Source organism: Hoplias malabaricus, chromosome 7 (assembly GCF_029633855.1).
Source record: "Hoplias malabaricus isolate fHopMal1 chromosome 7, fHopMal1.hap1, whole genome shotgun sequence".
Classification (NCBI taxonomy): Eukaryota; Metazoa; Chordata; class Actinopteri; order Characiformes; family Erythrinidae; genus Hoplias; species Hoplias malabaricus.
This window is the reverse complement of record NC_089806.1, coordinates 4,890,377-4,962,465: the sequence shown is the minus strand read 5'-3', so window position 1 is coordinate 4,962,465 and position 72,089 is coordinate 4,890,377. Positions and strand designations below refer to the sequence as shown.

Sequence of the window (72,089 nt, the reverse complement as noted above, 5' to 3'; positions counted from 1 at the left end):
TGTGTCCTCACTATTCCCTACATTAGTTAGTACACAGTGGGTTTTACCAAACAACACAGTGGATTATGTGTGATCAGATATCTGCTAGTGTACATGGGTTGGACACTACTTTTAGCAGTGCATTGTGGGTTTGTTTGAGTGCGCTGTGTCTCTAGCCACTTCTACAAAATGGCGGAACCCCAAAATAGTGCACTCTACAGTGAGTAGGGCACCGTTCAGACTCAGACAGACAGCGGTATAAATAAAGAATGACGGAGTAACAGTGAGTGTGCGGTACTCTATAACGTCACGTGTTACAATATTAATAGTAAGGTGATATGTAACATTAAAGTAATATCATGTACGTCATATATTAGGTAAAAAAAAAAAAAACAGTTGAAAACTGACACTTGGCTTTCGCCACTTTCTTCTGAGGTCCTCCCTCTATATTCACTCTCTGCACACATCTTCACACCTCAGCAGTTTACTGTCAGCCCCCATTTCTCTGCAGGTCTCCCTTCTTTCCCCCTGCAGCTGCACCTTTCAGGTTAATGCAGTTGATCTCCATTAGGACCCCCGCCCCCAAGTAGGCCCCCCCTTATCCCTCCCCATGAAGCTCAGTGCCCTGGGGCAGGGGCCTAATGGCAGGGGTGGCTGTAGTTGGGCTCTTAGGAGCCCCGCTGCAGGAAGCTGGAGTGTCTCGAGTTACCTGGCCAGGTAAGACCATGTTTGTTTGCTATTATCACAGTTAGTCCAGAGGTCATAGGACATGAAAAAGTGCTCGGGCATTTGAAGGGAGGGAGATGTTGACACGGCGAATGGCTGACACTTAATCCTGGCATTGTGAGGGATGTAGCGCTTGAGCTTCTCAGAACACATTCCTGCTTCACACCATTCACCACTGAGGAGTCCCTGACTAATGCAGCAGGGTTTAGCCTTTCACACACACACCAGTGTCTCTCACTGACTGATTTTAAACAGAACATTTGACAGAACACACACACACTGTGAAACAAGACCACTCGGTTTTCCATGCTCTAAGTCAGAAAACACGGGATAAAACGAGTCGTTCTGATTGTGCTCTGCTTCTGACGTCAAGTGCAGAGACTTTAGAATGGCCCCGCCCCCTCGTCTGAGTCTGTCCAATCACAGCGCTGGATCCGTGTTTATTTGAGAGTGCAAAGCAGACACAAAAAATACAGTAAAACAGACACAAAAAACGTGGAGAGATAAGAGCACTGAGCTTTTCCAATGGGTAAATGTCGTCCTTGGAACGAGTTAAAACAGCAGTTAAAGTATTGTGTTCTAAAGTTTGCTCTTGTTATTGATTGATTCTCTTATTCTCTTCCTTTTTTAGCAGTTAATGTTTTGCTTCTTGTGTTCTCATCTAAAAGTGTCTGTAATGTCAATATAACGACCACAGTTTAAAAACAATTGTCTGCCTTTTCTTTACATGAATCCAATGTGTCAGACCAGAAACTCTGAACAGGGAAGGTTTGTTAGTGAGAATCACTGAATCTTTTAATAATCCTGTAAATGAACCATAGTCCGTGCCTAAGATGCTGATGTGATGTGTGCATGTGTGAACTAAGACTGCCTACTGGTGTGTGTGTGTGTTTGTGTGTGTGTTTTCACTCCCACAGATGTGTTAAATGTGGAGACTGTTTGGTTTATGGTTTTGTGGATACACTGCAAAATCACCAGCGTTGGATGAACATTATTATCACAGTCTAAACCCAAGCATAAGGAAGAAGAGACACATTCACAACAAGCAACAAGACAGGACTGAACACATTGAGCTTATACAGAGGAACATAAGGATCGGCGCCATGAGCCGGTCACATGACCCTCTGACAACTCAAAGGTGCGGGGCATAGCTAAGGTAACAAGAAGAACATGTGACTAAGACAAAAACTAAACCCAAATAAAATCAGATCCTAACTATATATAAATTGATTTATTTGTTATTTAATGTTTATTTTTCTCATCGTTGTAAGTTGCTCTGGTTGTTAACAATATGTCAGTCAGCACTTTTTGTTATATCCCTCTATACTTTTATAAATGCTTGGATGACACTACTTCATGTTCAAAGGCTCAAAGAGCACATCTATAGCGCAAGATTTGACAGTTTTCATCATGTATAAGGCAGCGGGTCCATTAGGCCAGTATCAGAATTTTAATATCCACTAGGGGGCAGAAAGAAGTGGAGAGACCACCTGAACAAACCACAAGGGCCTTAAGGTTCATCCAGGAGGAAGATTAGAAAGGACTTAAAATGACAAGCATCTGAGCAAGTGGCCTTGCTTGGGTCAGCTTCTGAACGTCGTGAGGAAGGACCTTGCGTGATCCTGCCAAGTTTGAAACATGTGCTGTGACCAATATCTGTTCATCCAACACTACACTTTGTGCATTTTTATGAGATCAGAGCGGAAAAGAAGATTGTGGAAAATAGCTTTATATACTGCAACCTAAACCAGCTCAGTTGTATGGAGCTGTATGTGATAGGCTGCAGTCCGGGATGAGATATCTGCCAAATATTCTTGAATGTGAGCAGAGACCTGACCATCTGAAAGTGGGAAGGAAAGGACATTTGGATTATCATCAGCATAACTGTGGTTGGAATAACTGTGAATATATGGCCAAGAGAGTGAGAATAATAGGGAAACACAAGAGGGCCAAGCACTGAGCCCTGTGGGACACCCGATGATGGACAGCATTCTCCTTCCAATTCATCCGGGGTCATGTTCTGACCACATGATTACTGTTGGCCAAATATTATTTAGGCTGTGGATCATCCTCAATACCGCAGTGACAGTCACAGTGTATTGTTCTAGTGGAGTTACCTGAAAAATAAGAACCAAGAACCATGACTGACTCTGAGGTCAGAAACACAGACTGATTTGCCAAAAATATGATGTTTTCCAAATGAACATCAGCAAGATGACCTTTGTTGCCGTTCAAGCCCCAGGAATGTCATTAAACGGTGTGTAACTGGTGTAATCTTGGTGAATAAGTATGAGCTCCACTTTAGGCTGCTCCCGCAAGAGGTCGCCAAAGCAGACCACCTGTCCTCTCAGCGACTTTTGGCTGGATGCCCTTTCTGACAGAACCCTCTGCTTGGAACCAGACTGGAAGTGCACACAAGTACAGACTGACTGGCTTGGTAGTGGATGTGGGTAGAATATACCAAAGGGACCCAAGGTGAGGCTCTCTGTGGTCCTGATGCTGTACAGCACTAACCCTATCAGTTATGTCATTGTGCTGAAAGTGGTCAGAATTGGTATCAGCATTGCCGAACTGACCCAGACTTCCAATCACTGCTTGTGTAGTGATCTCTCATCAAATTAACACTGCAACCTTTCTGCTAACAGTGCCATAACTATTTCCCCCACACTCCTTCGGTCACGTCTAACTAAAAACACAGGTATTTGAAAAGTATTAGATACGGTCTGGATTGGGTTCAGCATTACAACACGGAGTCAGTTTCAGAATTGCACCCTGGGATGAGGATATTTATGTGCGGGGGGAGCCTTTGCTGTCAGGCAGGGCTTACCTCTTTTAGCGGGAAGATATACCACTCAAACAAACCACACGCTCTCCAGAATCTGGCAGCAGTCGAAGCCCTATGTCCATCAAATTAAAAATAGTGATTGCAATCTGCGGGAACAATTTATCACTGCGATGTTGGCACACGGAGCCCATCCACAGGCCAAACTTTGTGTGTCCTTCGAGGGCTTCTGGAGCAGCAGGGGGCAACCACATAGCTTTCCTGAGAAGGTCACCACAAGCTTTTTCGGTCTCGTAAATCAGACCTGTGGTGGCAAGGCACCGATGATGACTTTCCGAAGAGTCCTCTGAGCAACTGTGACCAGATAGATCTGACTCAGGTTCAAGAAACCTTTTTAAATCGCGGTCCCACAAGTACATGTACTCTAGATCAGACTTTCTCAACCAGGGGGCACTCTTACGGATCTGTCAATGGTTTAGGTGACGAGGGTGGGGACAGCGGTTTGCTTTCAGTCTGTGGACCGTGGAGGGGATGCACTTTATACGCTTCTCGTGTGCCTCCAACTCCCTTCACCTCCATCGCCCAAACCTCAGCGTCTGACTCGCGGGACTCACACAGAGCCGCTGACGAGAGTGTGTCACTGGGTGGGCCTTTGTCCAGTGAAGTCTGAATATTTCTAGAAATAAAATAAGAATATTTTAAGAATAAAATCTGAATTTTCGAATAAAAATGTAAAAATATTCTCCCCTAATCATTCAGCATCTAAAAATGTTTGATTCAATCTGTATTTTCCATCTTTCCACTGAGAATTGTGCGCACTTTCTGCAGAGGTGGTAGGTTCAATGTGGACACAGCCAAAAACACATGTCCTTCTCAAGGCAATAATTCAATTAAAAAAATCTAGTGAATCTGCTGTTGCCAAATTTTTATTTAATCAAAGAATGTTTGTAAAATTACTGCTTAATAAAATCGATATAAATAAAACTGTGTGTGTGTGTGTGTGTGTGTGTGTGTGTTGTCTGGCTGTTGCATGCAGAGTATAGAGTTTTTAATATAATTTAGATTTGGGAGATTTCAAATGTTTCATTGTTTTTAAGGGTGCAGTTTAAAAAGAAGTTTGAGAAACACTACTCTAGACTTGTAAGGGTTAACCCATCCATGTGTACCTAAGAGGTCCTGAATGTGGAAGTATCAGGTTAGCCGAAGCACCCTGTACCTCATGTGAATATAATTTAGCCCTTCCATTTCTTAGTGCCTGGGAATGGGGAATGATTTTTGGCTCAGTGTGTGGCAGTCCACTTCAAACGCTGCTTTAGTTTAGCGTCACAGCATACGCTAGCCCAGGCCTTCACTGGCCATTAGAGAAGGAACGAAACGCTTACGTCTCTGGATTATATGTGTTCAAATCATCCAAATTCAGGGCTGAATATTGAGAGTACTCTAGCGCTGTGCTCTGTGCTTTGCTAGGCTAATATTTGAACTGTACAGTAGCTTATTTGGCCCAATGTGAGAAGAATTGCCTCAATAAAGACATGCAGTTTAACATTTTAGCACGCTAAACACGACAAAGCGAGGGATCTCCCAAAAGGGTCATAAATAATTCGGAATAAGTCACTCTGCTGAATGTTTTCCACAGTTAGCATTTAGCGCAGAAGTGAGAGCTTGGCTGCCAAGCACCGCAGCTGTTCTCCCCCCGACTTAAGTCCACATTTCAGGCAGCAAATTGCAATAGCGGCAAAAGAGACACAGCCCGTGATTTGTTAACTTAGCCGTCAGTTGATTTGTTAATGCTTGTCTTTCAACATTGCTCTCCAATCCAAGAAAATGTCCCCTGTTTACGTGTGCATTCACATCCATTTACACTCCAGAGCTACACACACCACAGGGGTGGGCACCATTGCTGTTGGGGGGGTTCCCGCGTGGCAGCGGCCGAGGAGGAAATGAAGGGAAACGTAAACACAGCCGTGCGGCTCTGGAATAAGCGGGGCGCTGGCCTGCTTTTCTCTGCAGGTGAAATGCCACTCAAACGCAGGCCTAACCTCAAGCTTTCAAACTCCACGCTGAGTATCAATCCCGTCACACTCCTTTAAAGAACTCACGCACCACCGCCTTCCTCCGAGACACATGTCAACATTCTGGCAGTGAAACACACTGGCAGACCAGCTCTGAGAGATCCCATTTCCACTAAAGCACACGATGGTTTTGGTCAAAAGCCCAGTTCACGGCGTGACCATGGACTCCTCCGAACCACCGACCGAGCGCCTCTCTCTAAAGCATCGGCAGAACCGTTTCTGTCTGTGTGCGCTTTTCTGCTTCTCCTTTGTAAGGAGTCATTCTCTTCCAGATCCACAGACAAGCCCCAGCCGGACCTTCAGAGAAGAGCTGTAGATATGTGAGGAATTCCCAGAGCAAGGCCTTGAGACTCATCTCTTTTGTACGTTGCGTTCAGCTCCAGTTGATGTGTAAATAAAGTGTAGTGCTATGAAACGTGATACCCCCAGGTTAACAGTGAACAGCCAGAGACCCGCAGTGAGACAGCGCCCTGCAGCTCGCCCCTGTTCTCCATTAAAAACGCTCCTTCATTAAACGAGTCGCTGAAAAATTCACTCTTTCAGATGAACACATGAAAAAAATCTGAGTCATTTTATTTTCTGCAGATGGCCTTCTATTACTTTAAAAAATACCTTTAAAAACACGTCTTTTACAGGATCTGGTTATTTTATAAGTGTTTACTCTATAACTTTATTTTTAACCTAATGTCTGTAGTTTAAACATATTACATTATTACAAAAGTTTTACATAATTATTATTAATAGTATTAGAAAACGTCTTCTTCTTATCACTGAATACCAGTAAAATATAATATTATTATTATTATTATTAATATTGTTATTATTATCCTTGTTATAGATTTTATTATTTGTCTTATTATTTTATATAAATCATAACAATAAATATATTCTCATCATTGTTTTCTAATTGTTGTCCATTATTATTATTAAAATTGTAATTATGATTTATTGTAGAAAATATATGAATATCACCTTATTTTTATGTTTTTTTATCTTAATTTATAATATTATTATTAAGAAAAATATTCCTATCGTCTTGTGAAATACATAATATTATTATTGAAATTATAATTGTTGTTGTTATTATTATTAAAGTCTGTATCTAAATGTGTGAAAGACAGTAACCAAAGTAAAGCAGAGTGTATTTAGTGCAGTGTTTATTTCCTTGGTGAAGAGAAAACACAGAGACACTGTTTAATTGTGAAATAATTGTGAAAACGTTTGCCATGTCACATTCACTGAAGAACACAGGACTCAGGCAGAACTGACCACAGTAAACGAGACTGTTACACAGCAGCACACTTCGTCTTAAAGTAGAGACCACGATTACAGTGACAACAAACCACCCACTAACACACGTCTGTTTCTTAATGAAGCGTCTGTGACCCGCTTTGGTCCAAACCCCACGAGCCCCACAGCAGTGTTCTCCCCCTGTGTAAACAGCCCCTGTTCAGAACGCCCGCTTTCAGCACCTGTTCCTTTAAATGATAATGAGCCGCTCGCTGTTCACCCCGACCCCGAGCGCACAGCAGTGAGGAGCGAGGAGCAGAAGCTCTGGTTTTTAGCCGTTTTCACTCTGTTCTCTTTCTTCTCTGTTTTTACTCAGTGCTCTTATTTCGCCGCGCTCGTTGTGTCTGTTTTGCTGAGTTTAACCTCGTCTTTGTTGTTCTCACATAAACGTGGGTCCAGCGCTGTGATTGGACAAGCACAGAAAACTGACTGGGTGGTCTTGTATCACTGTGTGTGGGTTGGTAGACTCCAGATACATTGATTTATTTCATAACGTGTCCTATTTCAATTTTAAAAATTGCTATATTAATATAGTTTTTTGTTGTTGTTGTTATTATTATTATTATTATTATTTAAAAAGAATAGTATATTAAATTGATGTGAGTTAAAGCTGCTGGTTACTTCTTGCCTGTAAAACACCTGTGGACTGTTAAACCGTTCTTAGGCTAATGCTCTTATTAATATATTGTAAGATGAATGTTAATAAAGCTCTGTGCTGAGGGTGAATCTGATGGTAATGAATATTTAGTGCAGGAATGTAAACTGCTCTAAGGTTACGGTGACTCCTGACCATCTGTGTGCAGTAAAACAATAAGCGACAGGAGTGTGCTGATGTGTGTGAAGGCCCAGACAGTGTGTAGAGCAGCTGTTTGGTCCGGAGTGGGGGGCTGTCTCTTCTCTGCCGGGTGGGTGGGGGGCTCACAGGCCTCTGAGCTGAAGGTTTAATAACTGTGCTCTTCTTAGGTGAAGGATCAGCACCATTCCTCGGGCCTGAGACAGCATCAGCAGGTCTCTGACCTTCGCAGCAGCTCTGTCTGCATTAGCTGATGCTTAACTTCAATAGCGAGGCATAGCTAACGTGCTTTCCTGTTATCGTTGGTGGGGACAAAACAAACACGTTTTTACACACGGTAAAGAGCAGATCATATTCAAATGATTTCATTGTCCATTTCCTCAGCTCAGTACATGAGCACTGTGTAGTCCTATAATTACAAACTGTAATACATCTGTTGCTCTGCATACATTTCTAGCCCCTCACAGGACCACCCAAGAGTGCCCACACCCTGCAGTGACACTGACATGGTGGTGGTGGTGTGTTAGTGTGTGTTGTGCTGGTGTAGAGTGGATCAGACACAGCAGTGCTGCTGGAGTTTTTAAACCCCTCAGTGTCTGGACCGAGAACAGTCCGCCGACCGAAAACATCCAGCCGACAGCGTCCTGTGTCACTGATGAAGGACTAGAGGACGAGCGACACACACTGTGCAGCGACAGATGAGCTACTGTCTCTGACTCTACATCTACAAGGTGGACCAACGAGGGAGGAGTGTCTCACAGAGTGGACAGAGAGTGGACACAGGGTTTAAAAACTCCAGCAGCACTGCTGTGTCTGATCCACTCTACACCAGCACAACACACACTAACACACCACCACCACGTCAGTGTCACTGCAGCGCTGAGAATGATCCACCACCACGTCACACCTGCTCTGTGGGGGTCCTGAGCGCTGCATACTTGTGACAAAGTATGCAGAGCAACAGTTAGATTACAGTCTGTAAGTGTAGAACTACAAAGTGCTCCTCTGTGGTCAGTGGAGCTGGAAAAGAAATGGTCCAGAAGAGTAGAAACAAGGAGATGGCTTTAATGTTTTGGCTGATCAGTGTATTTGTTCCTTTAACACAAAATGGCTGTATCCTTGGTGCTTCTGCTCAAAGTTGTTATTGAGAAGGTGTGTTTATTTTACCTGAGTTTCTGTTTAACACAGAGGAGAGCACTTTTGAGAATGTATTTGAGCTATTCCACTCACCTCTGTTGCTAACCAGCGCTAACACAAGGCTACGCTGCCTCGCATTGCTCTGGTGTAAAGATCCAAATCCACCTCCATGCCGCCTGTGTTGACTAATGTGAAAAATGCCAGCGGTGAAGGCGTGAGAATTGTCAGCCATGTGACACTAGTGGATGGACTGAATATCATATAGAGCCATTCTGCAGCTCAGGCATTAGCGATGTTTACATGCCACGGGCTGCTAGCATGAGACAGTAGCACCCGACTCCCTGAGGTGGGCAGAGAAGCCGTTACCCATACTCGGGTAGAGGTAGCATTGCAGTTAAACTATCTTTCACTGAGGGCTCTTAAGTAACAGCAGTGGTCATTTATAGACCTCCGAGAACCATTACTTCAGCAGGTTTGCTCTTCCATAATTAAGCAGTAACTTTAGAACTCCACAACTGCACATCAGCCATGTATTTGCCTCATTAGCATTAGCTTAGCTCATGAGCTAAGTCATCTTGCTACATCGTTAGCAGGTTTTTACCTCACAACAGTTGTTCCTCGTCACATAAAATGTGGCTGGTATTTTACTCCTTGCACTAAACTATGGAAGCCCTAAAAGATCATGCTTTTGTGTTTTATTCCCACTCCGTTTAATTGTGATAACAAGTTAACTTTGTTTTACTGAGGTAACATTTTATTAATCGGCATAACAATTAATTGGGGGCAGCCATGGCCCAATGGTTAGAGAGACGCGCTTAGGTTTGAGTCCCACAACCGGCATGTGTGTGTGTGTGTGTGTGTGTTTGTGTGTGTGTGTGTGCGTGTGCGTGTGTGTGTGTGTGTGTGTGTGTGTGTGTGTTCACTGCCACAGATGAGTTAAATGCAGAATATAAGGTTTGGTTTTTTAGTTGTTATCGAAACAATTACATTTAAGTCAAATTATATTAATTTCATTATTGATTCATATCAATTATTTTATTTAATTATTATGATTTTTGAGGTAAATTATTGTTTTATTTTCACAACATAAATGTTGTTTTATACAAATTATTTGTTTCATTATCACCACAAAATAAAGGCTCTAAGACAATTTATTTATCACGACAAAACACGTTTATTTTATCCTGACATAGCAAATGTTGTTCTCTCAAGATAGAACCGTATATTATTACCACGACAAAACATCACACAAAAGAAAAACAGTTTTTGTATCGTGTCAAAATAACGTTGTTTTATTGGAATAACAAATTAATTATTTCACTATCTTCACATTACTATTGTATTTTTCATAATATCAAGAGAGAAAAAAACAACCCCAGTATTATCCCCAGCTTAGAATATAAATGCCTGTCTGTGTGACCTGTGGACGACTGATTATGAGGACCTTTAATATGCAATGTGCAATTATTTGTCATTGTACAACGAAATGTGTCTTCCACATTTAACCCAAATAATCATCCGCCACATCATCCAGACGTTTGTAAGTGGACATGCCATTCTTACACACAACAAAGGGTAACACACAAAGGGCACCTGTGTGGTCAGTAGATCTGATATAATCAATGTGCATGGAGACCAGGAGGTGGTTTTAATGTTATGGCTGATCAGAGAATGATGCCGTTTTTAATGATATTAAGTTCAGACCAGTTTACATTGTTCTACTGCTCTATGAAGAAACACTCCAGCATTTTTAAAATATAATTGTGAAATTAAATCTAAGGAAAATAAGGATTCATAACTTAATTAATCTTTTAAAAACATATATATTAATGGCAGTAAAGAGGGAAAAAATATAATGAATTATATATATGTGCGTGTGTGTGTGTGTGTGTGTGTGTGTGTGTGTGTGAACTTTATGCTTAAGTCTCTTTCAAAAATTAGTGTCTTCACCGTGTAGAAAGAGGTCTTTGGGCGCTCCCAAACTTTTGACCGCCCGTGTGTACGTTGAGGGCCTCTGTGATTGAGTCTTCAGACGTCGAGCTCCAGCGGTGATGCTAACGTGTGCCGGCCGCCAGCGAAGGGAGCTGTGTTTTTGTTTGGCTGATGAATTCATTACGGCGCTCTCTCGTACCCCGAGCTGCGCAAACACAGACGGAGCTTTTGAAAGCATCGCCACACACAGCTCTGGGCACGCAGCCACCCAGCGATCAGCGCTAATCAAAGCCCTGACCTCATGCCAGTCCTGCTCCAGACATCGGGTTTGAGGACGGCCGCATTGAAATCATGAAGTGTACACCATTCAGACTGTACACTTCCACTTCAATAGACCACCCTGAGGCTAGGCCTGGCGTATTCTCCACTCTGTTTACGGACATGCCCCCATGACTTCCAATTCAGCGTGCTATCACCCGCCTGTCATCACCTTGAAGCAGTTCTCCACAGGAGTGGATGAGGGGTTAGGGTGTGTGAGGGAACATGCATCATGCCTGGACCTTCTAGACTCTGGCTCCATTGAGGGGGTGGGGGTGGGAGGGGGGGGTGACACTGGGTGTGTTGTAGAGTGTTGTAGAGACCAGCTCTATTTATTCTTTACATTAAAAGTCACACATTAAATCACTGAGCATTCTTTAGTTCTAACCGTTAACTGGTGTAGAGTGGATCTGACACAGCAGTGCTGCTGGAGTTTTTAAACCCTGTGTCCACTCTCTGTCCACTCTGTGAGACACTCCTCCCTCGTTGGTCCACCTTGTAGATGTAGAGTCAGAGACAGTAGCTCATCTGTCGCTGCACAGTGTGTGTCGCTCGTCCTCTACTCCTTCATCAGTGACACAGGACGCTGTCGGCTGGATGTTTTTGGTCGGTGGACTGTTCTCAGTCCAGACACTGAGGGGTTTAAAAACTCCAGCAGCACTGCTGTGTCTGATCCACTCTACACCAGCACGACACACACTAACACACAACCACCACGTCAGTGTCACTGCAGCGCTGAGAATGATCCACCACCACATCACACCTGCTCTGTGGGGGTCCTGAGCGCTGAGGAACAGGGGGAAAGGGAGGTAAAAAGTATGCAGAGCAACAGACGAACTACAGTGTGTAACTGTTGAACTACAAAGTGCTCCTGTGGACAGTGGAGCTGAGAGAATGGACAGTGAATGAAGAATTGATGGAGTGTGTTTAATATTTGGTCTCATTTATTAATATAAAAAACAATGGCCTGTTTTCCAATTATAAAGACTTGAGGTGAAACTAATGGAGACTACCACAAACATACACGGTACGGAGGCTGTGTGTGTGTGTGTGTGTGTGATCTGTTACATGTTTAAGTCTCCCATGGGTGTTTAGCTTAATTTCTGGACAGGGGAAAGTATGAGAACACGTGCTGATTCACATTCCTCTGAGCTGCTGTGGTGGGCGAATGAGGCTGGGAGATAAAGGCAGGCCCAGGCCTCACAGACACTACACTAATCAGACTGATGTCCACATGAATCTCTTGTCCTTATGTCATCCACATGATGTTAGAGAAATGCAGACCCCATACTCCCACCAGGCCACAGTGTCCACCAGCCCAAGGTCCAGGTTGGACTATCACAGGGACGTCGTAGGTGGTTTTGAGTGAGGAACAGGGGTCAGTGTGGACACACTGCCCTCTACTTGCACCATCATGGATTATGAGATAACAAACATTATCCCATTCTGCACTTAGTCACCTCCTCTATCTCCACTCACACCTCCTCTGCTCACCTGCAGTTGGAAAGCCCCGCCCCAGGAGCTGATGTGATTGGTTAGTTAGGGGTGTGATGTAAGAAACCAAAGCTGTCTGAATCAGTGTCTTTGGAGTGTTGCCGTTCCAACTTCACTCTCCCCTCCACGGTTCTAGACGGCACAGGCCTCTCTCAGCTTATGAGACAGATCTGGGCAGTTTGCATTCTCCTCCATTGGTGGATTGGCCTCACGTGTCTTGAAGTAAATGTGTTCTTCTCCAAACTCCCGAAGGTGGTGGCACTGAGCAGATTTGGGGGGGGGGACTGGAGACAACTGACTGGGGAGAAAATCCCCAAGACCATACTGACCTACTAACAAGGGTAAACACTTGATTTACACTGGAGGGGGACATTAAGACCTAATTTAAAGGCCTTGCTCTTTCCCTTCTTAATTAGGTTAACCACTCTGTATCTGTGTCCTTCGCTGACCACTGGGATTAAATGGACTCTCTGAAAGCAGATCTTTGTTTTAGTCGCCCCCAGTTAAGACGAGCTCCATCCACCCGAGACTTATCTTTCATCACCGTAGTCAGAAAGCGATATTAATCTACAGCTGTCCAGGGCCCGAGCACAAGCATGACCCGAAACAGCAGCTGAGGCGCGGAACACATGGCAGCATCGTCCCTTCCTCTGTTTCACAAGGACTGCGAAGGGAGTGCTGGAGTACACCACAGGCTTACAGCTGATCTGAGGCCAGCTCTGACTTAGCTGACTTAGTCACCGTTGAGTTACTTTTCAAACCTCATATTTCTAACCGTGGTCATTCCGTAGCATTGAAATTGATCCATTCATTGTTGGTTTTGAGGCCATATGTCACAGGGGCATCACTCTCAGCTTGTGCTACATAAATCCAGAGCCCAGTGCTGAGGAAATGTCAAAGGGTGGGGATTTGTGGTGTAGGGAAACTCCAACCTGGAGAAGCAGGGTGGCCTTGCCCTGAAGCGAATCGATGCCTAGCACACTGCAGGACACCTACGCGTCTCAAGAGACCACCCTCATCTCACTACAGGAGATTGATCAGCTCTTTGGACAGATTCCACCCACAAGTTGACAGAGAGTCTGGTACTTTCAGTTCACTAACCTGGCCTCACTGTCAGGATCGCGCTCTGATTGGCCCTCTGTACATCTGTGTATACGTACTTCATTTTATACCGGCGGATACTGGTTTCACGTGAATTAAAAAAGATTGCCTCCTCCTAAACCTCGTGCCAAAATTACAGACTTGTGATTGGTCAATTTGCATGTCAGTGAAATTTCTTTTCCTGCAGTAGTTCTTGGCCTCATTAAATGGTGAAAGGAACCAATGTGAGTCTAGGGTTTCACAGAGTGTGAGCCATTCCCTCGCTTAAGGGCAAGGCCTCCCTGTTCCTGTAAATTCCCTTGTCATGTGTTCCCTGATTCTTGTGGTAGTGCAAGCAGACCAGTGACCCCCAGGAGACAAAACAACCAGAAAATGATATTTCACATGATGTTAAATCCACGTAAACAAACAATCTATATTTAGAATTATATATTAGCTTTTCAAAAGGAAACTATCTAAAGGAAGTTTGCAAAACTGTAATTTAATGAAAACGAGACTTTTAACAGACCAGCCAGGTTTGGTAGGTCACTAGAAGATAAAGAGCACTGAATGCTTTCTACTGGTAGAACCTTTTTATTTATTGGTTTGCTCATCATGGAATCTCAGACTTCCTCCAGGACCAACTCCCACCTCCTCTTCCCACTGCCCGAGGTTCCCATATCTTGGCCCTGCTGGATCCCAGCCCTGCCCTGAGTCACTCTCCCAGGAAGGACCTAGTGATTAAGCCAAGCTTCTGTGGACTGGACTGGACTTCCATAACTGCCTTCCACTTCACCCCTTTCCTCACACTGATCCCCACACCTCACTCTTTAAAGGGCAACTGCACGTTTCAAATCATGTGGTAAAGACAGAACATGACAATACCAGAGATACAGGGCTTTCTTCTGATTGTGACGATATAATGCAGCCTTTAAAGGTCCATGACTTTTATCCATCTTGTAAACAGCTCATGAGTTTTGATTTCATCACAGTGCACAGAGGGGACCCTGAACGGGACCTGGGCAGTGAGGTAGTTGATATGGATGGTCCTTAAATGTTGTTGAGGACACATGAGGACGCCTTTCTGTTCACACTACAGATGTGATGTGGCCTGATGAGTCCCAGACCACTTCAGAAGACCCATGGTTTCTAGAATGTTCATTACACAGTGCAATCTCCAAAGGTCAGTACATGATTAACTCAACAGATCACTCCAGATGTTCCTAACATTTGTATGTTTTGGTTAAACAGAGTGTGAAGTGATTTTATAGTGTCAGTGAGCTCCTGACCACTGGTGGCGTTGTTTCACTAAACCCACACAAACAGAGCTGTTATATTCCTGAAGAAGAGCTACAGAAACATCTGTTGTCTGTTAGTAATAGTAGTACACAAACAAAACACAGCTGTTTCCAGTTTTTTGGAGTTTACAGTTAGTATTTCAGTTAAGGGCTGGGTTTACAGTTTTAGGATCAGGTTTGGGGTTTAGGGTTATGTTTAGTGACAGCTTTAACCGGCACAAAATGGTGGCATTTCTAATCTTCTGGAGCTTCCTTACTGTTATGGACTGTATTTGGAGATGTGGTTTGGATTGGGGTTATGGTTAAGGATTAGGGTCAGGGTAGGCCCAGTAAACATTTAGCCGTTGATTCAACGTTGAAATAATGTAATGTCTGCCGTATAATCAACGTTCTCTTAAGGTTGAAAATGAAAGTTGAAAAGACGACTATTAGATGTATTTTGGACGTCCACTGACATTATTAATTGGTCACCACTTAAATAACTTATTAAGATGGATTTTGGACGTCTATTGACATTTAATATATGCCCTTGACGGACAGACTACTTTTAGACCTATTTTGAACGTCCAGGGACGCTGGTAGGGGTCAGGGCTGGTAGGTCTTTTGCAATAACCACAATACGGTAATACCACGCTATTGACCAGACAAGTGCAAGGAATGGCAGGAACTGTCACCACCACAAAGAAAACATGTCTTCCCTTTCATAGCATGGTCCTTCTTGATTTACACTTGTGTGTGTGTGTGTGTGTGTGTGTGTGTGTGTGTGTGTGTGTGTGTGTGTGTGTGTGTCTGTGTGTGTATAATGAATGCTAAATAAATGTATTTAAATAATCGTAAAAAGGTTAGGAGTGTTCTTTTCCCCAACAGTTCGCCTCTGAACGGCTGGGTGTCAGTCTTCATTTTATAAAATGGACACAATGGCAGTGAATAAAGTCACAAAACCAAATGCAATTTTGAAACTTTGGGAGCATTTCAGGTCTCAACCAAATGCAAAGGGAGGCAATGTACAAAATCCGTACCAGAAAAGTAACTGTGAAACAGGGAAATCTGAATTTGAGTCTCATCTAGCTTCCTATAACCCAGCTATCGAAGCCCAACTGCCTCCACCAGCCCCGAGTCACGGAGCAGCCCCAACAGGAGCAGTTCAGACCGGTTCCATGTGACAATTAAGAGTGTAGCACTAGGATGAGGATGAATTAAGTCATTTGGGGCGATGCATATCGCAGTTTTGAAGCCTGTGAAAACACCGCATGGGAGATTCTTTCACTGCATCTGCCCTACATGTTGGGTTGCCAGATATTCCTGTGCAGTCTGATGAACATAAATAGTACACATTTTACACAGTTTCTGGACCATCTTTTAGTCAAATACACATGCATTCACCTTGAGGACAGTCTAACACAAGGCTGCACGTAAGGCTGGCCACTTAGGATCTGATTGCCCAGGACGCATGTTAATGGCAGGTGTGAGCAGGCTGCAGTCCAACAGGCGCTGACTTTAAGAACGTGATGTGCCACTGTGCAGATTGGTGTATTATGTTCTTACTTCTTCCTATTCCCTGGCCTTTAAAGCACTGTGCCAACAATGAAAGGCTAATGCTAAACGGAGACGACTGCGTCTGCGTCGTGTTTCTTTAAAGGAGCTGAAGGTTGGAGTCACTTTGTCAGTGCAGCAGCGCTTTGATTCAGGGTCTTTAAAGACCAGTGGTATGTGGAAATGATTTATAAGATGAGGTCACAGTGAAAGGACACAGAGATGCCCTGGTTTTGTTTGGGAAGATGCCTTATTCAGATGCTAACGCTAAGCCTTTGCAAACGGCTATGTACAGAGAAGTGAAAAGGCGGCAGCGGCGGCACAAGTGAAATGAGGTGGCAGCTTTAATTACGCTGTTTCGTTTCTTGTAGATGAAGAAAAAGAGAACACGGATAAAACAGATAACACTGAGCGCTCCTCAATGCACCATCAAGGAGAAATACTTTACAAATAATATATTAATATATTCAACCAAAAAAATAAAATCAAATAAAATAGAAATACACCATTAGGACCCTTCACACAGGAGCAAACCCACATTAAAAGAGTCACATTTCAGACACATTGAGTATATACAGCAAACATGGGCTGTGTGTGTGTGTGTGTGTGTGTGTGCGTCCATGTGTCCGTCCTCTGGCACTTCCTTTGCCCCCTCTGTCCCCACCACCATCCATTCATCCTTAAATCAAAAAGCCAAAGCAGTTGTTCCCTGTGTGGGTGGGGGTCCAGAACCGAATCAAACAAAACAACGCTCCTTTTATGAAATCCAGAGACCCCTGCTTGGTCGACAAAACTCCGGACACCACCACTGTGTGTGTGTGTGTGTGTGTGTGTGTGTGTGTGTGTGCCGAGTTCCCAAACAGTTGTCGATGACAGCTGTCGAGAGCAATATAGATTGAGTCAAGTGGCTTCAAATAGCCTCCCGCTTTCTCTCTCTCTCTCTCTCTCTCTGTCATGATAGGGAATGCTGCTCTCTCATCAGAGTCTCTCAGTTCTCATAAAAATATGAAACAAAAACACAGCCCCCACTTCTGTGTCCTCTGGTCCCCCTCCATGTTAAGGGTGTCCTAACGCTAACGGTCCAGTCCTAATGCAGCCCAAGCTTCCTCCTGAAAACAAAGAAGAAAAAAAAAAAATAAAGCAAATAAAGAAACTTGTCCGTTTATATTTCCTTTGGACCATGTGTCCACTCTGGAAGGGGCCGAGAGCTTTCAGATCTTTCGCAGCCGGTGAGAGAGAGAGACAGCGAGAGGTTGGGGGTGGAGGGGGGTTGTGTGTGTGTGTGTGTGTGTGTGTGTGTGTGTGTATGTGGGGGGGGTGAGGAGCCAGCGGGAGAACAGCTGCCTGGTCACACCACCATATATTTCTGGACGGCTGTTTTTCCCCCCTCCGAGTCTCTGTTATCTGACAGTCTCAGTACAGGGGGGGACCTCTCTCTCTCTCAGACCCCGGGGCCTGCTGTAGCTTTAGTGGGGGGCAGATTTCAGCTCAGGAGTCCTCTGCCACAGAGAGCGTAACGCCGAGCTGCAAACCGAGAATCACAATCTGTTACGAAGGGGGAGAAACACAAAGACCCTGCCGTCGCCTGCAGGGGCAGAGAAAGACAAGAGGTCAGCCGAGGCTGGAGGGTCAGCAGGGCGCTAAAACCAGTATAAGTCCTTGCTCTTATCCTGGCTCTGCAGACCTGAGAGAGAGAGAGAGAGAGGGAGAGAGGGAGGGAGAGGGAGAGAGAGAGAACAGAAGAAGAAGTGTAAGAAAAAAGGTGGATGAAGAGAAGTGGTGCTGTAAACTACAAGTTCTAAGGCGTGGGAAGCGAGAGAAAAAGGAGGAAAAGTGTAAGCCACAAAGGTACAGGTTGAAAAACCAATTAATAAGTCGGCACCGTGTGTCGTATCTAACACAACGCTCTGGCCTTGGCTTTTAAAGGATCTGGAAGAAATAAAAAGTCTTGATACGTGACGACTGCTTCAGGAACATGATTCAGATAAAGCCTCAGGAGAAAAGAGACCCCAGAAATGTGTGTTAAATCAGCACTGTGTATACACTGCTACTCAGTGAAGGTGAAGGTCATCCACAATTAGTGGGTTCCTCAGCGCTCAGGACCCCCACAGAGCAGGTGTGATGTGGTGGTGGATCATTCTCAGCGCTGCAGTGACACTGACGTGGTGGTGGTGTGTGAGTGTGTGTTGTGCTGGTGTAGAGTGGATCAGACACAGCAGTGCTGCTGGAGTTTTTAAACCCCTCAGTGTCTGGACCGAGAACAGTCCACCGACCAAAAACATCCAGCCGACAGCGTCCTGTGTCACTGATGAAGGACTAGAGGACGAGCGACACACACTGTGCAGCGACAGATGAGCTACTCTCTCTGACTCTACATCTACAAGGTGGACCAACGAGGGAGGAGTGTCTCACAGAGTGGACAGAGAGTGGACACAGGGTTTAAACACTCCAGCAGCACTGCTGTGTCTGATCCACTCGCACCAGCATTGTTATATTATTATTATTATTATGATTATTATGATTATTACCTGTGTCCACGTTGAGGCTGAGCCCCTGACCCATATCCGAGCTGGTCCCGGTGAAGGCCCCAGTCCAGGCTGAGCTGGTGGGCTCAGTTTTGCTGATGTCGCAGGGCGAGGGTCCTGGGGCTGGCACCGTGGCGGTGGGCAGTCTGTGGGGCCGGACGGACGGGACGAGCAGGGAGCCGTAGCGGGGGTCGAAGTGTGTGCCGTACATGTCGTGGACGGAGGGCCGGGGGTAGGCCGAGCTCTGTGTGCTGATGGCTCCGCTGAGGGAGTACGGATGGGGGTGGTGATGATGGTGATGTGGAGGGTGCCAGGGCTCCGGCGTGGCCTGGTGGAGGTGTGTGTGGAGGGACGCCGTGGAGTAGGGGTCCGCGGTGAAGGGCAGCTCTGTTTGGGAGGCCCCCAGAGCGCTGCTCAGAGTGGCAGTGACGGACGGCTGGTAGGCGCTGTTCCAGAAGGAGGGAGGAAAACTGCGCTGACTCATCGGGAACGATCCGTCTGGGAACAGGGAACACAGGGTTACACCTTGTTTCTGTCTGAGCACACCCTTGTACCTCTGTGTCTGGATTTGTTTACAAGGAATCTGACCACTCCCTGCACAGTCTGATACGACACCATGATGAAGGATGTTCGGCCTTGTCGGGAAAAGCCTTATATCACGTATTAATAACTGGGTAAAACAAGGAAGACTACTGGAATGTATAGGTGCTTCCCCTATCTCAGGCCTTGCCCTTAAGCGTGGGAATGCCTCACAGTCTGTAGACCACTCGTGTACTGGATTTGCTCAGATGGTAGAGCATTGGCCCACGTGTGTACAGCACCTCTGGTGATTTGAAAGTGGTCTCTTGGGATTGTGTGTTCGGGTTTTGCGGGGTGTGAGGGATTCCCTCTCTTAAGGGCAAGGCCTCCCTGTTCTTCCAGGTCTGAGCGTCCTTTATTCAGGGATGTAATCCTTTCCAGTTTCTGAGTCTCAAAGACCTTCATATTTTGGAGGTGGGGGGGGGGGGTAGCACAAGCAGATCAGCGATTCACCCCCTACACACACACACACACACACACACCTCACCCCCCTATCAGAGCATGTTAATGTAACCAGGTTAAAATTAAGACTCTCAATTCTACCAGTCAGTGATTATTACTTCTGTTGTGGACGTTATGGTGGTGTTCCTGGGTCCATCTTGTAAACACAGTGCGTCTGATGTGACCTAAGCTCCACATTAGTGAACTGAGCGATGAGTGACAGACTGGGCACTGAAATTAGATGCTGATTTGACTCCTGAGGTATTTTATTCTGCTGCCCCGTAGTAATAGTAAACATGGAGGCTGGTAGCCACGCCTACCTTTCCACGAAGTGGCTCCTCTCGTGATCTTGCTGCTGCTGGAAGAGTGGGCGTGCCCCGCGGCCTGGCTCAGCGCCCGGCTGAAGTGCTCGTCCACCACGGAGCTAATGTCCCCACGGAAATAGGTGAAGAGCACACAGCGCGCGCTCAGGTACTCGGCCTCGGGAGTGGGGTCTCGAGTCTCCTCCTCCTTCACCGGCGCCGTGTGAGCGCTGGAGAACGAGCTGCTCCCACTCGCAGCATCCTGGGCTTCCTGCATCTTCGAGTAGAAAGAGGCTAGTTTCTGAAAAACACAGACACACAGAGAGAGAGAGAGAGAGTGAGTTCTCACAGGACGGAGCGTCTGGGGTCTACAGGGTCAAAGCTGCAGCACCGGACTCTTGGCTCTAAATCTCAGGGCTGATATGACACCACAGTGGTGTGCTGCAGTAACAGAGGCCTGTGTGGATACACTGGGCTGGGTTATAGATAAGGCATGTTACTGTTGCTATACATTATAGAAATTATTGGAGGAATGGATTTAAATGATAGAATCACAGATCACCAAGAGACTGATTATATTCAACTCCATCCAAATTCAATATATTTGGCTATTGGGTCCTCTGTATAATGTCCAGGGCACACACACACTGTGTGTCTGTGTGTGTGTGATGTGTGTGTGTGTGTGCAGGACTCAGCCACAAGATTAAAACCACTGAGACGTAGTGGGGGACTGAGAATGTGTCTCAGATCCATACTCCATTTCTCCTGCTTCCAACATCAAAAAACAATCCTTCACACACACACACACACACACACACACACACACACACACAGATGTGTTTGCTCTGGGGTTTAAAGAAAGTGCCAGAACTTTAAAGAGGGGCTCAGCAGCAGTGACCTGGAGCCGCAGACAATCCCCCGTCAAAAATGTCTCTGATCACTCTCCGTTCGGCTGTGTTTGCTCTTCACGATCCTCAGGGAAGGGCAGCTCTGCCACTTTATTCTTTCACTCTTTCACTCTTTCAGTCTTTCACTCATTCATTCACATAATCACTTCACACCAGAGAATCTCTCCTCTGTGCTTTGTGTAAAGCCCTGTGTGATTAGAGTTCAACATTCACATATCACCACTAAAGTCAGTGATAAGGAACTAAACCAAGGATTTAAACCAGTGTGTGTGTGTGTGTGTGTGTGTGTGTGTGTGCGTGTGTGTGTGGATCCCGTAGCTGTGCAGGAGACTATTAATATCCTCCCGTGTGATGTAACGGTGATAGTTATTGATAAACAGTGTGAGACGTGGTTGAACACTGAGGATTAATTCGTCTCTGTAGGTGTTAATTCAACCTGAGTCTCCTATACATCTGTGTGTGTAAAAATACACACTTCCACGCCAATGGCATCATGATTATTAATATCCGACACTAAGAGTGAGCGCAGGCTTGGAGACCTATGAGCCGAGTGTTTAGATATGAACTGCACATTAAATGACAGTTAGAGCTGTGTAATGCGCTGCTAAAGCGCCCTGTACCTCTTTATAATCCACATAAATATCACAGTCTCATTACAGTGAAGCAGCCATTCATTCATTCATCCACTGTCAGCTCTTCACCCCGGTCAAGGACACAGTGGGACCCCGAGTCTAGCCAGAATCACTGGGCACAAGGCGGGAACACACACACACACACACACACACTCCTCACAGTCAGGGACCTGAGGAGAGGATCCCACCCAGGACCCCGAGATCCCGAGACCCTGAGGCCCTGGAGATTAATAACATTGTGATGGTATTATTAGCTGTAATCACTTAATTCGTATTAATATCTACGTTAGCACTGTGCACTTTGCTCCTGGATCTATTGCTCTGTCTTAGACTAATGAATATTACACATCTTCTCTGATATTATCATCTGAAAGTGTTCATTCAACACTGTTCTGATCCCGCAGCATTAACAGTGACTTTAACACAGCTCTTCAGGGCAAAGTCACTACAGCTCTGCCCTGGGCTTATTAAACACACCCCTCTGACCTCATACAACTATTATTATTACTTTTATTATTTATTTTTCTTTTTAAAAGCCCTGAAGGTACAAACAGTGTAGTGTATCTTTAAAGGTACAAACAGTGTAGTGTATCTTTAAAGGTACAAACAGTGTAGTGTGTCTTTAAAGGTACAAACAGTGTAGTGTATCTTTAAAGGTACAAACAGTGTAGTGTATCTTTAAAGCTACAAACAGTGTAGTGTGTCTTTAAAGGTACAAACAGTGTAGTGTGTCTTTAAAGGTACAAACAGTGTAGTGTGTCTTTAAAGGTACAAACAGTGTAGTGTATCTTTAAAGGTACAAACAGTGTAGTGTGTCTTTAAAGGTACAAACAGTGTAGTGTGTCTTTAAAGGTACAAACAGTGTAGTGTATCTTTAAAGCTACAAACAGTGTAGTGTATCTTTAAAGGTACAAACAGTGTAGTGTGTCTTTAAAGGTACAAACAGTGTAGTGTATCTTAAAAGCTACAAACAGTGTAGTGTATCTTTAAAGGTACAAACAGTGTAGTGTAACTTTAAAGGTACAAACAGTGTAGTGTATCATTAAAGGTACAAACAGTGTAGTGTAACTTTAAATCTACAAACAGTGTAGTGTATCATTAAAGGTACAAACAGTGTAGTGTATCTTTAAAGCTACAAACAGTGTAGTGTATCTTTAAAGCTACAAACAGTGTAGTGTATCTTTAAAGGTACAAACAGTGTAGTGTAACTTTAAAGGTACAAACAGTGTACTGTGTCTTTAAAGCTACAAACAGTGTAGTGTATCATTAAAGGTACAAACAGTGTAGTGTATCTTTAAAGCTACAAACAGTGTAGTGTATCTTTAAAGCTACAAAACATGTAGTGTAATTTTAAAGCTACAAACAGTGTAGTGTATCATTAAAGGTACAAACAGTGTAGTGTAACTTTAAAGCTACAAACAGTGTAGTGTATTTTTAAAGCTACAAACAGTGTAGTGTATCATTAAAGGTACAAACAGTGTAGTGTATCTTTAAAGCTACAAACAGTGTACTGTATCTTTAAAGCTACAAACAGTGTAGTGTATTTTTAAAGCTACAAACAGTGTAGTGTATCTTTAAAGCGACAAACCGTGTAGTGTATCTTTAAAGCGACAAACAGTGTAGTGTATTTTTAAAGCTACAAACAGTGTAGTGTATCATTAAAGGTACAAACAGTGTACTGTATCATTAAAGGTACAAACAGTGTAGTGAATTTTTAAAGCTACAAACAGTGTAGTGTATCATTAAAGGTACAAACAGTGTAGTGTATCTTTAAAAGTACAAACAGTGTAGTGTATTTTTAAAGCTACAAACAGTGTAGTGTATCTTTAAAGCGACAAACCGTGTAGTGTATCTTTAAAGCGACAAACCGTGTAGTGTATTTTTAAAGCTACAGACAGTGTAGTGTATCTTTAAAGGTACAAACAGTATAGTGTATCTTTAAAGGTACAAACAGTGTACTGTGTCTTTAAAGCTACAAACCGTGTAGTGTATCTTTAAAGGTACAAACAGTGCAGTGTATCTTTAAAGCTACAAACAGTGTAGTGTGTCTTTGAAGCTACAAACAGTGTACTGTGTTTTTAAAGGTACAAGCAGTGTAGTGTATCTTTAAAGCTACAAACAGTGTAGTGTATCTTTAAAGCTACAAACAGTGTAGTGTATCTTTAAAGGTACAAACAGTGTAGTGTATCTTTAAAGGTACAAACAGTGTAGTGTATCTTTAAAGCTACAAACAGTGTACTGTATCTTTAAAGCTACAAACAGTGTAGTGTATTTTTAAAGCTACAAACAGTGTAGTGTATCTTTAAAGCGACAATCCGTGTAGTGTATCTTTAAAGCGACAAACAGTGTAGTATATTTTTAAAGCTACAAACAGTGTAGTGTATCATTAAAGGTACAAACAGTGTAGTGTATCTTTAAAGCTACAAACAGTGTAGTGTATTTTTAAAGCTACAAACAGTGTAGTGTATCATTAAAGGTACAAACAGTGTAGTGTATTTTTAAAGCTACAAACAGTGTAGTGTATTTTTAAAGCTACAAACAGTGTAGTGTATCTTTAAAGCGACAAACCGTGTAGTGTATCTTTAAAGCGACAAACCGTGTAGTGTATTTTTAAAGCTACAGACAGTGTAGTGTATCTTTAAAGGTACAAACAGTATAGTGTATCTTTAAAGGTACAAACAGTGTACTGTGTCTTTAAAGCTACAAACCGTGTAGTGTATCTTTAAAGGTACAAGCAGTGAGGTGTATCTTTAAAGGTACAAACAGTATAGTGTATCTTTAAAGGTACAAACAGTGTACTGTGTCTTTAAAGCTACAAACAGTGTAGTGTATCTTTAAAGGTACAAACAGTGTAGTGTATTTTTAAAGGTACAAACAGTGTAGGGTATCTTTAAAGCGACAAACCGTGTAGTGTATCTTTAAAGCGACAAACAGTGTAGTGTATTTTTAAAGCTACAAACAGTGTAGTGTATCATTAAAGGTACAAACAGTGTAGTGTATCTTTAAAGCTACAAACAGTGTAGTGTATTTTTAAAGCTACAAACAGTGTAGTGTATCATTAAAGGTACAAGCAGTGTAGTGTATTTTTAAAGCTACAAACAGTGTAGTGTATTTTTAAAGCTACAAACAGTGTAGTGTATCTTTAAAGCGACAAACCGTGTAGTGTATCTTTAAAGCGACAAACCGTGTAGTGTATTTTTAAAGCTACAGACAGTGTAGTGTATCTTTAAAGGTACAAACAGTATAGTGTATCTTTAAAGGTACAAACAGTGTACTGTGTCTTTAAAGCTACAAACTGTGTAGTGTATCTTTAAAGGTACAAGCAGTGCAGTGTATCTTTAAAGGTACAAACAGTATAGTGTATCTTTAAAGGTACAAACAGTGTACTGTGTCTTTAAAGCTACAAACAGTGTAGTGTATCTTTAAAGGTACAAACAGTGTAGTGTATTTTTAAAGGTACAAACAGTGTAGGGTATCTTTAAAGCGACAAACAGTGTAGTGTAACTTTAAAGCTACAAACAGTGTAGTGTAACTTTAAAGCTACAAACAGTGTAGTGTAACTTTAAAGCTACAAACAGTGTAGTGTATCTTTGAAGCTACAAACAGTGTACTGTGTTTTTAAAGGTACAAGCAGTGTAGTGTATCTTTAAAGCTACAAACAGTGTAGTGTATCTTTAAAGCTACAAACAGTGTAGTGTATCTTTAAAGGTACAAACAGTGTAGTGTATCTTTAAAGGTACAAACAGTGTAGTGTATCTTTAAAGGTACAAACAGTGTAGTGTATCTTTAAAGGTACAAACAGTGTACTGTGTCTTTAAAGCTACAGTGTAGTGTATCTTTAAAGCGACAAACAGTGTAGTGTATTTTTAAAGCTACAAACAGTGTAGTGTATCATTAAAGGTACAAACAGTGTAGTGTATCTTTAAAGTTACAAACAGTGTAGTGTATCTTTAAAGGTACAAACAGTATAGTGTATCTTTAAAGGTACAAACAGTGTAGGGTATCTTTAAAGCGACAAACAGTGTAGTGTAACTTTAAAGCTACAAACAGTGTAGTGTAACTTTAAAGCTACAAACAGTGTAGTGTAACTTTAAAGCTACAAACAGTGTAGTGTATTTTTAAAGCTACAAACAGTGTAGTGTATCATTAAAGTTACAGTGTAGTGTATCTTTAAAAGTACAAACAGTGTAGTGTATCTTTAAAGCGACAAACCGTGTAGTGTATCTTTAAAGCGACAAACCGTGTAGTGTATTTTTAAAGCTACAGACAGTGTAGTGTATCTTTAAAGGTACAAACAGTATAGTGTATCTTTAAAGGTACAAACAGTGTACTGTGTCTTTAAAGCTACAAACAGTGTAGTGTATCTTTAAAGGTACAAACAGTGTAGTGTATTTTTAAAGGTACAAACAGGGTAGGGTATCTTTAAAGCGACAAACAGTGTAGTGTAACTTTAAAGCTACAAACAGTGTAGTGTAACTTTAAAGCTACAAACAGTGTAGTGTAACTTTAAAGCTACAAACAGTGTAGTGTATCTTTGAAGCTACAAACAGTGTACTGTGTTTTTAAAGGTACAAACAGTGTAGTGTATCTTTAAAGCTACAAACAGTGTACTGTATCTTTAAAGCTACAAACAGTGTAGTGTATTTTTAAAGCTACAAACAGTGTAGTGTATCTTTAAAGCGACAAACCGTGTAGTGTATCTTTAAAGCGACAAACAGTGTAGTGTATTTTTAAAGCTACAAACAGTGTAGTGTATCATTAAAGGTACAAACAGTGTACTGTATCATTAAAGGTACAAACAGTGTAGTGAATTTTTAAAGCTACAAACAGTGTAGTGTATCATTAAAGGTACAAACAGTGTAGTGTATCTTTAAAAGTACAAACAGTGTAGTGTATTTTTAAAGCTACAAACAGTGTAGTGTATCTTTAAAGCGACAAACCGTGTAGTGTATCTTTAAAGCGACAAACCGTGTAGTGTATTTTTAAAGCTACAGACAGTGTAGTGTATCTTTAAAGGTACAAACAGTATAGTGTATCTTTAAAGGTACAAACAGTGTACTGTGTCTTTAAAGCTACAAACCGTGTAGTGTATCTTTAAAGGTACAAACAGTGCAGTGTATCTTTAAAGCTACAAACAGTGTAGTGTGTCTTTGAAGCTACAAACAGTGTACTGTGTTTTTAAAGGTACAAGCAGTGTAGTGTATCTTTAAAGCTACAAACAGTGTAGTGTATCTTTAAAGCTACAAACAGTGTAGTGTATCTTTAAAGGTACAAACAGTGTAGTGTATCTTTAAAGGTACAAACAGTGTAGTGTATCTTTAAAGCTACAAACAGTGTACTGTATCTTTAAAGCTACAAACAGTGTAGTGTATTTTTAAAGCTACAAACAGTGTAGTGTATCTTTAAAGCGACAATCCGTGTAGTGTATCTTTAAAGCGACAAACAGTGTAGTATATTTTTAAAGCTACAAACAGTGTAGTGTATCATTAAAGGTACAAACAGTGTAGTGTATCTTTAAAGCTACAAACAGTGTAGTGTATTTTTAAAGCTACAAACAGTGTAGTGTATCATTAAAGGTACAAACAGTGTAGTGTATTTTTAAAGCTACAAACAGTGTAGTGTATTTTTAAAGCTACAAACAGTGTAGTGTATCTTTAAAGCGACAAACCGTGTAGTGTATCTTTAAAGCGACAAACCGTGTAGTGTATTTTTAAAGCTACAGACAGTGTAGTGTATCTTTAAAGGTACAAACAGTATAGTGTATCTTTAAAGGTACAAACAGTGTACTGTGTCTTTAAAGCTACAAACCGTGTAGTGTATCTTTAAAGGTACAAGCAGTGAGGTGTATCTTTAAAGGTACAAACAGTATAGTGTATCTTTAAAGGTACAAACAGTGTACTGTGTCTTTAAAGCTACAAACAGTGTAGTGTATCTTTAAAGGTACAAACAGTGTAGTGTATTTTTAAAGGTACAAACAGTGTAGGGTATCTTTAAAGCGACAAACCGTGTAGTGTATCTTTAAAGCGACAAACAGTGTAGTGTATTTTTAAAGCTACAAACAGTGTAGTGTATCATTAAAGGTACAAACAGTGTAGTGTATCTTTAAAGCTACAAACAGTGTAGTGTATTTTTAAAGCTACAAACAGTGTAGTGTATCATTAAAGGTACAAGCAGTGTAGTGTATTTTTAAAGCTACAAACAGTGTAGTGTATTTTTAAAGCTACAAACAGTGTAGTGTATCTTTAAAGCGACAAACCGTGTAGTGTATCTTTAAAGCGACAAACCGTGTAGTGTATTTTTAAAGCTACAGACAGTGTAGTGTATCTTTAAAGGTACAAACAGTATAGTGTATCTTTAAAGGTACAAACAGTGTACTGTGTCTTTAAAGCTACAAACTGTGTAGTGTATCTTTAAAGGTACAAGCAGTGCAGTGTATCTTTAAAGGTACAAACAGTATAGTGTATCTTTAAAGGTACAAACAGTGTACTGTGTCTTTAAAGCTACAAACAGTGTAGTGTATCTTTAAAGGTACAAACAGTGTAGTGTATTTTTAAAGGTACAAACAGTGTAGGGTATCTTTAAAGCGACAAACAGTGTAGTGTAACTTTAAAGCTACAAACAGTGTAGTGTAACTTTAAAGCTACAAACAGTGTAGTGTAACTTTAAAGCTACAAACAGTGTAGTGTATCTTTGAAGCTACAAACAGTGTACTGTGTTTTTAAAGGTACAAGCAGTGTAGTGTATCTTTAAAGCTACAAACAGTGTAGTGTATCTTTAAAGCTACAAACAGTGTAGTGTATCTTTAAAGGTACAAACAGTGTAGTGTATCTTTAAAGGTACAAACAGTGTAGTGTATCTTTAAAGGTACAAACAGTGTAGTGTATCTTTAAAGGTACAAACAGTGTACTGTGTCTTTAAAGCTACAGTGTAGTGTATCTTTAAAGCGACAAACAGTGTAGTGTATTTTTAAAGCTACAAACAGTGTAGTGTATCATTAAAGGTACAAACAGTGTAGTGTATCTTTAAAGTTACAAACAGTGTAGTGTATCTTTAAAGGTACAAACAGTATAGTGTATCTTTAAAGGTACAAACAGTGTAGGGTATCTTTAAAGCGACAAACAGTGTAGTGTAACTTTAAAGCTACAAACAGTGTAGTGTAACTTTAAAGCTACAAACAGTGTAGTGTAACTTTAAAGCTACAAACAGTGTAGTGTATTTTTAAAGCTACAAACAGTGTAGTGTATCATTAAAGTTACAGTGTAGTGTATCTTTAAAAGTACAAACAGTGTAGTGTATCTTTAAAGCGACAAACCGTGTAGTGTATCTTTAAAGCGACAAACCGTGTAGTGTATTTTTAAAGCTACAGACAGTGTAGTGTATCTTTAAAGGTACAAACAGTATAGTGTATCTTTAAAGGTACAAACAGTGTACTGTGTCTTTAAAGCTACAAACAGTGTAGTGTATCTTTAAAGGTACAAACAGTGTAGTGTATTTTTAAAGGTACAAACAGGGTAGGGTATCTTTAAAGCGACAAACAGTGTAGTGTAACTTTAAAGCTACAAACAGTGTAGTGTAACTTTAAAGCTACAAACAGTGTAGTGTAACTTTAAAGCTACAAACAGTGTAGTGTATCTTTGAAGCTACAAACAGTGTACTGTGTTTTTAAAGGTACAAGCAGTGTAGTGTATCTTTAAAGCTACAAACAGTGTAGTGTATCTTTAAAGCTACAAACAGTGTAGTGTATCTTTAAAGGTACAAACAGTGTAGTGTATCTTTAAAGCGACAAACAGTGTAGTGTATCTTTAAAGGTACAAACAGTGTAGTGTATCTTTAAAGGTACAAACAGTGTACTGTGTCTTTAAAGCTACAGTGTAGTGTATCTTTAAAGCGACAAACAGTGTAGTGTATTTTTAAAGCTACAAACAGTGTAGTGTATCATTAAAGGTACAAACAGTGTAGTGTATCTTTAAAGTTACAAACAGTGTAGTGTATCATTAAAGGTACAAACAGTATAGTGTATCTTTAAAGGTACAAACAGTGTAGGGTATCTTTAAAGCGACAAACAGTGTAGTGTAACTTTAAAGCTACAAACAGTGTAGTGTAACTTTAAAGCTACAAACAGTGTAGTGTAACTTTAAAGCTACAAACAGTGTAGTGTATTTTTAAAGCTACAAACAGTGTAGTGTATCATTAAAGTTACAGTGTAGTGTATCTTTAAAAGTACAAACAGTGTAGTGTATCTTTAAAGCGACAAACCGTGTAGTGTATCTTTAAAGCGACAAACCGTGTAGTGTATTTTTAAAGCTACAGACAGTGTAGTGTATCTTTAAAGGTACAAACAGTATAGTGTATCTTTAAAGGTACAAACAGTGTACTGTGTCTTTAAAGCTACAAACAGTGTAGTGTATCTTTAAAGGTACAAACAGTGCAGTGTATCTTTAAAGGTGCAAACAGTGTAGTGTATTTTTAAAGGTACAAACAGTGTAGTGTATCTTTAAAGCGACAAACAGTGTAGTGTAACTTTAAAGCTACAAACAGTGTAGTGTAACTTTAAAGCTGCAAACAGTGTAGTGTAACTTTAAAGCTACAAACAGTGTAGTGTAACTTTAAAGCTACAAACAGTGTAGTGTATCTTTAAAGGTACAAACAGTGTAGTGTAATTTTAAAGCTACAAACAGTGTAGTGTAACTTTAAAGCTACAAACAGTGTAGTGTAACTTTAAAGCTACAAACAGTGTAGTGTATCTTTAAAGGTACAAACAGTGTAGTGTAACTTTAAAGCGACAAACAGTGTAGTGTATCTTTAAAGCTACAAACAGTGTAGTGTATCTTTAAAGCTACAAACAGTGTAGTGTATCTTTAAAGGTACAAACAGTGTAGTGTATCTTTAAAGGTACAAACAGTGTAGTGTATCTTTAAAGCTACAAACAGTGTACTGTATCTTTAAAGCTACAAACAGTGTAGTGTATTTTTAAAGCTACAAACAGTGTAGTGTATCTTTAAAGCGACAATCCGTGTAGTGTATCTTTAAAGCGACAAACAGTGTAGTATATTTTTAAAGCTACAAACAGTGTAGTGTATCATTAAAGGTACAAACAGTGTAGTGTATCTTTAAAGCTACAAACAGTGTAGTGTATTTTTAAAGCTACAAACAGTGTAGTGTATCATTAAAGGTACAAACAGTGTAGTGTATTTTTAAAGCTACAAACAGTGTAGTGTATTTTTAAAGCTACAAACAGTGTAGTGTATCTTTAAAGCGACAAACCGTGTAGTGTATCTTTAAAGCGACAATCCGTGTAGTGTATTTTTAAAGCTACAGACAGTGTAGTGTATCTTTAAAGGTACAAACAGTATAGTGTATCTTTAAAGGTACAAACAGTGTACTGTGTCTTTAAAGCTACAAACCGTGTAGTGTATCTTTAAAGGTACAAGCAGTGCAGTGTATCTTTAAAGGTACAAACAGTATAGTGTATCTTTAAAGGTACAAACAGTGTACTGTGTCTTTAAAGCTACAAACAGTGTAGTGTATCTTTAAAGGTACAAACAGTGTAGTGTATTTTTAAAGGTACAAACAGTGTAGGGTATCTTTAAAGCGACAAACCGTGTAGTGTATCTTTAAAGCGACAAACAGTGTAGTGTATTTTTAAAGCTACAAACAGTGTAGTGTATCATTAAAGGTACAAACAGTGTAGTGTATCTTTAAAGCTACAAACAGTGTAGTGTATTTTTAAAGCTACAAACAGTGTAGTGTATCATTAAAGGTACAAACAGTGTAGTGTATTTTTAAAGCTACAAACAGTGTAGTGTATTTTTAAAGCTACAAACAGTGTAGTGTATCTTTAAAGCGACAAACCGTGTAGTGTATCTTTAAAGCGACAAACCGTGTAGTGTATTTTTAAAGCTACAGACAGTGTAGTGTATCTTTAAAGGTACAAACAGTATAGTGTATCTTTAAAGGTACAAACAGTGTACTGTGTCTTTAAAGCTACAAACCGTGTAGTGTATCTTTAAAGGTACAAGCAGTGCAGTGTATCTTTAAAGGTACAAACAGTATAGTGTATCTTTAAAGGTACAAACAGTGTACTGTGTCTTTAAAGCTACAAACAGTGTAGTGTATCTTTAAAGGTACAAACAGTGTAGTGTATTTTTAAAGGTACAAACAGTGTAGGGTATCTTTAAAGCGACAAACAGTGTAGTGTAACTTTAAAGCTACAAACAGTGTAGTGTAACTTTAAAGCTACAAACAGTGTAGTGTAACTTTAAAGCTACAAACAGTGTAGTGTATCTTTGAAGCTACAAACAGTGTACTGTGTTTTTAAAGGTACAAGCAGTGTAGTGTATCTTTAAAGCGACAAACAGTGTAGTGTATCTTTAAAGCTACAAACAGTGTAGTGTATCTTTAAAGGTACAAACAGTGTAGTGTATCTTTAAAGGTACAAACAGTGTAGTGTATCTTTAAAGGTACAAACAATGTACTGTGTCTTTAAAGCTACAGTGTAGTGTATCTTTAAAGCGACAAACAGTGTAGTGTATTTTTAAAGCTACAAACAGTGTAGTGTATCATTAAAGGTACAAACAGTGTAGTGTATCTTTAAAGCTACAAACAGTGTAGTGTATCTTTAAAGGTACAAACAGTATAGTGTATCTTTAAAGGTACAAACAGTGTAGGGTATCTTTAAAGCGACAAACAGTGTAGTGTAACTTTAAAGCTACAAACAGTGTAGTGTAACTTTAAAGCTACAAACAGTGTAGTGTAACTTTAAAGCTACACACAGTGTAGTGTATTTTTAAAGCTACAAACAGTGTAGTGTATCATTAAAGTTACAAACAGTGTAGTGTATCTTTAAAAGTACAAACAGTGTAGTGTATCTTTAAAGCGACAAACCGTGTAGTGTATCTTTAAAGCGACAAACCGTGTAGTGTATTTTTAAAGCTACAGACAGTGTAGTGTATCTTTAAAGGTACAAACAGTATAGTGTATCTTTAAAGGTACAAACAGTGTACTGTGTCTTTAAAGCTACAAACAGTGTAGTGTATCTTTAAAGGTACAAACAGTGCAGTGTATCTTTAAAGGTGCAAACAGTGTAGTGTATTTTTAAAGGTACAAACAGTGTAGTGTATCTTTAAAGCGACAAACAGTGTAGTGTAACTTTAAAGCTACAAACAGTGTAGTGTAACTTTAAAGCTGCAAACAGTGTAGTGTAACTTTAAAGCTACAAACAGTGTAGTGTAACTTTAAAGCTACAAACAGTGTAGTGTATCTTTAAAGGTACAAACAGTGTAGTGTAATTTTAAAGCTACAAACAGTGTAGTGTAACTTTAAAGCTACAAACAGTGTAGTGTAACTTTAAAGCTACAAACAGTGTAGTGTATCTTTAAAGGTACAAACAGTGTAGTGTAACTTTAAAGCGACAAACAGTGTAGTGTATCTTTAAAGCTACAAACAGTGTAGTGTGTCTCTAAAGGTACAAACAGTGTAGTGCATTTTTAAAGCTACAAACAGTGTAGTGTATCTTTAAAGGTACAAACAGTGTAGTGTATCTTTAAAGGTACAAACAGTGTAGTGTATCTTTAAAGCGACAAACAGTGTAGTGTATCTTTAAAGGTACAAACAGTGTAGTGTAACTTTAAAGCTACAAACAGTGTAGTGTGTCTTTAAAGGTACAAACAGTGTAGTGTAACTTTAAAGCGACAAACAGTGTAGTGTATCTTTAAAGGTACAAACAGTGTAGTGTGTCTCTAAAGGTACAAACAGTGTAGTGTATTTTTAAAGCTACAAACAGTGTAGTGTATCTTTAAAGGTACAAACAGTGTAGTGTGTCTCTAAAGCTACAAACAGTGTAGTGTATCTTTAAAGGTACAAACAGTGTAGTGTGTCTCTAAAGGTACAAACAGTGTAGTGTATTTTTAAACCTACAATCAGTGTAGTGTATCTTTAAAGCTAAAAACAGTGTAGTGTATCTTTAAAGGTACAAACAGTGTAGTGTATCTTTAAAGCTACAAACAGTGTAGTGTATCATTAAAGGTACAAACAGTGTAGTGTATCTTTAAAGCGACAAACCGTGTAGTGTATCTTTAAAGCGACAAACAGTGTAGTGTATCTTTAAAGCTACAAACAGTGTAGTGTATCATTAAAGGTAAAAACAGTGTAGTGTAACTTTAAAGCTACAAACAGTGTAGTGTATTTTTAAAGCTACAAACAGTGTAGTGTATCATTAAAGGTACAAACAGTGTAGTGTATCTTTAAAAGTACAAACAGTGTAGTGTATCTTTAAAGCGACAAACCGTGTAGTGTATCTTTAAAGCGACAAACCGTGTAGTGTATTTTTAAAGCTACAGACAGTGTAGTGTATCTTTAAAGGTACAAACAGTATAGTGTATCTTTAAAGGTACAAACAGTGTACTGTGTCTTTAAAGCTACAAACAGTGTAGTGTATCTTTAAAGGTACAAACAGTGCAGTGTATCTTTAAAGGTGCAAACAGTGTAGTGTATTTTTAAAGGTACAAACAGTGTAGTGTATCTTTAAAGCGACAAACAGTGTAGTGTAACTTTAAAGCTACAAACAGTGTAGTGTAACTTTAAAGCTACAAACAGTGTAGTGTAACTTTAAAGCTACAAACAGTGTAGTGTATCTTTAAAGGTACAAACAGTGTAGTGTATTTTTAAAGCTACAAACAGTGTAGTGTAACTTTAAAGCTACAAACAGTGTAGTGTAACTTTAAAGCTACAAACAGTGTAGTGTATCTTTAAAGGTACAAACAGTGTAGTGTAACTTTAAAGCGACAAACAGTGTAGTGTATCTTTAAAGCTACAAACAGTGTAGTGTGTCTCTAAAGGTACAAACAGTGTAGTGTATTTTTAAAGCTACAAACAGTGTAGTGTATCTTTAAAGGTACAAACAGTGTAGTGTATCTTTAAAGGTACAAACAGTGTAGTGTATCTTTAAAGCGACAAACAGTGTAGTGTATCTTTAAAGCGACAAACAGTGTAGTGTAACTTTAAAGCTACAAACAGTGTAGTGTATCTTTAAAGGTACAAACAGTGTAGTGTAACTTTAAAGCGACAAACAGTGTAGTGTATCTTTAAAGGTACAAACAGTGTAGTGTGTCTCTAAAGGTACAAACAGTGTAGTGTATTTTTAAAGCTACAAACAGTGTAGTGTATCTTTAAAGGTACAAACAGTGTAGTGTGTCTCTAAAGCTACAAACAGTGTAGTGTATCTTTAAAGGTACAAACAGTGTAGTGTGTCTCTAAAGGTACAAACAGTGTAGTGTATTTTTAAAGCTACAAACAGTGTAGTGTATCTTTAAAGGTACAAACAGTGTAGTGTAACTTTAAAGCTACAAACAGTGTAGTGTATCTTTAAAGGTACAAACAGTGTAGTGTAACTTTAAAGCTACAAACAGTGTAGTGTATCTTTAAAGGTACAAACAGTGTAGTGTGTCTCTAAAGCTACAAACAGTGTAGTGTATGTTTAAAGGTACAAACAGTGTAGTGAATCTTTAAAGGTACAAACAGTGTAGTGTGTCTCTAAAGCTACAAACAGTGTAGTGTATTTTTAAAGCTACAAACAGTGTAGTGTATCTTTAAAGGTACAAACAGTATAGTGTGTCTCTAAAGCTACAAACAGTGTAGTGTATCTTTAAAGGTACAAACAGTGTAGTGAATCTTTAAAGGTACAAACAGTGTAGTGTGTCTCTAAAGCTACAAACAGTGTAGTGTATCTTTAAAGGTACAAACAGTGTAGTGAATCTTTAAAGGTACAAACAGTGTAGTGTAACTTTGAAGCTACAAACAGTGTAGTGTATCTTTAAAGGTACAAACAGTGTAGTGTATCTTTAAAGCTACAAACAGTGTAGTGTATCTTTAAAGGTGCAGCAGTGGTGTTCCCTAAAGGTTCATTACATTCTCTTCTCCAGAAGGAGAGGGGGATCTCTGTAATCTTTCATTATACAACTGTGGAGAATAAAAGAACACAATAAAAGTCCTGGAGATGAAGTGGAGTTTATGAAACCAACACAATTTATTTACAATTATAACATTAAAGTACAATTATGTTCCTAACTAAAAACTAGACACTGAATCTGTTCTTCTGACAGTGTACCTCCACAGTGACTGTGACTCAACACTGCGTTAAACAGCTATTATTATTACTATTACTATTATTACTGTTACTATTATTACTGTTATTATTATTACTATTACTATTATTACTGTTACTATTATTACTGTTATTATTATTACTATTACTATTATTACTGTTATTATTATTACTATTACTATTATTACTATTACTATTATTACTGTTATTACTATTATTACTGTTATTATTATTACTATTACTATTATTACTATTACTATTATTACTGTTATTACTATTAGTACTGTTATTATTATTATTACTGTTATTACTATTATTATTATTATTATTACTGTTATTATTATTATTACTGTTATTACTATTATTACTGTTATTATTATTATTATTATTATTATTATTATTATTATTATTATTATTATTATTATTTGTAAGCATTAAGGTGACTCCTAAAGGCGCCACTCTGAAAGTGACTCAAACACCATGTGGGTTACAGTACATCCTCCAACTACAAACTGCATTTCACTCATTAGAAAAGACCCCTAACGTGATCAACAGTAACGTACTGTAATTATTAACACTGTTATTATCTGTAAGAATGAAGTCAGCTCTAAGGGTTACGGTGCACTCTGCAGCTGATTCAACTGTAGTTCAGTGGAAGTAAGGATAGCTCTGTAATGTGATTTCAATTGTGTTGGAGTTACATCAGCACTGTGCACTAAAACACAGTGAGAAACCACCTCTGAAGTGAGGGAGGTATGTGATTATTATCTGAAAGTATGAATGTGTCTCTGCTGTGAGGGTCACAGGATAATCACCTCCTGCTCAAACAGCGCTGCACAAGACCGCTCCTAAACCTGTGAAGAGTCCAGTCAGCACTGTCCAGGTTTCTCAGACCTAACGCTCACCTTACAGTGGGGCTCTGTGCCGTACGACAATGTGTTTATAACCAGCGCTGTGTAAGAGTCATTCTAAACAAACTACACGCTCCTGTAATGGGTTAACAGGGGTATTATTATTATTATTACTGTTATTATTATTATACTGATTGTTATATAACATCATATAACATACGTGTTTAGATTAGTTATAAACATGTTGTAATGTGGTGTAATATATTATTAATATTAATATTAATATTGCTATCTGTAATAATTAATCCACACTGTTACAGTTACATTAACGCTGTGCACTCTGCTTCTCATGAAACTGTAGCTCAGCACAACACTAATAATAATCCTCTAACGTGAAGCAATGTTTACAGTTATTACTATTATTATTATTAATCTGTAATAATAATAAAAACTGTGTTATAGAGATAAAGGCTATAAATAACCTCAGATCATATAATCACTCTCTGAAAACACTAAAGTGCACACAGAGGGAGGTCAGCGCTGAGGAAGACTCCAGCTCTGCATTAGACGCCCTGTACAACCCTCCACTGTGACATATTCACCATTATTAATATTAACTGCAGTAATTAAACCAACACTAACAGCAGCTTCAGCACTGGACACTTCACAGTTCACAGAAATGACAGCTCTACACTAAACCAGTTATATATTCACTGTTTCCTTTATTATTACTGTTAATATTAATCATATTTTCTGTAATAATTCAATATAAACTTCAGCGCTGTGCACTTTGCTGCTCCTGTGACTATAGTTCTACATTAGATTAGTTATTAATAACCTCTAATGAGACGTAATATATATTATTAGCTTTAATAACGAACCACTAACTCCAGCGCTGGGCTCATTACCGCTCCCGAAAATACGGCTCCAATATAGAGTATTTATTAATAACTTCTACTGTGATGTAATCCATTTAGTTTTTATTATTTTGTGTATTTTTATTATTATTTCTCAATGATGATGATAATACTGTGTTTTTTTTAAATGACAATTGTTAGAATAATATCTGCATTAGCGCTGTGCACTTTGCTCCTGTGGCCTACAGATCTGCATCAGACAGTGTTTATAAATAACCTCCGATGTGATGCAATCCTGATTATTTTTGTGCTGAAATGTTCAAGGGCTCCAACCAAAACACGTCCAGACAAATTTAGTGCCACTTCACAAGGAGACTGACCTTACCAGCCTCACGCATTAAATTATATATCGAAAAGAGCTTATTAATGTGTAGTAAACCTTTTATTAAACATTAATAAGCATTTATTAAATATATTAAGATTTAAATCTTAAAATAAATGACGTTTTCAGTATGAAGTTCTTAAGCGTGAATAACCAAGCCTTAAAATGTAACTAATCATTAATAAACAAGTTATAACACATAAATAAAAGTGCAACTGAAACTTGCCACTTACCAAATACATTCTGTATTATTATTATTATTATTATTATTATTATTATTATTATTATTATTATTAAAGCCATCAGCTTATATCAGGAATTTCTAATTCTCTGAAAAAGCAGCTCAATGTTGCAGAGTTTGTTCAAGGATTATAACTGTTTATTAATGCTTAATTACCAAATAATGACCTAGTTATTAACTATTACATATACATTTTTGAAAAACTAATATATTCTGGAGCGTGAAGTGGCAGCAAGAGGTTTTTAAAGCTCTTCCGAGACGTTCAGAGATCAGAGAAGTTACAGCCGTGGGCAAAAGTCTGTGCACCCAGAGAGAAATAAGTGAAGAGTTAACACACCTCTGTCACAGATCTTCAGCTCAGTTGCTGTATACATTTTCAAATCAAGATGAAGGGAAATCTAGAACAAAGCGTGGGATGTGCAAGAGCTAAATGTTCTAATAAAAGATGTGAAACTATGCAAATTAAGAGAAGCTTTGCACAGGAATTTACAGGGGTTTCCATGTTCAGGAGTTTATCTAAAGCTGTAGAAACACTGGGGTTTGTCCGTGTCCTGACTGTGTGTGTTATAAACCTTTTATAAAGCTTCTTGATTAAGTTTAAGATTGGATTAAAGGCATATAAATGAAGTATTATCACTAATAAACCCTTCACAACGGCTTTACAAGGGTCCTGTTCCAAAGTGCCACTCAGTTTTAGAGCTTTCCTTTCCCTCAGTGAGCGGTTCGGAGGAGGAGGAGCTCGCAGTGCTCGGAGGGAGAGTGGTCAGAGCGTTATTACACTGTTATAAAGTCTTACCTGGTGGTGGTAGGGGCTGTAAGTGGCGGTAAAGTAAGGCTGAGGTGAGGCGTACACTTGATACATCACATCCAAGCAGCTCATGGCGACGAACCGAGGCGAAAATCACCGCGCACTGGACCCGGCGAAACTGTGCTTCATTGGAGACGAAGGGGCTCTGTCTTCGGCGAAGGGAAAGAGAGCGCGAGGCCGTGCGGGTCAAAAGTCCGGGTCCGAGTCGCGCGTCCTGTCCTCGCTCCACCGCGCCGCGCCACTGAACACAGCCGGGACCCCGAGCGCCCAGCTCTCTCCTCACACCCGCTTTCAGGCAGGACACGCCCTCCTCCGCCGGGACTGGCCCACAGCGTTCCGCCTTCAACGAACTCGCGCTGTGATTGGTCGCTCTCAGGCACGTCGCGCAGGTGTGAACGGCCACAGGGCCAAAGAGGGCGGGGCTTAGCGGACAACGGGCGGAGGAACGTGAGAACGGTGCGCGCTCCTTGGGCTTTTTTTACGAGAAAGTGACAAACTGTCAAATATCTACCAACAAGCTCTTCCTCTCCTCGCGGCCCTGCTCTTAAACACGGGCTGGAAACAGACACGCGGAGATGTATCCCTCTGTACCACAACAACAACAACAACAACAACAACAATAATAAATGTAATAAAACAGTACACAGTAATAAGCACCACAGCAAGAACAACAATAATAGATAACACTACAACCACATTATCACTGACAATAAATACAACAATAACACGTCTTCTTTTTATTATTATTATTATTATTATTATTATTTGGTGCTGGCGGTGGTAATATTAATGATAATAGTTGTATTAGTGTTAGTAAAGTAATTATTATTAGTAGTAGTAGTTATTATTATTAGTAGTAGTTATTATTATTAGTAACAGTGACACCAGTGCCAGTATTTAATAATAGTGTAGCACACTGATGATTATTATTTATGAGTAGCGTTTGCAATAGTAGAATTAGCTTTTATTAGTAATAGACCTAGCACTACTGTCATTACTATATTATTCTTCTTATTATTTAATGTAGCTATTATATTATTATTATTAATATTAGAAGAATTATTTATATTAATATCATTTTAAGCAATATTAGTAGAGAAAGGAGTACTGATAGTTTTAGTAGTATTAGTGTTAATGGTATTCACCAGTATCAGTGTTACACTCTGTTATTTAAGATTGTAATATTTTTATATTAATTATTAATTATATTTTTAAAGTAGTAAAGTCATCACCATCTTAAAACTATTCAAAGTAAATATAATACACATTATATTAACAATACTGTTTTGAAGTTATACATCTCCAGCAGCGCTGCTGTGTCTGATCCACTCTTCAACACACACTAACACACCACCACCACGTCAGTGTCACTGCAGCGCTGAGAATGATCCACCACCACATCACACCTGCTCTGTGGGGGTCCTGAGCGCTGAAGAACAGGGGGACAGGGGGACAAGAAAGTATGCAGAGCAACAGATGGACTGCAGTGTGTAATTGTAGAACTACAGAGTGCTCCTGTGTGGTCAGTGGAGCTGAGAGAGTGGTCGAAGTGGGGGCTTTAAGTAGCTGTTAATGTATGATGTTCCACTTTTATTTAATTAATATTATTATTAGTACAGATGGTCCAATAAAGTCCACAGTTACTTCAAAACTAACAGTGATTAAATACTACTACTACTACTACTACTACTAATAATAATAATAATAATAATAATAATAATAAGTAATACTCAATAATAGTTAAAATCATTGATCTTGCTCCAGTGTTTATGATGTGGTAAGTGATGAAGGACTAGTTGAGGATGACTCTGGGAATGCCACACTCTCTCCACACTCCCACTGAGCTCTTCAGATTCCAGGGTCAGGGGCCAAATAGTCTCGAGGGTCAGGGGGCTTTATTTATCATTAGGACCCTTCACATCAACATCACACTGCAACTGACCAAACACTGGCCGTCCACTCACTGGACACAGCGATGCTCACGCTGTTGTGGCCATTTGTTGTTGTGTGGAGCAGCTGAGTTCAAACTCATCAAGATTTAACCAGGAATCTGACAGGAATGGTTGGAATTCTGGCGCTCTATAAACCTCTTCCCAGAGTCCCTCACACGGAGCGGCTGAGTCAGCGCTGTCCAGAGTGCTGGACATCACACTGGACATCAGATGTCCTTGTTACTTCTCAACAAACATATACAAACATGAAAACACATTCACCCAGTCACTCACGCACTCACTCAGTCACTCACCCAGTCACTCAAACACTCACCCAGTCAATCACACACTCACCCAGTCACTCACACACTCACCCAGTCAATCACACACTCACCCAGTCACTCACACACTCACACCTGTGGACAGTGTCACACACTCACCCAGTCACTCACACACTCACACCTGTGGACAGTGTCACACACTCACCCAGTCACTCACACACTCAACCAGTCACTCACACACTCACCCAGTCACTCACACACTCACCCAGTCACTCACACACTCACCTTGTCACTCACACACTCACCCAGTCACTCACACACTCACCCAGTCACTCACACACTCACACCTGTGGACAGTGTCACACACTCACCCAGTCATTCACACACTCACACCTGTGGACAGTGTCACACACTCAACCAGTCACTCACACACTCACCCAGTCACTCACACACTCACACCTGTGGACAGTGTCACACACTCACCCAGTCACTCACACACTCAACCAGTCACTCACACACTCACCCAGTCACTCACACACTCACCCAGTCACTTACACACTCACCTTGTCACTCACACACTCACCCAGTCACTCACACACTGACACCTGTGGACAGTGTCACACACTCACCCAGTCACTCACACACTCACCCAGTCACTCACACACTCACACCTGTAGACAGTGTCACACACTCACCCAGTCACTCACACACTCAACCAGTCACTCACACACTCACCCAGTCACTCACACACTCACACCTGTGGACAGTGTCACACACTCACCCAGTCACTCACACACTCACACCTGTGGACAGTGTCACACACTCACCCAGTCACTCACACACTCACACCTGTGGACAGTGTCACACACTCACCCAGTCACTCACACACTCACACCTGTGGACAGTGTCACACACTCACCCAGTCACTCACTCACAGCTGTGACCAACACTGACTGACACTCACAGATACTGACCAACACAGACTGAAACTGACTGACTGACACTAACCAACACTGACAATCACTGACTGACACTGACCATCAAAGACTGATATTGACCGCCTGAGTGACTGACACTGACCAACACTGACTGACACTGACTGACCGAGTGACTAACACTGAGTGACAACGAGTGACAGACTGAGTGACTGACACTGACTGACACTGACTAACACTGATTGGCTGAGTGACAGATACAGACTGACACTGACTTACACTGATCAGCTGAGTGACAGACACTGACTGACACTGACCAACACTGACTGGCACTGACTGACACTGACCGACATTGACCGACACTGACTGAAACTAACTGACACTGAACGGCTGAGTGAAAGACACTGACTGACACTGACCGACACTGACTGACACTGACTGACACTGATCGGCTGAGTGACAGACACTGACTGACACTGACCAACACCGACTGACACTGATTGACACTGATCGGCTGAGTGACTGACACTGACCGACACTGACTGACACTGACTGACACTAACCAACCCTGACTGACACTGACTGACACTGATCGGCTGAGTGACTGATACTGACCGACACTGACTGACACTGACTGACACTAACCAACCCTGACTGACACTGACTGACACTGATCGGCTGAGTGACTGATACTGACCGACACTGACTGACACTGACTGACACTAACCAACCCTGACTGACACTGACTGACACTGATCGGCTGAGTGACACACACTGACTGGCACTGACCGACACCGACAGACACTGACTGACACTGACCGACACTGACCGACACCGACTGACACTGATTGACACTGATCGGCTGCGTGACACACACTGACTGACACTGACCGACACCGACAGACACTGACTGACACTGACCGACACTAACCAACCCTGACTGACACTGACTGACACTGATTGGCTGAGTGACAGACACTGACTGACACTGACTGACACTGATCGGCTGAGTGACAGACACTGATTGACACTGATAATCACTGACTGACACTGACCATCAAAGACTGACATTGACCGCCTGAGTGACTGACACTGACCAACAATGACTGACACTGACTGACCGAGTGACTAACACTGAGTGACAACGAGTGACAGACTGAGTGACTGACACTGACTGACACTGACTAACACTGATTGGCTGAGGTACAGACACAGACTGACACTGACTTACACTGATCAGCTGAGTGACAGAAACTGACTGACACTGACCAACACTGACTGGCACTGACTGACACTGACCGACATTGACCGACACTGACTGAAACTAACTGACACTGAACGGCTGAGTGAAAGACACTGACTGACACTGACCGACACTGACTGACACTGATCGGCTGAGTAACAGACACTGACTGCCACTGACTGACACTGATTGGCTGAGTGACAGACACTGACTGACACTGACCAACACCGACTGACACTGACTGACACTGATTGGCTGAGTGACAGACACTGACTGACACTGACCAACACCGACTGACACTGATTGACACTGACCGACACTAACCAACCCTGACTGACACTGACTGACACTGATCGGCTGAGTGACAGACACTGACTGACACTGACCGACACTTACTGACACTGACCAACACTAACCAACCCTGACTGACACCGACTAACACTGATAGGCTGAGTGGCAGACACTGATTGACACTCACCGACACCGACTGACACTGACTGACACTGATCGGCTGAGTGACACACACTGACTGACACTGACCGACACTGACCGACACCGACTGACACTGATTGACACTGATCGGCTGAGTGACAGACACTGACAGACACTGACTGACACAGACTGACACTGACTGAAACTGATCAGCTGAGTGACAGACACTGACCGACACCAAATGACACTGACTGACACTGATCTGCTTACTGACTGACACTGACTGACACTGACTCACACTGACTCACACTGACTGACACTGATCTGCTTACACTGACACTGACTGACACTGACTCACACTGACTCACACTGACTGACACTGACTGAAATTGATCGGCTGAGTGACAGACACTGACTGACACTGACCGACACCGACAGATACTGACTGACACTGATCGACACTAACCAACCCTGACTGACACTGACTGACACTGATCGGCTGAGTGACAGACACTGACTGACACTGACCGACACTGACTGACACTGACCGACACTAACCAACCCTGACTGACACTGACTGACACTGATTGGCTGAGTGACAGACACTGACTGACGCTCACCGACACCGATTGACACTGACTGACACTGATCGACACTGACCGACACCGACTGACACTGATTGACACTGATCGGCTGAGTAACTGACACTGACCGACACTGACTGACACTAACCAACCCTGACTGACACTGATCGGCTGAGTGACAGACACTGACAGACACTGACCGACACTGTCTGACACTAACCAACCCTGACTGACACTGACTGACACTGATCAGCTGAGTGACAGACACTGACCGACACCGAATGACACTGACTGACACTGATCAGCTTACTGCCTGACACTGACTCACACTGACTGACACTGACCGACACTTACTGACACTGACCAACACTAACCAACCCTGACTGACACCGACTAACACTGATAGGCTGAGTGGCAGACACTGATTGACACTCACCGACACCGACTGACACTGACTGACACTGATCGGCTGAGTGACACACACTGACTGACACTGACCGACACTGACCGACACCGACTGACACTGATTGACACTGATCGGCTGAGTGACAGACACTGACAGACACTGACTGACACAGACTGACACTGACTGAAACTGATCAGCTGAGTGACAGACACTGACCGACACCAAATGACACTGACTGACACTGATCTGCTTACTGACTGACACTGACTGACACTGACTCACACTGACTCACACTGACTGACACTGATCTGCTTACACTGACACTGACTGACACTGACTCACACTGACTCACACTGACTGACACTGACTGAAATTGATCGGCTGAGTGACAGACACTGACTGACACTGACCGACACCGACAGATACTGACTGACACTGATCGACACTAACCAACCCTGACTGACACTGACTGACACTGATCGGCTGAGTGACAGACACTGACTGACACTGACCGACACTGACTGACACTGACCGACACTAACCAACCCTGACTGACACTGACTGACACTGACTGACACTGATTGGCTGAGTGACAGACACTGACTGACACTCACCGACACCGATTGACACTGACTGACACTGATCGACACTGACCGACACCGACTGACACTGATTGACACTGATCGGCTGAGTAACTGACACTGACCGACACTGACTGACACTAACCAACCCTGACTGACACTGATCGGCTGAGTGACAGACACTGACAGACACTGACCGACACTGACTGACACTAACCAACCCTGACTGACACTGACTGACACTGATCAGCTGAGTGACAGACACTGACCGACACCGAATGACACTGACTGACACTGATCAGCTTACTGCCTGACACTGACTCACACTGACTGACACTGATCGGCTGAGTGACCGACACTGACTGACACTGACCGACACGGACCGACACTGACTGACACTGACTGACACTGAAGACACTGACCAACTGTTGTGGTGTGGCTAGTGTGAAGACATAGTGTGGAATAAAGGGGTTACCTTGGCGTCAGTTCAAACTGTAATAAAGTATATAAACTCAGACAGCCCTAGTCATTTTTGTTTGTTTACCTTGTTTCTTCAACAGGAATGAAGGCTTTCCACCTTAAATAGCCAAAACAAACTAAAGCTAAAGTTCAGGTTAGCCAACGTCACGTCATGTCTTTATCCCACATTTCTCCTGTACTACAGTGTCATATAAAATGAAAAACAAATGTAAACTAAAACATTGATCTGAAGCACCGAGGACTTTAATAAGGAGGGTATGAATTGGGACCCTACGTGCACTATGATGAAATGCCAGCAGAAAGCTGTATGACGAAGGCTATGCAGCTGATGGCAGTCTGGTTCTATCTACTGTCTTTATCTGGAAGCCTGTCTAGTTTAGCAGCTCTGAATTCTGTGCAGCTAAAGGATTCTCTCCCTGGAGCTGGAGGTAACACTCGAGGAACGGAATGAATGTTGGACTGTGTCATCCCACGCTGGATGAGTACCACTGACACTGACTGTCTTCAAATTCCACGTGTGAGTGGAGACTAGAAGTGACCACAAAATACCACACCACAATGGCACCTGTAAACCCAGCAACAATTGAAGAGCACAGTGAGTGTGGCACTCTCTGAAGGAGAACTGCACCGCACATGCGCTCTACGTCTAATTAACAAGACCAGCTATTTTAAGGTGGACCCACTGCGGACAGTATTGTGTAGTTCTACACACAGTGTGTAAGGGTGGCATGGTGGTGCTGCACGTTGTGTCTCTTCTACACAGCTGCAGAGTACTGGGTTCAAACCTTACCTTGGGTTACCGCCTGTGAGGAATGTGGTGTGTTTTCCCTGTGTCTGAGTGGGGTTTCCTCCAGGTGCTCCGGTTTACTCCCACAGTCCAAACATATTTGTTGGTAGGTGGAGTGACACTGTCCATAGATGAGAGTGTGTGAGGGTCTGGGTGAGTGTGTGAAATACAGAACAAATTGTTTGACATCTTTAAGCTGTCTCTATAAATATAAGAACATTAAAGGGACATATGGTAAATAAGTCTATTGTTCAGAGCGTGTGCATATAAATATGAAAACCTGGAGTCCACCAACGCACACACTGTGAAACAAGAGCCTCCAGTCAGTTTTCTGTCAGAAAACACATGATAAAACGAGTCGTTCTGATTCTGCTCTGCTTCTGACGTCAAGTGCAGAGACTTTAGAATGGCCCCGCCCCCTCGTCTGAGTCTGTCCAATCACAGCGCTGGACCCGCCTTAATGTGAGAGCTCAAAGACAAGGTTAAACGCAGCAAAACAGGCACAACGAGCGCAGAGAAATAAGGCTACATACCAGAGCCTCTGCTCCTCACTGCTGTGCGCTCAGGGTTGTGGTGAACAGCGAGTGGCTCATTACCATTTAAAGGTACAGTGCTGCTCAGACAGGGGGAGAACGCTGCTGCGGGGATTGATCCTTGTGGTGGTTTGACCATTAAGAGCCAGAACTGTGTTCCACTTTAAATCACTACCTACATAAATACAGTTTGCTCCTTTAAAGGCCACAGCGTAATCAGTGGAGAAACACAGATGCTAACGGTTTCCTAATTCAAAGACTGTAGAATAAAAGGATGAATAACTCTCTGCTCATTAGACAACTTCATGCATTTTGTTCTCACTTCAGAACTAGCAGAGCCACACCTGTTCGCAGATAGAGTTACAGCGCGCTATAACTCTCCATTTCTGACGTGACAGCTCAGAAACAAAGGGTGGTTTTAGGCTGTGTAACCTGACAGGGTTTCTGTTTCTACCCAAACAGCTTAAGGACAAGGAATCGCTGAGTGCTAATACCCAGCTAATAGGACCTAACTCACTGAGACAACAGCGCATTCAACACATCTGACAGAGGAGCGCTGAAGAGAGGCTCATGTCTCCCTTTTACCTCCCCCCCCTCTGTTTTCAGGGGGGTCTTCCTTCTCAAGACCAAAATGAGCAAGTCAGGGGTCTCTGGCTTTGGCCCTTTGCCCCAGCCTTCCATTTGCCTGTGTCTCTCCCGGCGAGGGTGGGGCTCTGAGGGGCAGGGGATGGAGGAGATGAAAGGACCAGCGCACAAAACATTGTCAAGGCAAGTTAGGAGGGAGCGAGGAATGCAAACATGTACTTGAGTAAAGTGTGTGAAATATTTCTACAAAATGGTGCTCGCATTCAAACAGGCAGTGTGGGGAACACTTCAACAGGGGTGATCTCTCTCTCTCTCTCTCTCTCTCTCTCTCTCTCTCTCTCTCTCTCTCTCTCTCTCTCTCTCCCTCTCTCCCTCTCTCTCCCTCTCTTTCTCTCTCTCTCTCTCTCTCTCTCTCTCTCTCTCTCTCTCTCCCTCTCTCTCTCTCTCTCTCTCTCTCTCTCTCTCTCTCTCTCTCTCTCTCTCTCTCTCTCTCTCTCTGATTTAGACAAATATCTGCTACAGTTGACCTTAAACAAATCAGTGATAGTGTGCATTACTTATTAGAAATCCAGCTGCTCACACCCTGAAGCTCATCTCTACTGCTTTACCACTTTGATTTGAACACAGACAGTGAATGACTGGGTGAGTGTGTGACACTGCCCACAGGTGTGAGTGTGTGAGTGACTGGGTGAGTGTGTGACACTGTCCACAGGTGTGAGTGTGTGAGTGACTGGGTGAGTGTGTGACACTGTCCATAGGTGTGAGTGTGTGAGTGACAGGGTGAGTGTGTGAGTGACTGGGTGAGTGTGTGAGTGACTGGGTGAGTGTGTGACACTGTCCATACGTGTGAGTGTGTGAGTGACTGGGTGAGTGTGTTACACTGCCCAAAGGTGTGAGTGTGTGAGTGACTGGGTGAGTATGTGACATTGTCCATAGCTGTGAGTGTGTGAGTGACTGGGTGAGTGTGTGACACTGTCCATAGGTGTGAGTGTGTGAGTGACTGGGTGAGTGTGTGAGTGACAGGGTGAGCGTGTGAGTGACTGGGTGAGTGTGTGAGTGACTGGGTGAGTGTGTGACACTGTCCATACGTGTGAGTGTGTGAGTGACTGGGTGAGTGTGTGACACTGTCCACAGGTGTGAATGTGTGAATGACTGGGTGAGTGTGTGACACTGTCCATAGGTGTGAGTGTGTGAGTGACTGGGTGAGTGTGTGAGTGACAGGGTGAGTGTGTGAGTGACTGGGTGAGTGTGTGACACTGCCCACAGGTGTGAGTGTGTGAGTGACTGGGTGAGTGTGTGACACTGTCCACAGTTGTGAGTGTGTGAGTGACTGGGTGAGTGTGTGACACTGTCCATAGGTGTGAGTGTGTGAGTGACTGGGTGAGTGTGTGACACTGTCCACAGGTGTGAGTGTGTGAGTGACTGGGTGAGTGTGTGACACTGTCCACAGGTGTGAGTGTGTGAGTGACTGGGTGAGTGTGTGACACTGCCCACAGGTGTGAGTGTGTGAGTGACTGGTTGAGTGTGTGACACTGTCCACAGGTGTGAGTGTGTGAGTGACTGGGTGAGTGTGTGACACTGTCCACAGGTGTGAGTGACTGGGTGAGTGTGTGACACTGTCCACAGGTGTGAGTGTGTGAGTGACTGGGTGAGTGTGTGACACTGTCTACGGGTGTGAGTGTGTGAGTGACTGGGTGAGTGTGTGACACTCTCCACAGGTGTGAGTGTGTGAGTGACTGGGTGAGTGTGTGACACTGTCCATAGGTGTGAGTGTGTGAGTGACTGGGTGAGTGTGTGACACTGTCCACAGGTGTGAGTGTGTGAGTAACTGGGTGAGTGTGTGACACTTTCTACAGGTGTGAGTGTGTGAGTGACTGGGTGAGTGTGTGACACTGTCCACAGGTGTGAGTGTGTGAGTGACTGGGTGAGTGTGTGACACTGTCCATAAGTGTGAGTGTGTGAGTGACTGGGTGAGTGTGTGACACTGTCTACAGGTGTGAGTGTGTGAGTGACTGGGTGAGTGTGTGACACTGTCCACAGGTGTGAGTGTGTGAGTGACAGGGTGAGTGTGTGAGTGAATGGGTGAGTGTGTGAGTGACAGGGTGAGTGTGTGACACTGTCCATACGTGTGAGTGTGTGAGTGACTGGGTGAGTGTGTGACACTGCCCACAGGTGTGAGTGTGTGAGTGACTGGGTGAGTGTGTGACACTGTCCATATGTGTGAGTGTGTGAGTGACTGGGTGAGTGTGTGACACTGTCCACAGGTGTGAGTGTGTGAGTGACTGGGTGAGTGTGTGACACTGTCCACAGGTGTGAGTGTGTGAGTGACTGGGTGAGTGTGTGACACTGCCCACAGGTGTGAGTGTGTGAGTGACTGGTTGAGTGTGTGACAGTGTCCACAGGTGTGAGTGTGTGAGTGACTGGGTGAGTGTGTGACACTGTCCACAGGTGTGAGTGTGTGAGTGACTGGGAGAGTGTGTGACACTGTCCACAGGTGTGAGTGTGTGAGTGACTGGGTGAGTGTGTGACACTGTCTACGGGTGTGAGTGTGTGAGTGACTGGGTGAGTGTGTGACACTGTCCACAGGTGTGAGTGTGTGAGTGACTGGGTGAGTGTGTGACACTGTCCATAGGTGTGAGTGTGTGAGTGACTGGGTGAGTGTGTGACACTGTCCACAGGTGTGAGTGTGTGAGTGAGTGGGTGAGTGTGTGACACTGTCTACAGGTGTGAGTGTGTGAGTGACTGGGTGAGTGTGTGACACTGTCCACAGGTGTGAGTGTGTGAGTGACTGGGTGATTGTGTCACACTGTCCATACATGTGAGTGTGTGAGTGACTGGGTGAGTGTGTGACACTGTCTACAGGTGTGAGTGTGTGAGTGACTGGGTGAGTGTGTGACACTGTCCACAGGTGTGAGTGTGTGAGTGACAGGGTGAGTGTGTGAGTGACTGGGTGAGTGTGTGAGTGACTGGGTGAGTGTGTGACACTGTCCATACGTGTGAGTGTGTGAGTGACTGGGTGAGTGTGTGACACTGCCCAGAGGTGTGAGTGTGTGAGTGACTGGGTGAGTGTGTGACACTGTCCATAGTTGTGAGTGTATGAGTGACTGGGTGAGTGTGTGACACTGTCCATAGTTGTGAGTGTGTGAGTGACTGGGTGAGTGTGTGAGTGACAGGGTGAGTGTGTGAGTGACTGGGTGAGTGTGTGAGTGACTGGGTGAGTGTGTGACACTGTCCATACGTGTGAGTGTGTGAGTGACTGGGTGAGTGTGTGACACTGTCCACAGGTGTGAATGTGTGAATGACTGGGTGAGTGTGTGACACTGTCCATAGGTGTGAGTGTGTGAGTGACTGGGTGAGCTTGTGAGTGACAGGGTGAGTGTGTGAGTGACTGGGTGAGTGTGTGACACTGTCCATACGTGTGAGTGTGTGAGTGACTGGGTGAGTGTGTGACACTGTCCACAGGTGTGAGTGTGTGAGTGACTGGGTGAGTGTGTGACACTGTCCATAGGTGTAAGTGTGTGAGTGACTGGGTGAGTGTGTGACACTGTCCACAGGTGTGAGTGTGTGAGTGACTGGGTGAGTGTGTGACACTGCCCACAGGTGTGAGTGTGTGAGTGACTGGGTGAGTGTGTGACACTGTCCACAGGTGTGAGTGTGTGAGTGACTGGGTGAGTGTGTGACACTGTCCATAGGTGTGAGTGTGTGAGTGACTGGGTGAGTGCGTGACACTGTCCACAGGTGTGAGTGTGTGAGTGATTGGGTGAGTGTTTGACACTGTCCACAGGTGTGAGTGTGTGAGTGACTGGGTGAGTGTGTGACACTGCCCACAGGTGTGAGTGTGTGAGTGACTGGGTGAGTGTGTGACACTGTCCACAGGTGTGAGTGTGTGAGTGACTGGGTGAGTGTGTGACACTGTCCACAGGTGTGAGTGACTGGGTGAGTGTGTGACACTGTCCACAGGTGTGAGTGTGTGAGTGACTGGGTGAGTGTGTGACACTGTCCATAGGTGTGAGTGTGTGAGTGACTGGGTGAGTGTGTGACACTGTCTACAGGTGTGAGTGTGTGAGTGACTGGGTGAGTGTGTGACACTGTCCATAGGTGTAAGTGTGTGAGTGACTGGGTGAGTGTGTGACACTGTCCACAGGTGTGAGTGTGTGAGTGACTGGGTGAGTGTGTGACACTGTCCATAGGTGTGAGTGTGTGAGTGACAGGGTGAGTGTGTGAGTGACTGGGTGAGTGTGTGAGTGACTGGGTGAGTGTGTGACACTGTCCATACGTGTGAGTGTGTGAGTGACTGGGTGAGTGTGTGAAACTGCCCAAAGGTGTGAGTGTGTGAGTGACTGGGTGAGTGTGTGACACTGTCCACAGGTGTGAATGTGTGAATGACTGGGTGAGTGTGTGACACTGTCCATAGGTTTGAGTGTGTGAGTGACTGGGTGAGTGTGTGAGTGACAGGGTGAGTGTGTGAGTGACTGGGTGAGTGTGTGACACTGTCCACAGGTGTGAATGTGTGAATGACTGGGTGAGTGTGTGACACTGTCCATAGGTGTGAGTGTGTGAGTGACTGGGTGAGTGTGTGAGTGACAGGGTGAGTGTGTGAGTGACTGGATGAGTGTGTGACACTGCCCACAGGTGTGAGTGTGTGAGTGACTGGGTGAGTGTGTGACACTGTCCACAGGTGTGAGTGTGTGAGTGACTGGGTGAGTGCGTGACACTGTCCACAGGTGTGAGTGTGTGAGTGACTGGGTGAGTGTGTGACACTGTCCACAGGTGTGAGTGTGTGAGTGACTGGGTGAGTGTGTGACACTGCCCACAGGTGTGAGTGTGTGAGTGACTGGTTGAGTGTGTGACACTGTCCACAGGTGTGAGTGTGTGAGTGACTGGGTGAGTGTGTGACACTGTCCACAGGTGTGAGTGTGTGAGTGACTGGGTGAGTGTGTGACACTGCCCACAGGTGTGAGTGTGTGAGTGACTGGTTGAGTGTGTGACACTGTCCACAGGTGTGAGTGTGTGAGTGACTGGGTGAGTGTGTGACACTGTCCACAGGTGTGAGTGTGTGAGTGACTGGGTGAGTGTGTGACACTGTCCACAGGTGTGAGTGTGTGAGTGACTGGGTGAGTGTGTGACACTGTCTACGGGTGTGAGTGTGTGAGTGACTGGGTGAGTGTGTGACACTGTCCACAGGTGTGAGTGTGTGAGTGACTGGGTGAGTGTGTGACACTGTCCATAGGTGTGAGTGTGTGAGTGACTGGGTGAGTGTGTGACACTGTCCATAGCTGTGAGTGTGTGAGTGACTGGGTGAGTGTGTGACACTGTCCATAGGTGTGAGTGTGTGAGTGACTGGGTGAGTGCGTGACACTGTCCACAGGTGTGAGTGTGTGAGTGATTGGGTGAGTGTGTGACACTGTCCACAGGTGTGAGTGTGTGAGTGACTGGGTGAGTGTGTGACACTGCCCACAGGTGTGAGTGTGTGAGTGACTGGGTGAGTGTGTGACACTGTCCACAGGTGTGAGTGTGTGAGTGACTGGGTGAGTGTGTGACACTGTCCACAGGTGTGAGTGTGTGAGTGACTGGGTGAGTGTGTGACACTGTCCACAGGTGTGAGTGACTGGGTGAGTGTGTGACACTGTCCACAGGTGTGAGTGTGTGAGTGACTGGGTGAGTGTGTGACACTGTCCATAGGTGTGAGTGTGTGAGTGACTGGGTGAGTGTGTGACACTGTCTACAGGTGTGAGTGTGTGAGTGACTGGGTGAGTGTGTGACACTGTCCACAGGTGTGAGTGTGTGAGTGACTGGGTGAGTGTGTGACACTGTCCATAGGTGTGAGTGTGTGAGTGACAGGGTGAGTGTGTGAGTGACTGGGTGAGTGTGTGAGTGACTGGGTGAGTGTGTGACACTGTCCATACGTGTGAGTGTGTGAGTGACTGGGTGAGTGTGTGACACTGCCCAAAGGTGTGAGTGTGTGAGTGACTGGGTGAGTGTGTGACACTGTCCATAGCTGTGAGTGTGTGAGTGACTGGGTGAGTGTGTGACACTGTCCATAGGTGTGAGTGTGTGAGTGACTGGGTGAGTGTGTGAGTGACTGGGTGAGTGTGTGACACTGTCCACAGGTGTGAATGTGTGAATGACTGGGTGAGTGTGTGACACTGTCCATAGGTTTGAGTGTGTGAGTGACTGGGTGAGTGTGTGAGTGACAGGGTGAGTGTGTGAGTGACTGGGTGAGTGTGTGAGTGACAGGGTGAGTGTGTGAGTGACTGGGTGAGTGTGTGACACTGTCCACAGGTGTGAATGTGTGAATGACTGGGTGAGTGTGTGACACTGTCCATAGGTGTGAGTGTGTGAGTGACTGGGTGAGTGTGTGAGTGACAGGGTGAGTGTGTGAGTGACTGGGTGAGTGTGTGACACTGCCCACAGGTGTGAGTGTGTGAGTGACTGGGTGAGTGTGTGACACTGTCCACAGGTGTGAGTGTGTGAGTGACTGGGTGAGTGCGTGACACTGTCCACAGGTGTGAGTGTGTGAGTGACTGGGTGAGTGTGTGACACTGTCCACAGGTGTGAGTGTGTGAGTGACTGGGTGAGTGTGTGACACTGCCCACAGGTGTGAGTGTGTGAGTGACTGGTTGAGTGTGTGACACTGTCCACAGGTGTGAGTGTGTGAGTGACTGGGTGAGTGTGTGACACTGTCCACAGGTGTGAGTGTGTGAGTGACTGGGTGAGTGTGTGACACTGCCCACAGGTGTGAGTGTGTGAGTGACTGGTTGAGTGTGTGACACTGTCCACAGGTGTGAGTGTGTGAGTGACTGGGTGAGTGTGTGACACTGTCCACAGGTGTGAGTGTGTGAGTGACTGGGTGAGTGTGTGACACTGTCCACAGGTGTGAGTGTGTGAGTGACTGGGTAAGTGTGTGACACTGTCTACGGGTGTGAGTGTGTGAGTGACTGGGTGAGTGTGTGACACTGTCCACAGGTGTGAGTGTGTGAGTGACTGGGTGAGTGTGTGACACTGTCCATAGGTGTGAGTGTGTGAGTGACTGGGTGAGTGTGTGACACTGTCCATAGCTGTGAGTGTGTGAGTGACTGGGTGAGTGTGTGAAACTGTCCATAGGTGTGAGTGTGTGAGTGACTGGGTGAGTGTGTGAGTGACTGGGTGAGTGTGTGACACTGTCCACAGGTGTGAATGTGTGAATGACTGGGTGAGTGTGTGACACTGTCCATAGGTGTGAGTGTGTGAGTGACTGGGTGAGTGTGTGAGTGACAGGGTGAGTGTGTGAGTGACTGGGTGAGTGTGTGACACTGTCCACAGGTGTGAATGTGTGAATGACTGGGTGAGTGTGTGACACTGTCCATAGGTGTGAGTGTGTGAGTGACTGGGTGAGTGTGTGAGTGACAGGGTGAGTGTGTGAGTGACTGGGTGAGTGTGTGACACTGCCCACAGGTGTGAGTGTGTGAGTGACTGGGTGAGTGTGTGACACTGTCCACAGGTGTGAGTGTGTGAGTGACTGGGTGAGTGCGTGACACTGTCCACAGGTGTGAGTGTGTGAGTGACTGGGTGAGTGTGTGACACTGTCCACAGGTGTGAGTGTGTGAGTGACTGGGTGAGTGTGTGACACTGCCCACAGGTGTGAGTGTGTGAGTGACTGGTTGAGTGTGTGACACTGTCCACAGGTGTGAGTGTGTGAGTGACTGGGTGAGTGTGTGACACTGTCCACAGGTGTGAGTGTGTGAGTGACTGGGTGAGTGTGTGACACTGCCCACAGGTGTGAGTGTGTGAGTGACTGGTTGAGTGTGTGACACTGTCCACAGGTGTGAGTGTGTGAGTGACTGGGTGAGTGTGTGACACTGTCCACAGGTGTGAGTGTGTGAGTGACTGGGTGAGTGTGTGACACTGTCCACAGGTGTGAGTGTGTGAGTGACTGGGTGAGTGTGTGACACTGTCTACGGGTGTGAGTGTGTGAGTGTCTGGGTGAGTGTGTGACACTGTCCACAGGTGTGAGTGTGTGAGTGACTGGGTGAGTGTGTGACACTGTCCATAGGTGTGAGTGTGTGAGTGACTGGGTGAGTGTGTGACACTGTCCACAGGTGTGAGTGTGTGAGTGACTGGGTGAGTGTGTGACACTGTCTACAGGTGTGAGTGTGTGAGTGACTGGGTGAGTGTGTGACACTGTCCACAGGTGTGAGTGTGTGAGTGACTGGGTGAGTGTGTGACACTGTCCATAAGTGTGAGTGTGTGAGTGACTGGGTGAGTGTGTGACACTGTCCATAAGTGTGAGTGTGTGAGTGACTGGGTGAGTGTGTGACACTGTCCATACGTGTGAGTGTGTGAGTGACTGGGTGAGTGTGTGACACTGTCCACAGGTGTGAGTGTGTGAGTGACAGGGTGAGTGTGTGAGTGACTGGGTGAGTGTGTGACACTGTCCATACGTGTGAGTGTGTGAGTGACTGGGTGAGTGTGTGACACTGCCCACAGGTGTGAGTGTGTGAGTGACTGGGTGAGTGTGTGACACTGTCCATACGTGTGAGTGTGTGAGTGACTGGGTGAGTGTGTGACACTGTCCACAGGTGTGAGTGTGTGAGTGACTGGGTGAGTGTGTGACACTGCCCACAGGTGTGAGTGTGTGAGTGACTGGTTGAGTGTGTGAAACTGTCCACAGGTGTGAGTGTGTGAGTGACTGGGTGAGTGTGTGACACTGTCCACAGGTGTGAGTGTGTGAGTGACTGGGTGAGTGTGTGACACTGTCCACAGGTGTGAGTGTGTGAGTGACTGGGTGAGTGTGTGACACTGTCCATACGTGTGAGTGTGTGAGTGACTGGGTGAGTGTGTGACACTGTCCACAGGTGTGAGTGTGTGAGTGACAGGGTGAGTGTGTGAGTGACTGGGTGAGTGTGTGACACTGTCCATACGTGTGAGTGTGTGAGTGACTGGGTGAGTGTGTGACACTGCCCACAGGTGTGAGTGTGTGAGTGACTGGGTGAGTTTGTGACACTGTCCATACGTGTGATTGTGTGAGTGACTGGGTGAGTGTGTGACACTGTCCACAGGTGTGAGTGTGTGAGTGACTGGGTGAGTGTGTGACACTGTCCACAGGTGTGAGTGTGTGAGTGACTGGGTGAGTGTGTGACACTGCCCACAGGTGTGAGTGTGTGAGTGACTGGTTGAGTGTGTGACACTGTCCACAGGTGTGAGTGTGTGAGTGACTGGGTGAGTGTGTGACACTGTCCACAGGTGTGAGTGTGTGAGTGACTGGGTGAGTGTGTGACACTGTCCACAGGTGTGAGTGTGTGAGTGACTGGGTGAGTGTGTGACACTGTCTACGGGTGTGAGTGTGTGAGTGACTGGGTGAGTGTGTGACACTGTCCACAGGTGTGAGTGTGTGAGTGACTGGGTGAGTGTGTGACACTGTCCATAGGTGTGAGTGTGTGAGTGACTGGGTGAGTGTGTGACACTGTCCATAGGTGTGAGTGTGTGAGTGACAGGGTGAGTGTGTGAGTGACTGGGTGAGTGTGTGACACTGTCCATACGTGTGAGTGTGTGAGTGACTGGGTGAGTGTGTGACACTGCCCACAGGTGTGAGTGTGTGAGTGACTGGTTGAGTGTGTGACACTGTCCACAGGTGTGAGTGTGTGAGTGACTGGGTGAGTGTGTGACACTGTCCACAGGTGTGAGTGTGTGAGTGACTGGGTGAGTGTGTGACACTGTCCACAGGTGTGAGTGTGTGAGTGACTGGGTGAGTGTGTGACACTGTCTACGGGTGTGAGTGTGTGAGTGACTGGGTGAGTGTGTGACACTGTCCACAGGTGTGAGTGTGTGAGTGACTGGGTGAGTGTGTGACACTGTCCATAGGTGTGAGTGTGTGAGTGACTGGGTGAGTGTGTGACACTGTCCACAGGTGTGAGTGTGTGAGTGACTGGGTGAGTGTGTGACACTGTCTACAGGTGTGAGTGTGTGAGTGACTGGGTGAGTGTGTGACACTGTCCACAGGTGTGAGTGTGTGAGTGACTGGGTGAGTGTGTGACACTGTCCATAAGTGTGAGTGTGTGAGTGACTGGGTGAGTGTGTGACACTGTCCATAAGTGTGAGTGTGTGAGTGACTGGGTGAGTGTGTGACACTGTCCATACGTGTGAGTGTGTGAGTGACTGGGTGAGTGTGTGACACTGTCCACAGGTGTGAGTGTGTGAGTGACAGGGTGAGTGTGTGAGTGACTGGGTGAGTGTGTGACACTGTCCATACGTGTGAGTGTGTGAGTGACTGGGTGAGTGTGTGACACTGCCCACAGGTGTGAGTGTGTGAGTGACTGGGTGAGTGTGTGACACTGTCCATACGTGTGAGTGTGTGAGTGACTGGGTGAGTGTGTGACACTGTCCACAGGTGTGAGTGTGTGAGTGACTGGGTGAGTGTGTGACACTGCCCACAGGTGGGAGTGTGTGAGTGACTGGTTGAGTGTGTGAAACTGTCCACAGGTGTGAGTGTGTGAGTGACTGGGTGAGTGTGTGACACTGTCCACAGGTGTGAGTGTGTGAGTGACTGGGTGAGTGTGTGACACTGTCCACAGGTGTGAGTGTGTGAGTGACTGGGTGAGTGTGTGACACTGTCCATACGTGTGAGTGTGTGAGTGACTGGGTGAGTGTGTGACACTGTCCACAGGTGTGAGTGTGTGAGTGACAGGGTGAGTGTGTGAGTGACTGGGTGAGTGTGTGACACTGTCCATACGTGTGAGTGTGTGAGTGACTGGGTGAGTGTGTGACACTGCCCACAGGTGTGAGTGTGTGAGTGACTGGGTGAGTTTGTGACACTGTCCATACGTGTGATTGTGTGAGTGACTGGGTGAGTGTGTGACACTGTCCACAGGTGTGAGTGTGTGAGTGACTGGGTGAGTGTGTGACACTGTCCACAGGTGTGAGTGTGTGAGTGACTGGGTGAGTGTGTGACACTGCCCACAGGTGTGAGTGTGTGAGTGACTGGTTGAGTGTGTGACACTGTCCACAGGTGTGAGTGTGTGAGTGACTGGGTGAGTGTGTGACACTGTCCACAGGTGTGAGTGTGTGAGTGACTGGGTGAGTGTGTGACACTGTCCACAGGTGTGAGTGTGTGAGTGACTGGGTGAGTGTGTGACACTGTCTACGGGTGTGAGTGTGTGAGTGACTGGGTGAGTGTGTGACACTGTCCACAGGTGTGAGTGTGTGAGTGACTGGGTGAGTGTGTGACACTGTCCATAGGTGTGAGTGTGTGAGTGACTGGGTGAGTGTGTGACACTGTCCATAGGTGTGAGTGTGTGAGTGACAGGGTGAGTGTGTGAGTGACTGGGTGAGTGTGTGACACTGTCCATACGTGTGAGTGTGTGAGTGACTGGGTGAGTGTGTGACACTGCCCACAGGTGTGAGTGTGTGAGTGACTGGTTGAGTGTGTGACACTGTCCACAGGTGTGAGTGTGTGAGTGACTGGGTGAGTGTGTGACACTGTCCACAGGTGTGAGTGTGTGAGTGACTGGGTGAGTGTGTGACACTGTCCACAGGTGTGAGTGTGTGAGTGACTGGGTGAGTGTGTGACACTGTCTACGGGTGTGAGTGTGTGAGTGACTGGGTGAGTGTGTGACACTGTCCACAGGTGTGAGTGTGTGAGTGACTGGGTGAGTGTGTGACACTGTCCATAGGTGTGAGTGTGTGAGTGACTGGGTGAGTGTGTGACACTGTCCACAGGTGTGAGTGTGTGAGTGACTGGGTGAGTGTGTGACACTGTCTACAGGTGTGAGTGTGTGAGTGACTGGGTGAGTGTGTGACACTGTCCACAGGTGTGAGTGTGTGAGTGACTGGGTGAGTGTGTGACACTGTCCATAAGTGTGAGTGTGTGAGTGACTGGGTGAGTGTGTGACACTGTCCATAAGTGTGAGTGTGTGAGTGACTGGGTGAGTGTGTGACACTGTCCATACGTGTGAGTGTGTGAGTGACTGGGTGAGTGTGTGACACTGTCCACAGGTGTGAGTGTGTGAGTGACAGGGTGAGTGTGTGAGTGACTGGGTGAGTGTGTGACACTGTCCATACGTGTGAGTGTGTGAGTGACTGGGTGAGTGTGTGACACTGCCCACAGGTGTGAGTGTGTGAGTGACTGGGTGAGTGTGTGACACTGTCCATACGTGTGAGTGTGTGAGTGACTGGGTGAGTGTGTGACACTGTCCACAGGTGTGAGTGTGTGAGTGACTGGGTGAGTGTGTGACACTGCCCACAGGTGGGAGTGTGTGAGTGACTGGTTGAGTGTGTGAAACTGTCCACAGGTGTGAGTGTGTGAGTGACTGGGTGAGTGTGTGACACTGTCCACAGGTGTGAGTGTGTGAGTGACTGGGTGAGTGTGTGACACTGTCCACAGGTGTGAGTGTGTGAGTGACTGGGTGAGTGTGTGACACTGTCCACAGGTGTGAGTGTGTGAGTGACTGGGTGAGTGTGTGACACTGTCCATACGTGTGAGTGTGTGAGTGACTGGGTGAGTGTGTGACACTGTCCACAGGTGTGAGTGTGTGAGTGACAGGGTGAGTGTGTGAGTGACTGGGTGAGTGTGTGACACTGTCCATACGTGTGAGTGTGTGAGTGACTGGGTGAGTGTGTGACACTGCCCACAGGTGTGAGTGTGTGAGTGACTGGGTGAGTTTGTGACACTGTCCATACGTGTGAGTGTGTGAGTGACTGGGTGAGTGTGTGACACTGTCCACAGGTGTGAGTGTGTGAGTGACTGGGTGAGTGTGTGACACTGTCCACAGGTGTGAGTGTGTGAGTGACTGGGTGAGTGTGTGACACTGCCCACAGGTGTGAGTGTGTGAGTGACTGGTTGAGTGTGTGACACTGTCCACAGGTGTGAGTGTGTGAGTGACTGGGTGAGTGTGTGACACTGTCCACAGGTGTGAGTGTGTGAGTGACTGGGTGAGTGTATGACACTGTCCACAGGTGTGAGTGTGTGAGTGACTGGGTGAGTGTGTGACACTGTCTACGGGTGTGAGTGTGTGAGTGACTGGGTGAGTGTGTGACACTGCCCACAGGTGTGAGTGTGTGAGTGACTGGGTGAGTGTGTGACACTGTCCATAGGTGTGAGTGTGTGAGTGACTGGGTGAGTGTGTGACACTGTCCACAGGTGTGAGTGTGTGAGTGACAGGGTGAGTGTGTGAGTGACTGGGTGAGTGTGTGACACTGTCCATACGTGTGAGTGTGTGAGTGACTGGGTGAGTGTGTGACACTGCCCACAGGTGTGAGTGTGTGAGTGACTGGGTGAGTGTGTGACACTGTCCATACGTGTGAGTGTGTGAGTGACTGGGTGAGTGTGTGACACTGCCCACAGGTGTGAGTGTGTGAGTGACTGGTTGAGTGTGTGACACTGTCCACAGGTGTGAGTGTGTGAGTGACTGGGTGAGTGTGTGACACTGTCCACAGGTGTGAGTGTGTGAGTGACTGGGTGAGTGTGTGACACTGTCCACAGGTGTGAGTGTGTGAGTGACTGGGTGAGTGTGTGACACTGTCCATAGGTGTGAGTGTGTGAGTGACTGGGTGAGTGTGTGACACTGTCCACAGGTGTGAGTGTGTGAGTGAGTGGGTGAGTGTGTGACACTGTCTACAGGTGTGAGTGTGTGAGTGACTGGGTGAGTGTGTGACACTGTCCACAGGTGTGAGTGTGTGAGTGACTGGGTGAGTGTGTGACACTGTCCATAAGTGTGAGTGTGTGAGTGACTGGGTGAGTGTGTGACACTGTCTACAGGTGTGAGTGTGTGAGTGACTGGGTGAGTGTGTGAGTGACTGGGTGAGTGTGTGACACTGTCCACAGGTGTGAGTGTGTGAGTGACTGGGTGAGTGTGTGACACTGTCCATAGGTGTGAGTGTGTGAGTGACTGGGTGAGTGTGTGACACTGTCCACAGGTGTGAGTGTGTGAGTGAGTGGGTGAGTGTGTGACACTGTCTACAGGTGTGAGTGTGTGAGTGACTGGGTGAGTGTGTGACACTGTCCACAGGTGTGAGTGTGTGAGTGACAGGGTGAGTGTGTGACACTGTCCATAAGTGTGAGTGTGTGAGTGACTGGGTGAGTGTGTGACACTGTCTACAGGTGTGAGTGTGTGAGTGACTGGGTGAGTGTGTGACACTGTCCACAGGTGTGAGTGTGTGAGTGACAGGGTGAGTGTGTGAGTGACTGGGTGAGTGTGTGAGTGACTGGGTGAGTGTGTGACACTGTCCATACGTGTGAGTGTGTGAGTGACTGGGTGAGTGTGTGACACTGCCCACAGGTGTGAGTGTGTGAGTGACTGGGTGAGTGTGTGACACTGTCCATAGTTGTGAGTGTGTGAGTGACTGGGTGAGTGTGTGACACTGTCCATAGGTGTGAGTGTGTGAGTGACTGGGTGAGTGTGTGAGTGACAGGGTGAGTGTGTGAGTGACTGGGTGAGTGTGTGAGTGACTGGGTGAGTGTGTGACACTGTCCATACATGTGAGTGTGTGAGTGACTGGGTGAGTGTGTGACACTGTCTACGGGTGTGAGTGTGTGAGTGACTGGGTGAGTGTGTGACACTGTCCACAGGTGTGAATGTGTGAGTGACTGGGTGAGTGTGTGACACTGTCCATAGGTGTGAGTGTGTGAGTGACTGGGTGAGTGTGTGACACTGTCCACAGGTGTGAGTGTGTGAGTGAGTGGGTGAGTGTGTGACACTGTCTACAGGTGTGAGTGTGTGAGTGACTGGGTGAGTGTGTGACACTGTCCACAGGTGTGAGTGTGTGAGTGACTGGGTGAGTGTGTGACACTGTCCATACGTGTGAGTGTGTGAGTGACTGGGTGAGTGTGTGACACTGTCTACAGGTGTGAGTGTGTGAGTGACTGGGTGAGTGTGTGACACTGTCCACAGGTGTGAGTGTGTGAGTGACAGGGTGAGTGTGTGAGTGACTGGGTGAGTGTGTGAGTGACTGGGTGAGTGTGTGACACTGTCCATACGTGTGAGTGTGTGAGTGACTGGGTGAGTGTGTGACACTGTCCATACGTGTGAGTGTGTGAGTGACTGGGTGAGTGTGTGACACTGCCCACAGGTGTGAGTGTGTGAGTGACTGGGTGAGTTTGTGACACTGTCCATACGTGTGAGTGTGTGAGTGACTGGGTGAGTGTGTGACACTGTCCACAGGTGTGAGTGTGTGAGTGACTGGGTGAGTGTGTGACACTGTCCACAGGTGTGAGTGTGTGAGTGACTGGGTGAGTGTGTGACACTGCCCACAGGTGTGAGTGTGTGAGTGACTGGTTGAGTGTGTGACACTGTCCACAGGTGTGAGTGTGTGAGTGACTGGGTGAGTGTGTGACACTGTCCACAGGTGTGAGTGTGTGAGTGACTGGGTGAGTGTGTGACACTGTCCACAGGTGTGAGTGTGTGAGTGACTGGGTGAGTGTGTGACACTGTCTACGGGTGTGAGTGTGTGAGTGACTGGGTGAGTGTGTGACACTGTCCACAGGTGTGAGTGTGTGAGTGTCTGGGTGAGTGTGTGACACTGTCCATAGGTGTGAGTGTGTGAGTGACTGGGTGAGTGTGTGACACTGTCCACAGGTGTGAGTGTGTGAGTGACAGGGTGAGTGTGTGAGTGACTGGGTGAGTGTGTGACACTGTCCATACGTGTGAGTGTGTGAGTGACTGGGTGAGTGTGTGACACTGCCCACAGGTGTGAGTGTGTGAGTGACTGGGTGAGTGTGTGACACTGTCCATACGTGTGAGTGTGTGAGTGACTGGGTGAGTGTGTGACACTGCCCACAGGTGTGAGTGTGTGAGTGACTGGTTGAGTGTGTGACACTGTCCACAGGTGTGAGTGTGTGAGTGACTGGGTGAGTGTGTGACACTGTCCACAGGTGTGAGTGTGTGAGTGACTGGGTGAGTGTGTGACACTGTCCACAGGTGTGAGTGTGTGAGTGACTGGGTGAGTGTGTGACACTGTCCATAGGTGTGAGTGTGTGAGTGACTGGGTGAGTGTGTGACACTGTCCACAGGTGTGAGTGTGTGAGTGAGTGGGTGAGTGTGTGACACTGTCTACAGGTGTGAGTGTGTGAGTGACTGGGTGAGTGTGTGACACTGTCCACAGGTGTGAGTGTGTGAGTGACTGGGTGAGTGTGTGACACTGTCCATAAGTGTGAGTGTGTGAGTGACTGGGTGAGTGTGTGACACTGTCTACAGGTGTGAGTGTGTGAGTGACTGGGTGAGTGTGTGAGTGACTGGGTGAGTGTGTGACACTGTCCACAGGTGTGAGTGTGTGAGTGACTGGGTGAGTGTGTGACACTGTCCATAGGTGTGAGTGTGTGAGTGACTGGGTGAGTGTGTGACACTGTCCACAGGTGTGAGTGTGTGAGTGAGTGGGTGAGTGTGTGACACTGTCTACAGGTGTGAGTGTGTGAGTGACTGGGTGAGTGTGTGACACTGTCCACAGGTGTGAGTGTGTGAGTGACAGGGTGAGTGTGTGACACTGTCCACAGGTGTGAGTGTGTGAGTGACAGGGTGAGTGTGTGACACTGTCTACAGGTGTGAGTGTGTGAGTGAGTGGGTGAGTGTGTGACACTGTCCACAGGTGTGAGTGTGTGAGTGACAGGGTGAGTGTGTGAGTGACTGGGTGAGTGTGTGAGTGACTGGGTGAGTGTGTGACACTGTCCATAGTTGTGAGTGTGTGAGTGACTGGGTGAGTGTGTGACACTGTCCATAGGTGTGAGTGTGTGAGTGACTGGGTGAGTGTGTGAGTGACAGGGTGAGTGTGTGAGTGACTGGGTGAGTGTGTGAGTGACTGGGTGAGTGTGTGACACTGTCCATACATGTGAGTGTGTGAGTGACTGGGTGAGTGTGTGACACTGTCTACGGGTGTGAGTGTGTGAGTGACTGGGTGAGTGTGTGACACTGTCCACAGGTGTGAATGTGTGAGTGACTGGGTGAGTGTGTGACACTGTCCATAGGTGTGAGTGTGTGAGTGACTGGGTGAGTGTGTGACACTGTCCAGAGGTGTGAGTGTGTGAGTGAGTGGGTGAGTGTGTGACACTGTCTACAGGTGTGAGTGTGTGAGTGACTGGGTGAGTGTGTGACACTGTCCACAGGTGTGAGTGTGTGAGTGACTGGGTGAGTGTGTGACACTGTCCATAAGTGTGAGTGTGTGAGTGACTGGGTGAGTGTGTGACACTGTCTACAGGTGTGAGTGTGTGAGTGACTGGGTGAGTGTGTGACACTGTCCACAGGTGTGAGTGTGTGAGTGACAGGGTGAGTGTGTGAGTGACTGGGTGAGTGTGTGAGTGACTGGGTGAGTGTGTGACACTGTCCATACGTGTGAGTGTGTGAGTGACTGGGTGAGTGTGTGACACTGCCCACAGGTGTGAGTGTGTGAGTGACTGGGTGAGTGTGTGACACTGTCCATAGTTGTGAGTGTGTGAGTGACTGGGTGAGTGTGTGACACTGTCCATAGGTGTGAGTGTGTGAGTGACTGGGTGAGTGTGTGAGTGACAGGGTGAGTGTGTGAGTGACTGGGTGAGTGTGTGAGTGACTGGGTGAGTGTGTGACACTGTCCATACATGTGAGTGTGTGAGTGACTGGGTGAGTGTGTGACACTGTCCACAGGTGTGAATGTGTGAGTGACTGGGTGAGTGTGTGACACTGCCCACAGGTGTGAGTGTGTGAGTGACTGGGTGAGTCTGTGACACTGTCCATAGTTGTGAGTGTGTGAGTGACTGGGTGAGTGTGTGACACTGTCCATAGGTGTGAGTGTGTGAGTGACTGGGTGAGTGTGTGAGTGACACGGTGAGTGTGTGAGTGACTGGGTGAGTGTGTGAGTGACTGGGTAAGTGTGTGACACTGTCCATACGTGTGAGTGTGTGAGTGACTGGGTGAGTGTGTGACACTGTCCACAGGTGTGAATGTGTGAATGACTGGGTGAGTGTGTGACACTGTCCATAGGTGTGAGTGTGTGAGTGACTGGGTGAGTGTGTGAGTGACAGGGTGAGTGTGTGAGTGACTGGGTGAGTGTGTGACACTGTCCATACGTGTGAGTGTGTGAGTGACTGGGTGAGTGTGTGACACTGTCCACAGGTGTGAGTGTGTGAGTGACTGGGTGAGTGTGTGACACTGTCCATAGGTGTAAGTGTGTGAGTGACTGGGTGAGTGTGTGACACTGTCCACAGGTGTGAGTGTGTGAGTGACTGGGTGAGTGTGTGACACTGCCCACAGGTGTGAGTGTGTGAGTGACTGGGTGAGTGTGTTACACTGTCCACAGGTGTGAGTGTGTGAGTGACTGGGTGAGTGTGTGACACTGTCCATAGGTGTGAGTGTGTGAGTGACTGGGTGAGTGCGTGACACTGTCCACAGGTGTGAGTGTGTGAGTGACTGGGTGAGTGTGTGACACTGTCCACAGGTGTGAGTGTGTGAGTGACTGGGTGAGTGTGTGACACTGCCCACAGGTGTGAGTGTGTGAGTGACTGGGTGAGTGTGTGACACTGTCCACAGGTGTGAGTGTGTGAGTGACTGGGTGAGTGTGTGACACTGTCCACAGGTGTGAGTGTGTGAGTGACTGGGTGAGTGTGTGACACTGTCTACGGGTGTGAGTGACTGGGTGAGTGTGTGACACTGTCCACAGGTGTGAGTGTGTGAGTGACTGGGTGAGTGTGTGACACTGTCCATAGGTGTGAGTGTGTGAGTGACTGGGTGAGTGTGTGACACTGTCCACAGGTGTGAGTGTGTGAGTGACTGGGTGAGTGTGTGACACTGTCCATAGGTGTGAGTGTGTGAGTGACTGGGTGAGTGTGTGACACTGTCCATAGGTGTGAGTGTGTGAGTGACTGGGTGAGTGTGTGACACTGTCTACAGGTGTGAGTGTGTGAGTGACTGGGTGAGTGTGTGACACTGTCCACAGGTGTGAGTGTGTGAGTGACTGGGTGAGTGTGTGACACTGTCCATAGGTGTGAGTGTGTGATTGACTGGGTGAGTGTGTGACACCCTATCTGGTATGATTCTGTGTGATTCTGAACCTACTATCACCCTGAACAGGATCAAATGAACGAATGAATGAATGAATGAATGAATGTAAACCATTAGAGTGTGAATGCAGGTTTCCTATAGGAAATGTAATCAGTTACCACAGCTATTGTCTTGTATTTAACACGTCTTTATGGGATTACAGAGGCTACAGGCTGGATGAATGAATGGATGAATGGCTGCATGAATGAATGCCATGGTCTCATCAGATTCTGGTTAAAGTTCAGACTGGCCTTGTCTGGCTTGCTGTGTTCTGAATGAGGTACACATGTACAGATGAGGATGACTGAAGTGTGTAAACGCAGCTCGTTCTTGTGAAGGACCCAGGAAAACTGTGGACTGGGGGACAGCGGAAGCACACGTGCTGAAGCTGAAGCCCACGTGTTTCTGCTGAGGAGATGAGGGAGGACTGTGGGATGGTGGGATTGTGGTGGTGTGACATGAGCATGAACCCCTGCACTTGAAGTGACCACAGCAACTGTTGGGGGATGTTGGGGGGCTCCAGTGTGAAATGAGAAACAGAGAATGTCTGTTTTAGGAAGGATGTGTGTGTGTGTGTGTGTGTGTGTGTGTGTGTGAGAGAGAGAGAGAGACAGAGAGAGAGAGACACCTGTCCGGGACACACAGTGTATGGACAAACTATTAGACAGCACTAAGAATTAGTGAGAGAGAGAGAGAGAGAGAGAGAGAGAGAGAGAGAGAGAGAGAGAGAGAGAGAGAATGAAAGAGAGAGAGAGAGAGAGAGAGAGTGAGAATGAAAGAGAGAGAGAGTGAGAGAGTGTGTGTGTGAGAGAGAGAGAGAGAAAGAGAGAATGAAAGAGAGAGAGTGAGAGAGAGAGAGAAAGAGAGAGAGAGAGAGAGAGAGAGAGAGAGAGAGAGGGAGAGAGAGAGTGAGAGAGAGAGAGAAAGAGAGAGAGAGAGAGAGAGAGAGAGAGAGAGGGAGATAGAGAGGGAGTGAGAGAGAGCACCAGAACCAGAACTGCTTACACTACTGTGGGAACTAAGGCCTCTTGTACCAAAGCTGCGCAGCAACACATTTATCTCCAGAATGGTGGCTTCACAAGAGTGCGATGTTAATCAATGTACAGATTAAGTCTGGAGCTGAATATTTTGCACACAGCCTGTGTAGCCTTTATAAATATGTTCTGACCAACAGTGTGGGCTGCTCTGACAGACACTGTGCCCTAAGCCAAACCACAGAGATGCCTCAGGAATGGGTTGGAGGGGAACTTGTGATCCAGTACTTATCCTCAGTATCAGACGTTCAGTTCACATGAACGTATCTGTTGTTCGGCTGCTGTTGTAGAATAATCACAGACATTCACAACTCATCAAAGCCATTCGATATATTAACTTACGTTTGTCAAAGACATTTATATGTGGGTCATTTCACAACTGGAGGAACATTTAGGTGAGCAGTCTTCAAATATTTAATTTGTTGTGTTTTTTGCATGAAACATATTTAAAAATATATTTATATATATAAACATTCATTGTCTGTAACCCTTATCCAGTTCAGGGTGCTGGTGGGTCCAGAGCCTACCCAGAATCACTGGGCGCAAGGTAGGAACACACTCTGCAGGAAGCAGCAGTCCTTCATAAGACGACACACACTCACACCTGCAAACAGTTTTGAGTCTCCAATCCACCTACCAACGTGTGTTTTTGGAGCGTGGGAGGAAACCAGACAGAACTCCTCACAGACAGTCACCTGGAGGAAACCCACGCAGACACAGGGAGAACACACCACACTCCTCACAGACAGTCACCCGGAGGAAACCCACGCAGACACAGAGAGAACACAGCACACTCCTCACAGACAGTCATCTGGAGGAAACCCACGCAGACACAGAGAGAACACACCACACTCCTCACAGACAGTCATCTGGAGGAAACCCACGCAGACACAAAGAGAACACACCACACTCCTCACAGACAGTCACCCGGAGGAAACCCACGCAGACACAGGGAGAACACACCACACTCCTCACAGACAGTCACCCGGAGGAAACCCACGCAGACACAAAGAGAACACACCACACTCCTCACAGACAGTCACCCGGAAGAAACCCACACAGACACAGGGAGAACACACCACACTCCTCACAGACAGTCACCCGGAGAAAACCCACGCAGACACAGAGAGAACACATCACACTCCTCACAGACAGTCACCCGGAGGAAACCCACTCAGACACAGGGAGAACACACCACATTCCTCACAGACAGTCACCCAGAGCGGGACTCGAACCCATAAAGTCATGTCACTCCAGAGTCTTCACTTTGTCTTTCTTCAGTTGTTCAGAGGTGGATTTGCTGGTGTGTTTTGGATCATTGTCCTTCTGCAGAACCCAAGTTGGTTTCAGCTTGAGGTCACGAACAGATGGCCGGACGTTCTCCTTCAGGATTTTTGGTAGACAGCGGAATTCATGGTTCCAATTATCCCAGTTAGTCTTCCAGGTCCTGAAGCAGCAAAACAGCCCCAAACCCTCACACTACTACCCCCATATTTCACTGTAGGTTTGATGTTCTTTTTCTGAAATGTGTTATTTTCACGGCAGATGTGGCGTAAAATAAGACACACACCTTCCAAAAAGTTCAACTATTGTCTCGTCAGTCCACAGAGTAGTTTCCCAAAAGCCTTGGGGATCATCAAAATGTTTTCTCGCAAATTTGAGAGGAGCCTTAATGATCTTTTTGTGCAGCAGTGGTTTTCATCTAGGCGCTCTGCCCTGCTTCAGGCCATTGTTGCCCAGTCTCTTTCTTCTGGTCGAGTCATGAACGCTGACCTTAACTGAGGCGAGTGAGGCCTGCAGTTCTGTGGATGTTGTTGTGGGGTCTGTTGTGACTCTTGGACGAGTCGTCACTGAGCTCTTGGAGTAATTTTGGTGGCCGGCCGCTCCTGGGAAGGTTCACCACTGTGCCACGTTTTCACCGTTTGTGGATAATGGCTCTCACTGTGGTTCGCTGGAGTCCCACAACTTTAGAAATGGCTTTATAACCTTTTCCAGACTGAGATCTCAGTTACTTTCTTTCTCATTTGTTCTTTATATTATACTGGACATTGGCACGATGTCTATCTTTTGAGGATCTTTGGTTTACATGGCTTTGTCAGGCAGGTCCTATATAAGTGATTTCTTGTTTGAGAACAGGTGTGTGGCAGTAACCAGCCCTGAGTGAGGCTAGAGAAACTGAACTCAGGTGATAAACCACAGTTAAGTTATGTTTTCACACACTACTTTGGATGTAGGTTTGGATTAATAATAAAATAATAATAATAATAAAATCCTACATTTTAAAAACTGCATTGTGTGTGTTACTTGTGTTGTCTCTGACTAATGTTTAAATTTGTTTGATGATCTGGAACATTTAAGAGTGACAAATCTGCAAAACAATAAGAAATCATGAAGGAGGCAAACACTTTTTCACACCACTGTTTAAGATAAATACGGTAATGAAATGAGTTCTTTTAGAACTCTGAGACCAATAAGATACTTTCACCTGAGCTCTCATCGTAATTAAAGAACCATTTAAAACAGTACAGGATTTGTTTTAAAGCTGGTAATACAGTATTGGCCAAATCAGTGGATAGATTACGCTTTGCCGCTGTTCAGAAACACAACTGACAAGTAACTCCTGATTTCCTTAATAAATGACTAACAACACAAATGTAGTATCTGATTGACTGCAGTCAAAAAGGTCAGGTACATACTACCCCCCTGTCCACGTTCCTTATTTCAGTTTCAGAAAGTTGCCCTAGATGAAGAACTTACAGAAAATGAATGAATGAATGAATGAATGAATGAATGAATGAATGAATTATTAAAATTTATTTGATCTGATTTTTCCAAATGTTCTAAAAGTAAGACTGAGTAAAAGCTCATATAGTTATTTTTCTGTGTCTTTGGGTTCACTGCTGTTTGTTGGAGAGGCTCTGGGCCTCTGTCCTCCAGGCCTCAGAGATGTGTGTGTGCTGAGCGTGTCTAAAGAACACTGTAGCAGAGATGAATGGAGACTTTGTGTGTGTGTGTGTGTGTGTGTGTGAGTGTGTGTGAGTGATAATGTATCTGTGAACAGCAGTCAAACTTACAGCTGACACTGTGACGGCACTGAGTGAAGAGTTGATCCGGTGTGTGTGTGGATTTCCACATTTCTCCCTCGACCCAAGTCACCGCTTCATCCCTGACCAACAGCAACAACAGGTGGGTCAAACTGTCACATGACCCATAGCCAGGGGCAGCTCCTGTCCTGAGCAAACCACAGGAGGTACCTCAGGGTCTGCAGAGTTGGCCTAAAGGATTCTGGGAAGTGAAAATTCTTTTTTGTCATTTCGAACTCTTGTTTCATTTAAACCCTGCGGATAACACAGGAACATCTTTACAAAATTAAATGAGAAACAAAGGGGTTAAATTCTTGAAACACCTAGAAGAGGTCTGCGCAGTCAAGCAGACAGTGTTGGCAGCTGTAATTATTTAATGAAGGAGTCTCTGTAAAACTGCTACATTCAAGAAGAACTACATGGGTCGTGTTAACTGAGGTACTTTTATAACAGAATTCAAATAATGTTACAAAAGTGATAATGGTATTAAAATATTTTGAAAAACACATATAATATAGAGTGCCTCTTACAGGGTTATATCCTCTTACTCATCATAATATGTCAAATATAATAAAAATATAGTAATGCAAATGTTTTGTGCATGGTTTGACTGATCTTTGTGTCATTTAAGCGTAAAAACATTTATTTGTTCTGGTAAAATATGTACGATCATAGTTCTTATTTCATTATGCCGATGTTCCCCAGGGTCCTATTACACACAGCTAAAAGAAGAGAAAAATCAGCATTTCTTGACTCTGTGAGGCTTAACCACTCAACTCTGTTACCAGGATTAAAGCTGCAAATAATATTATGGGTTTTTTGTTTGATTAAATATGTTTGTCATGATATCAACAATGAAACGTAACATCCCCTAGAATAGTGTCTAATGTTTAACGTGGATGTTCAAACCTGTTCCACAACACAGAGTAACAGAGTTTATATATAGGGCGTCACGGTGGAGCAGCAGGTAGTGTCACAGTCATAGCTCCAGGGTCCTAGAGGTTGTGGGTTGGAGTCCCTGTTGTGTGTTCTCCCTGTGTCTGCGTGGGTGTCCTCCGGGTGACTGTCTGTGAGGAGTGTGGTGTGTTCTCCCTGTGTCTGTGTGGGTGTCCTCCGGGTGACTGTCTGTGAGGAGTGTGATGTGTTCTCTCTGTGTCTG

General features: G+C 44.7%; 1 protein-coding gene across 3 annotated transcripts; it reads right to left on the bottom strand.

Moving 5' to 3' along the window:
* Window positions 1-17,917: 17,917 nt before the first annotated feature.
* vgll2a (vestigial-like family member 2a) lies at window positions 17,918-39,133 on the bottom strand. Of its 3 annotated transcripts, none has more exons than XM_066678007.1 (4): window positions 39,050-39,133; window positions 20,300-20,582; window positions 18,963-19,457; window positions 17,918-17,958 (listed from the first exon to the last, which is right to left on the bottom strand). In XM_066678007.1, exons 1-4 carry the CDS (start codon window positions 39,131-39,133, stop codon window positions 17,918-17,920), a joined length of 903 nt encoding a protein of 300 aa, XP_066534104.1. The 3 variants fall into 3 exon arrangements, with proteins under 3 accessions (XP_066534104.1, XP_066534105.1, XP_066534103.1); XM_066678006.1 differs by lacking the exon at window positions 17,918-17,958 and adding an exon at window positions 17,994-18,118; XM_066678008.1 differs by lacking the exon at window positions 18,963-19,457.
* Window positions 39,134-72,089: the final 32,956 nt, after the last annotated feature.

Coding starts and splice junctions, on each gene's coding strand:
- vgll2a (XM_066678006.1), bottom strand. CDS start 39,133: ATGAGCTGCTTGGATGTGATGTATCAAGTGTACGCCTCACCTCAGCCT. Junction 20,583..39,049: donor ACAGCCCCTACCACCACCAG/GTAAGACTTTAT, acceptor TGTGTTTTTCAG/AAACTAGCCTCTTTCTACTC. Junction 18,119..18,962: donor CAGCCTCAACGTGGACACAG/GTAATAATCATA, acceptor TCTCTCTCTCAG/GTCTGCAGAGCCAGGATAAG.